General features: G+C 42.8%; 3 protein-coding genes and 6 non-coding genes across 9 annotated transcripts in view; 1 reads left to right on the top strand and 8 right to left on the bottom strand.

The window, feature by feature from the left end:
• Positions 1–21161: 21161 nt before the first annotated feature.
• P5CR (pyrroline-5- carboxylate (P5C) reductase) lies at positions 21162–51521 on the top strand. Its single transcript, XM_078590188.1, has 7 exons — positions 21162–21410; positions 21551–21599; positions 47177–47268; positions 47668–47740; positions 49799–49919; positions 50822–50927; positions 51217–51521. Exons 1-7 carry the CDS (start codon positions 21219–21221, stop codon positions 51400–51402), a joined length of 819 nt encoding a protein of 272 aa, XP_078446314.1. The 5' UTR covers positions 21162–21218; the 3' UTR covers positions 51403–51521.
• A 6486-nt stretch (positions 51522–58007) lies between these two features.
• On the bottom strand, positions 58008–66611 carry STRS1 (DEA(D/H)-box RNA helicase family protein). The gene is made up of 13 exons (XM_078589787.1): positions 66140–66611; positions 65933–66057; positions 61513–61620; positions 61027–61107; positions 60329–60407; positions 60126–60211; positions 60010–60066; positions 59862–59929; positions 59538–59606; positions 59364–59457; positions 59111–59275; positions 58916–59008; positions 58008–58400 (listed from the first exon to the last, which is right to left on the bottom strand). Exons 1-13 carry the CDS (start codon positions 66567–66569, stop codon positions 58314–58316), a joined length of 1542 nt encoding a protein of 513 aa, XP_078445913.1. The 5' UTR covers positions 66570–66611; the 3' UTR covers positions 58008–58313.
• LOC144715394 (small nucleolar RNA Z122) lies at positions 64295–64378 on the bottom strand. The gene has a single exon (XR_013584622.1). It is a non-coding gene; the product is annotated as a small nucleolar RNA Z122 (small nucleolar RNA).
• Positions 64453–64536, bottom strand: LOC144715390 (small nucleolar RNA Z122). Its single transcript, XR_013584619.1, has one exon. It is a non-coding gene; the product is annotated as a small nucleolar RNA Z122 (small nucleolar RNA).
• On the bottom strand, positions 64613–64696 carry LOC144715389 (small nucleolar RNA Z122). The gene has a single exon (XR_013584617.1). It is a non-coding gene; the product is annotated as a small nucleolar RNA Z122 (small nucleolar RNA).
• On the bottom strand, positions 64772–64855 carry LOC144715392 (small nucleolar RNA Z122). Its single transcript, XR_013584620.1, has one exon. It is a non-coding gene; the product is annotated as a small nucleolar RNA Z122 (small nucleolar RNA).
• LOC144715393 (small nucleolar RNA Z122) lies at positions 64931–65014 on the bottom strand. The gene has a single exon (XR_013584621.1). It is a non-coding gene; the product is annotated as a small nucleolar RNA Z122 (small nucleolar RNA).
• LOC144715388 (small nucleolar RNA Z122) lies at positions 65090–65173 on the bottom strand. The gene has a single exon (XR_013584616.1). It is a non-coding gene; the product is annotated as a small nucleolar RNA Z122 (small nucleolar RNA).
• Positions 66612–68494: 1883 nt separating the features above from the next.
• The window catches only part of XLG3 (extra-large GTP-binding protein 3), a 7740-nt gene continuing 4145 nt past the window's right edge, over positions 68495–72089 (bottom strand). The window contains exons 7-10 of the mRNA XM_078589552.1: positions 71751–71983; positions 71069–71244; positions 70491–70688; positions 68495–69684 (exon numbers count right to left, since the gene is read on the bottom strand). Of these exons, the coding sequence (XP_078445678.1) occupies positions 69303–69684; positions 70491–70688; positions 71069–71244; positions 71751–71983 (989 nt within the window). The 3' untranslated portion in view covers positions 68495–69302. The remainder of the gene's footprint in view (positions 69685–70490; positions 70689–71068; positions 71245–71750; positions 71984–72089) is intronic.

A 72089-nucleotide genomic window follows, 5' to 3' on the forward strand; every position in this document is an offset into this window, starting at 1 on the left:
AAAAATTCCTGGCCAGGGTAGTGAGGATATTGGAGAAGGCGTTCTCAAATGATCCCCGTTACGCATCAGTACTAATCGAATGACTGATTAGGGTTTGACGATAAATCACACCCTACATCATTCGACAGTCTCATGTGGATGATGGATTATACATATATGTCAACCGATGATAGTAAATGTTGCATTAGAGATTTCAACACTACTCGGTATCTTCTAGAGCACGAGGTGTAGTTTGTCAACCCACGAGCTTGAAACTTAACCTATCGATGGGTTAAATTAATCCTCATTTATTTAATCTATATGTTGATATAGTTAATTAATAAGGTTGGCCACTAATTGTCAGTGGGCCACTAAATTTATTAATTAGAATGATGCATGGCCCTAGAGGGTCAAACACATAAGGTCATAAGGGCATTGGTAGATATATTTTACTTTTAGGATTTTTGTGAAAAAATTTAAGTGAAATATAAAGAGGGAAAGTGCTCTTATTTTGAGCACCCAGGCCAGCCAGATTTAAGAGCCTCTCCCTTTCTCCATTCTCTTCTCAACTTATCTAAGGAAAGTGTATTCATGGTGAGAAGATCTTCTACATTTTTAAGAAGAGTTGAAGAAGAAGACGTGGAAATCTAAGCGCCGAGTGATCGTGTGGATACTTCTAGAGGCCAAACGCGTGAACGGCTTCAAAAAAATCTCGAAGCGACAAAGTCAAAGGTAGAAAGAGTTCCCCAAAAGGTACATTCAATGTTTGATTTTAAAGATCGATTATGAATCGATTGGCACACTTCTCCATCCATGGAAACGTGTTTTCATGGACGAACCAAGGCACCGAACCCAACAGTCTTCCTTGAGATGTAACCTCTTATACTGTGGTTAGATGATCCCATCTTGACCACTCAATATTTTAAACACATGATTAGCCTCTTGATGCAATTGAATTAAGACTATTTAGAATTTCATGATTAGGGACTCATAGGTCATATTCAAAGTACAACTATCCATCCATAAGACGTCTTTGGTGTCTCAAGTCTAAGGACAACTTACACAACCATAACATGAATCAACTTGATTGATAATTTGGTATAATACCATTAAAGGATTCATACGGATCGATTCATTGAACTCTTTCCACTAAAGAGCACCCACTATCTATCGTTAGTGCTTCCACACTAATGGCTCCGAGACCAACCATACTCATCATACAAGTGAGACTGGATAGTATTATTCTATATAGATACTTCAATGTCCTTTTTAAGCATCCTTCAAATTGGAATGTTTAGAACACATGATTAAAGACCATGATCTCTCTATTAGGATATCATCATAATTCACAAAGTCTGATCATGTACTCATGAACTTCACTATAAGCATGATACATGCACTATAATGAACATGTTCTATTAATTAGCATGAAACTAGATATGAAATGTGTGATTAGCTTGTTGGCCACATATATTTTCATCACCTTATGTATACCCCCATTGTATTATTACTTTCTTGGAATATGTTCCATGTTAAATAATGCATAGTTACTCTCAATTGAAGAAAATATATAATATTTGATACAACACTTTGTTAGTGAATACCTTCAAGGATTCAAGTAGATAAGTTTTATGGTTGGTGAAAACACAAGGGGATGAATAATTTTTCAACTTACTATGCTATAGGGTAGCTAGTCTCTGTCATGCCAAGCTAATTGTAACTCTAAATGGAAGGGAATACAAAATACTAAAATAAAATATAATTTAACTATATTATCCTATTTCAAATGTTTTAGACTCAAATAAATTAATAGTGTAGAAATGTGATTAGATTTAGAGTTTGGAGGATGGGTCAAAGGAAGTTTGTCACAAGGATCAAGAAAGTATGATATATTAAAATTTATATCAAAAGTTAATAATCTATTTTTGAGACCTATCCTTGGGATTAAACATTTAGATATTTAGGAAATTAGATTGAACGTATAATTTTTTTTTATTACCTTCATTTGTCCCAAGGTGTATGTCTCAAAATCACTGGTATATGACTTCTTTAATAAAATATTATTTATACAACTGTTACACAAGTCTATTCCCAATATTAAAGAATATGGTCAAGGGATAGGCAACAAATCCTTCCCATCTTTTATGCAGACCTTTATGAAGGATAGAATGGTTCCAACATTTCATCTTTGGATAGTGACTATAATTTAATCAAATGTTGTAAATGAGATTATGTTGGTTTTTTGTAGCCATTGGGCCATCTTGAAGTAAGTCAACAAATCATACATATGCATTAATGATCTTATGAAAGATCATACACTTTGATTACTATCTTACTTTTCTTTTTTAGTTTTGTCTCTTAGAAGCTCTCAATTGATTGTAGACGTTGATGTGGAATATGAGGGCCATGCCAATGGCAAATCAAAATGCAATCTTCTGCTGAGGTGACTAACTAGATGGCTCATGAAGAACCTAACATTGTGAGAAAAGTGGTCTATCTCTGAAACTTAATTATAATCGATGGACCCATGTTGTGAAGACCAAATGGTTGTTTGTGGGGGGGGGGGGGGGGGGGGGGGAAACCCATCCTTCACCCTTGACCGTTGTCCATGTCGGTCAACTGATGAAGGCCAATGACAGTAGGCCATAATCTGATTTGAAGGTGCTCAGAGAGTCATTTGTTTGAGTTCAATGGCAATTTAGGATGGCGATAGGTCTCACTCAACCCTTTAAAGTCTTATTATGGCACACTTAATTTGATCACTTTTCGTTTGAGAGAGATACCAGTGATGGGAGACCACTTCCAGGGTTTGTATGGGCTTCTTGGGGTGGTGACAGCTCCCTAGCAGCATGGGGAGCTCATGATGATGCATATGGTGCTCCACAACACCCATATGCATGCCATCATTGAAAAAAATGTCTGGGATGCTCACCAAAGTCAAGGGCCGTCAAACGATGTCCCCATCCTTATCTTGATTGAAGAACGGTGCTTATGGTGACTTTTCTGAACTCCTTTAATAGAAATATAAATATTAATCTTCATTGGATTGTAATATTTAATCTGAATCCATTCTGAAATCAGATTTTGAATCACATTTCTTAGAACGACATCATCGAGGCTTTTCGTCAAACATATGATACTCATTCCATTTTTTCTTGATTTCCTTATTTTTCTTTTCATTTTATAGTATATAAAATAAAAAACCATCTATAAATATATAAATATATATGAACTATATACTATTGATATAATATACTCCCTTATCCTATTCATTTATATACAATAACTCTTACTTACTCTAATTAGTGTCTAGTAGACTGTACTTCTCTCTCTATCTAGTTTCTTAATTACTCCAAATAGAAATATATTATTCCTTGTCTCACTAGCTCTTAAACTCCTCTCCAAGATTTATAACCTACCTCAAAAAATTAATCTATATATTTACACTTGATTCATATCTTCATAACATCATTCTATTCCCTTTTCTCGTCTTCTTTCTCTTTTATATTATTAAAAACAAGTAAACTTATCCACTACCTCCCTATATCTTAACACTCCAATCACTATCCCTGTTTATCCTATCCTACATATGAATTAAATGCTAATGAAAAAATAATCAAGCTAAGTATATATCCTACTTTGCATATTATCTTTAATGTAACACAACTGGACCGTGATCGAATGACTCGTCTTACACCACAGCTAGGGCCTGATAATCTGAGACGTAAATGTGTTGGATGATGCAAGTGTTGTAAAACCAATACGAACATACGAAAAAAAACTCCTGACCTAGTGGGATAGGCCAGATAAACGACATGAGGGGTCTAGGGTAGCGAACATGCTCCTAATGTCCAGATAGACAAGCACAAAGACTGACCGCTGGGGGAGGATCATTGTCCACAAGTGCCCACGATCTTCGTCGAGAGCAACATGAAACCAACACCATGAACAAAATTCCCTATCTCTCGATTCAGTGGCTAAACCTATGACTCAAAAACTCCACAGGGGAGCAAGTGAGGACGACACTAACAAAGGTAATAATACTGGAAAGAAAGGGGAGCGCGGTGTTGATGTAACATGAAGGGCATCGGGATCAAACATCTTGTGTTACACCATGGGGAGGATGGGTTTCATGTTATGCAGTGGAGATGAATAATTCCGGTGATAATGCAAACGATAATGTGACGATGAAATTGATGAGAAGTATAAAACAAGGAGACGGATACCAATGACCGCTGAGTCACAAACAACCCACACGACGGATTGAAGGCCAATGGTGCGAGCACGACAACTATCGCTAGTGCATGCACCTTTGACGCGCAAACCAAGGTTGTCCCGGTAGAAATCTATCCTATTGTATGTTACTTCTTCTATCACTACTCTAACCGCTGCGGTGGAAAACATTTGAAGGCACAGAAAGAAATAATGTAAAGCTGAATGGATAAATTATGAGTGAACCAATAGCGGTGGGGCACAACCGACGCATGGCTCAATGGCGGGGTAAGTGTACGGCACGGGTAGGTGCGATTCTAGCATGAGCAGGCACATCGGCTCACATGTCGATGGCCAGGACAATGGGTGCGTCGCAAAGGGCGAAGAGGGGGCGCGGCGGTGGGTGTAGCGGTGACAGGTAGCACTTTAGCAAAATCGCTCGCACAGGTGGCGTGTGGGTGGCCATGGCTGACGGCCGTGCGGCCACATTCGGGGGGGGGGGGGGGTGATGGCTAGCGGCCTATGGCTGGCAGCCGCACTGCTACTGCCGCGGTTGACAGCAGGGTGGATGTGGCAGCGACTGGCTACCGAGCGGCTGTGGTGGACAACATTGGCGACGATGGCAACGGCGATGCCAAGTTATGGTTTCTCTCTTTTTTTTCAAACTCAAAATTGGAGTGGTATTTTTGTAAATATGTGGAAAATTTAAGAAAACTAAATAAACAGCTCAATTTCATATAAATAATCCCACGAGGTCCACATTTCTTCTCAATTTTCTTTCCCTCTTCCGATGGGTACCCCCCCTATAGGAGTAAATATGGGCCTTTTCCCTTAGGAATAAAGGGAAGAAGGCCCAAATAAGGGTCTTAGGGGCCCGTGATAGGAGAGAGGCCCACAAACATGCCCACACATGGGCTCACACAAACACAAACATATAGGACCATACAAAGGCCCAAACTTGAGAGAACAAACACACACGCGAACACATATACGAGGCCTACAAAATAAGAAGGATAAGAAAATCATAACTTCAAACCTTCGAGGCCCGTTTGACTAGGTTGAGTGCATTGAAGGCTGGATTGCGCGCATCATTCCTCACTTGACGAATTGGTCAAGATAGTATCTTCAAAGCTAGATGGTCCCCCATCAAATGTGACCTATGGGCCAGGGCCTGGATGCTCACATGCTACGTGTTGTCCATCGTCGGAGTTACTGAGGCCTGATGGGTAGCAGTAGAAGCAGCAACAACTAGCCGTGCAAAGTCCACCGTCTATATCCCTAGCGAGTGTAGCGCGTGGAGGGCACGTGGAGCGTGCGCAACACGCACGTAGGCGCGGAGCGGACTGAGCACCCACCCATGTGTGGAGCGTGTGGGCCACACGGCATTTGAATGACCGTAGGGCAGCAGATGCGCAGACGATGATCAGGAATGGCAGCTGTCGCGAGTGAACGGCTAAGCCGCACGGGGGCAACGGAGCTGCAACGGGAATGGGGGCTGTTGGGTTGCTGCTTTTGGCACGATGAAGCACCACATCGGAGCGCAAACAATGATAGTTGGCGCTGCACAGGCGCGATGGTCAGGAGCGCAAGAGTGCGGAGTTGGCGGCATGCAAGTGGCACGGGAGAACAAGGCTGCCTAGCATGCGCGTGCGAGGAGGCACGACTTGAGCAGCTACGGGTGGACACCAGAGGAGGGCAAAGGCAGGAAGCTGAACGGGTATCATTCGTGGGCGAGTGTCTGATAGTCGCGTGGCTAAGTGGCGATCAGGCAGCCATGGATACAATTGGCTGGAGGATGCCAGTGTGAGAGCGAGCAACCGATTGTGCTTGACATGCGCATGTAGGCAAGCGTTCTTCTACAATATAATTGCACGAGCTGAACATCAGCGATGGATAGGCGGGGGAAGTGTTCTTCTTGTGGTGGCAATGTCGCGACAGTGGTGAACTTGGCATTGGCAAATTATCTGACGATGGTCTTCTCGATGTTACTTTAGAAAAGAATATGGTAAATCTCCATTGGTGGAGGAGGGTGGGAACCCCAGAGAGAGGAGAACATAAACTTTCAATTTCTCAAAATGGAATTCCAAGGGACACAAGGGCCATACCTTGATACTATAATACCTTTATATAGGGTAGGGGTGGTTGCCCTAATGGGCCAAATAAGGGGAAATGTCCAAAGTGACAAGGATGTTCCTTTAATGGCCTGAATAAGACCAAAAACACGAAAAAGGAACGTAGGGAGCCCAAAACACGGCGACCCTCCATAAAATCCATAATGACAACGCGCATAAATAAGACAAACCCTATGGACATGTTGTCAAGCTTTATACTTGAAGCTCAGTTTCTTCACGTTGGTTCATGCTCCACGATGGGGCTGCTAACGAGCTCGGGCTTGGTCTTCTAGATGGTCCTCCATCAATCTTTATTAATCACTTTAGCTTAATGCTGTTATGTCTTAGCTAAACTTCGAAAAAATCATGTTCCACTATCTACATTACTCTCCTCCCTTACTATAACACCATAAATTTATTTCTATGTCTTTCTTGTTCGCTACCTCTAATATCTATAAAAATATTAATCCTAATAATAACATGCAAATTACTTTATTTTATAAATACCTTACATCTACCTTTCTTTAGTTCTTCTGAGATAGTGAACAAGTAGCACAGAGAAATATAATTTATGGTATTACTGCTTTTTATTTTATATGATCCCGATTTCTACCTTACTCTACTTACCTATCTTACTAATTATCTTATTAACTATGACTATATTCTTTCTTCATAACTTCATCCCTTCTTTTATATGCACCATAGACCACATCTCTCTCATTATATTTTTTATCATCTGATTATTTTTTGTAATAATTCATGCATTAGATATATCTCTAAAGGCCAATCCATTTGGAGAAAACCTAACTCACCACTATATATATGAAGAAGCCAAATTTTTTTTTCATAAACCGAAGTGATAAATATGATTATCTAAAGAAGAGACCCAGTGGGTGATGAGATTCTGAAAACAAATGACCAAGTTGGTGCCAATAAGTAACCAAGAAGTTAAATATATGATTTTATGAATAAATTTATTGTAAATACAAGTGATATTGATGGCAGAATGGTTGTCTAAACCAATGTGGTCAGGTGGGTATCTTGAATGAATAAGTCAACAGAGTGTCTTCATTTAATCCTATAATGCCAACAAAAATGAATTATCTATTAAAGGATGGTGTCTTGAACTAATCAAAAGGTCAAAATGTGCTTTTATTCATTCAAGAATGTCACTCCAAGTAATTTGGGGGGGGGGGGCAATATGAATACCTAAACCACTGATAATGTGGGTGTTTTTTACCAATCAATAACTCAAATATGAAATTTAATTTACTTATTTGAGTCCCAATAGCATCTACAACATGGGCCATGTGATGAATACCTTTATTTATTCGAAGTAATGTCACTAGTTGTGATTATAAGAGCCATATGATTACTTAAATCATTGATCACATGGGAGTCTTTTATTAATAAATAACTTAAACATGGGTTTTAATTTATTGATTTTAGTTTTAATAGCACTGAAGAGAATTTACATGAATGAGAAGATACAATGCTTGAAGAGTTGGAGAACTTTTTAGAGTTTAGTGATTCTCAAAAGGGGCTTGAAAGGAGGACAGGGTGTTGTGGGCCTTCCAAAGAGAAATCTGAGGGCGATGGGCCACGACCTGGCATGCCCATTGGGCTTTCAAAAGGCATACAAATAAAGAAGTTGAAGATTACAAGGGGAAGCTCTCAACCTATGGAAGAAAGAGGCAAAATGACAAGAAACTAGAATATAAAATGCCCAAAGGGGTATTTTAGCAATTCTTCCTATGTATAACTACTTATATCCCTCATTTCCCTTCATTCTAGACTTGCTCTAGCAAGTTTTTGGCCGACATGACAAGACATTTTCAGAACCCGGGTTGTTCAACCTGCTTAATATAAGTTTGTTGAAGTTTTCATTCAATCTCATCTCTTGTTTTCATTGATAAAATTCCTGATCCCACAGATATACAAGGATCCAAGCTTGAGAGGAAGCATTGAGGGCTCAGCAAGCTGTCGACGATGATGGCATCGGCTCGGATGATGCCTTTGACAGGTTGAGATGGCGTGCGCCATCAATTTTCCCGGGGTCAGAAGAACTCGACTCCGACTAGTTGGGGTAGCTAGCGGCGGTGGCTGGAGAAGGCCTAGTCTTCGATGGCGTAACTCGCTCTTTGTGACACGCAAGTCATCCATCATCTAGCCCTATTGACTCAATTTCCTCTCTCACCTATCTATACCGAGCGCGGTGGAGGCAACCGAAAGTACACCACAGGGAGTAACATAATGGGCGAGCGGGAGGATGACGTACCTCAACAATGGGGTGCCTGTTGTGCAGAATCTTTGTCGATGCCGAAGGCGGGGACGATTGGCTGAGGCAGAGGAGTGCGGAGAGATAGCTTGACAGAAGCAACAGCTCAAAGCTGGAGCAGTAGGTGGAGCTTGGAGATGAAGAGTCGAGGGAGAACGATAGGGAGCCCCAGAGCATAGCAGCTCGAGTGACAGCTCAGCTCGTCAAACTCAATGTTATGATGGATGGCGAGAGCGTAGCCAACAACGATCACGATCCCAGGTCACCGCGTGCGAAGCCGACGCTAGGGGTAGTGCGCAACTCGATCGGCGTAGCCAACCGCCAGGATGATGGATGCCACATGCCTGACAAGGCACTGAAGAGCACATGGGGAAATGTGCTGGCGGATCCCGTGGGAGTCTCTCTCTCGATGTTGATCGTGTGCTGGCTCGCGCGACAACAAGGAGGGCCAGAGAGGTGGAAGTAGTGATCGTTCAGAGGGCGACTTGACCAAGGTTGAGAATGTGATGAACACCGTCGGTGGGGTGATGAAGTGGCTCGGCGTCATGCTCAACACCATCTAAGTCAACCCTGGTTTGGAGGTCAATCAGGACAATCGTGCGGCCTGATTTTCTTCCCATCGTAGAAAGATGGTCGCGACACCAGGCACCCATCTGGCACAATTTGCTTGCGAGGAGATTCTTCGAGCCCTGGGAGCGCCTGGTGAGAGCTGACGATGGCAAGGGCCTTGATCAGTCTGCCAGCAATGACAAATTTCCTCCGGGCATAACGAGGTGCTGGGAAGGGTTGGAGATTCATGCAGCACGACCGTGTCGTGACCTTCTCACACGATAGTCATGGGCCTCGGTCAAAGCGAGTGCAAGCAGGGCGAGGGCGAATCGGCCGTCTAGGATATCCACCGCCCCGCGGAGTGGTCATTCCCTCCCAGTTTCACGCACACGACAGAGCATGATCCCATGCACTCGACGGAGAGTAAGGGGGGTATAGCGGATCACAAGCGGCACGCTGGAGTGAGCTGGCGAGGGAAGGGGTGAGAATACCTTCTGCTTCACTACGTTGTTCCTCCTCTTCTCCCTCTGATTCTTCTTCTCTTCTCCTTTTTTTGTTTTCATAGTGAGACCAAGAACACAATGAACAAACTACTCAATAAAATTCCTAGTTTGAGGGCATTAGGGCGCCACCCTTCCCTTAAGTAGGGAAATTAATGGGCCCTAATGGGTCCTTAGGGGGGAGGGGAGGGGTAGTCCAATAAGAGGGCCCCTCATATAATGGGCCCCCCATTACAAAAAATGAGAGAAAATAAAACATAAAAAAGAAGGGGAAAGGGAGGGGGGTCCAAACGACTATAGACCCTTCCCAACATAACGACAAAGACACAACGGACAAAATGACAGATGGTTCTCGACTCGACAAAATGGCTAGACGAGACTGAGAAAACAGAAGCACGACTAAAGAAGAAGATGAAATAAATCAAAACACGATAAAAGCAAGCATAATTCACCTGGGATGTCCAAACTTCAAAACACGCTGAGTGTCTTCGTTGGCACCTTGGCGTGCTAGTCAGCTGGATGCGAATCAGCGGGCAGTCGACAACGCAGGTGACGGCTCGGATGCCAAACTTCAACGGGTCGAGATGGTGTGCGCCATCACTTTCCTTGTAATCATCAGGGGTTGGAGGCAAAATAATGATAAGGTACCTACCTTATTTTTTGGACATATCATGTAGGCAGTAGTATAATCATGTATTGTGCTATTCATTGTGGTCTAATAGAGATTGTTGGAGATCCTCTGTACATCCCCAAGAAACCAGAATGATCGTCAGGCGGGCTGTTGTGTGAAACTTAGGGAGCACTGATGATTTGACAATGGGTTAATGGAAAGAATAATGACATCGCCCTAGTTCAAGAATAAAGTAGGAACAGGACTTGAATCCACAAGCCTTGCTCTACTTGAAGCAGCCAAGTCCTGAATCCACATAACTATCCTCTCCAACCCTCGAGTCCACTAGGGGTTGTGCTTGAATCGGTAAGCATTAAAGCACTCTATAGCAAACAAAACACTCAGAAAGGAGAAACAAGAGTTTCAACAAAACAACAAACTTCAATATTTATCCTTCAAGGGTACATGGGGGCCTTGTATAGGCCACAACAAGTGCAAGGTCATCCATGATGATTGTACCCATGAAAGGACAACTCAAAACATTGAGAAAAACAACTCTAACAAGGTAAAATAGAGCATAAGCAGCCTGTTATGCCCAAGCAAAGATATTCTATAGATTTTGAGGCCTATAGAAGCTGTCAGGAGATATTAGTGTGGCTCAAGAAGATCCTGATGGGACAAAACAGAAGATATGCAGCTCTGACAAGTAAGAGCAAAGATCTTGGCCGAAGAGGAATCTGTTAGAGGAATTTGAGGGGCTATAGGTAATGTTCTGTAAATCATGTCAGTTCTAAAAGAATCTCCTTCTTGGGCCGCCAGTTACTTATGGGCCTCATAAAATGAACTTCTAGGTTACATCACCTTGCTCTTACTTGAAGCCTTCCTGAGTTCCTGGTACCAAGACGGAGCTATAATGACTCCTTCGAGCTCTCAAATCTCCTAAAGGGACTTCCACCATCTTTGTTTCTTCCTACAATGAAAGATGGTGTTAAAGCCTTGAAAATCCCCCTTTAGGGGTCGAGAGAGGTTCTCTTGACTTCCCAAGAGATCAGGCTTGATCCAACGGCTCTCTAAGGATGGATCAACATGTGGTTCCCTCGTTGGCCGCCTCTACCGATCGGCCGACAAGGACACCAATTAGGAAGAAAGAAGGACATGGTTGCCCCCTCATCATTCTGTCCCCTATTTGAACGGATTCAATGATTGCAATTAAATCACAGCCGTGGACCCATTCCTACGGTGTGCCCTTTGTCTTTGCCACGTGAGTGCACGTCAACGAACTCATCAGCCTACCACGTCAGCATTCTTCTTCGTGATTCACCATTAGATGAGACCCGCCTTCGTCATCATTCATCGCTGCCAATCACAGAGCCTGAAAAATAAATCAGAAGATTAGTTCTTACGAACAGATCTAACAATCTGATATTTATAAGAAGATCAAACGGTTGAGATCATTTTTGTCTACTTAAAATGGCCCAAAGTGACACAGGCTTTTGTTGGGTCAGCTCAAAGCCCAGTTATAATTTCTTCTTTTATTTCTTAAGATCGTGGCCCGTCGGGCTGCAATCACTTTTGTTACTTCTTAGCCCAGCCCCAAGCGGATCTGAAAGTTACAAAACATCATTGTTCCATATCAGATAAATAAAAAAGATAAAATACTATATAAATTCCATGTTCCTCTTAGTTCTGAAATTACTTGACTTTTCTCGCATGCATGCACGAATTTCTTGACGTGCCTTTGTGGGAATCTATGCAACCCCTCTATGTGGGCCTCAATTTGTGTTTAGTGTGCCAACGGTTGGGCTCCTTGTGTGGCGGTGCTTTCCTGGTGCTGGCTAGCTTGAGCGATGTGCACTCACTGGCTGGCAGCTGGCTCAAGTGTCGGTGGCTCCTCCTTCAGCTGGCCACTTAGAAAAACCCCTTTTGTCGATCTTCTTTCAATCTTATATCTCCTTTTTTCCTTTATTTAATCCCCTTAAATTTTAATGTCATACTAATTTGAAAATATTTTCTGAATGGGATAAAAAATGCCTTTCAATCACTTAAGAGAATTTTAGTGGGAAGAAATTGTCATGTCGAAGGTTTTCAAGAATTAATATATGGAGGGAGAATTTATAGTAAAATAAAGATAAATTAAAAAATTATGCACAAAATGATTCTACTATGTTGATATTTTTTAATACTAAGAATCCCTTTACCAGTCTTCGATATCCACGGAGTAGGGTTTAAGTCCTTTCTCCATTATACTTATATGGACTTCATCTCTGCTAAAATATTATAAAATGGGTGAAAATAATTTTAGGGTGTATTCCGACCACTTCAATGCGGTTCTTTGTAATGTCTCAGACACTTTAATTTTTATTCCAACACTCTTCTTGATACGCCAAAATATAGGCGGTGAATTTTGTAATTTTATAATCTCTTGTCGTTGTTGATTTTGGCTTATACAATAAAATTTATAAAACCCTAACTTAAGATGTCTAGTGATAAGTATTAGTATCATCTAAGGAAAGCTAGTAAGGAATTCAATTAGTGATCTGGTTGGATAATTTGACCCTATTTAGAGTTAATTTAATCTTCAAAGAAGATCAAATAACCATAATTAGATGAAGAGTTTAGAAAGGGGGGTAGAAGAGATTGGAAGAATAGAACAAGGAGCTCTAGATTGACTTTTTTGATCCAATAAAAAGGATCAAGGGGGTCAATTAGAGGGGATAATAAGAAAATATGATTTGGTTTCAGTTTGATTTTGGGGAATTTGGTATCAAAATTCACTAATTATTAGATCATAAAGGCAATTTAATATCTCCTAGAAATTAAACTTTTCAATTTTTTTTAATGTGCAAATGGAATAGCTAGGTAGATTTCACAATCTCTCCTCTCAATCCCAGTAAGGGCTTGTACATTCTGCTCAGGCCTAGCGATTTAGGAATTCAGATCAAGATCAAGAAGAACGATGAAGAAATTCACCAAGAAATCATCCAAATTACACTAAAAATTCGAATACAAGGAAATAGAAAGCACCTAATAGGGTTGGTCCAGGATGAAGATCCTTTATGTCTTGCAGCTGTGATAGAGCCACCTCCATAATGACCTCTTCATCTCAAATTTCAGCTTTTATACTGAGGTTAAATGGCAATAATTACCATTTTACCCCTAACAAGTAATTAATTTTTATCCATTGATGTGGGCTTGATCTGAATGATCCAGTCATATAGATAGAAAGATGAGGTTAGGAAGAGAAAATCCATAAAAAAACATCTCAATCGGACTTCAGGATCAAAAGTTATTGATAAATGATTTTTAACCAATCATAGCCATTGGATTAATATTCATTTATTTAATTATTTTTTCCTTACGTGCAATGACATGTCGACTGCTGATTGGCCACAAAATTTCAAGTCCATTTTTTTCCCCCTCTCGCGCGCCATGTACCCCCTACTAGAAATAAGAAAAAGTAGAAAAATAAAATTTGTAGATAGCGCTTTGTATGTACCTGTGCACTTGTCGCGAGCCAATCAAAAAGCACCACATCACCTCATGTGCTTGCGCTTTGTATGCGCTATGTTATTTTGAGATTCTTATGAGTTTTGTAAAAGAAAATTAAAATGTCAATCCATGATCAATCTATGAAATAATGATGCTATGTCATAACAACCAATTATAGAAATTGAGATCTTTGATATATGGGGTATAGATTTTATGGGACCCTCTCCACCAACATCCTTTGGATATGAGTATATATTGATGGTTGTGGATTATGTGTCCAAGTGGGTTGAGGCGATAAGACCCGCTAGGGCAAATGATCATAAAGTAGCATTGAAAATTTTAACGAAACATATATTCTCCAGATTCGGATGTCCAAGAACAATAATTAATGATGGTGGACCCATTTTAACAATTGTCATATCAGATCTTTACTTAAGAAATATGGATTACATCACAAGATGACCACTCCATATCATCCTCAACTAATGGCCAAATTGAATTAAGTAATAGAGAAATAAAGAAGATTATAAAGAAAATGAGGTTAAAGATTGAAGTGAGAGGTTACCCGATGCTTTATGGGCATATAGAACAGCCTATAAGGGGCCCATTGAGATGTCCCCTAATAGACTCATATTTGGAAAAGCATGTCATCTTCCTGTTGTGATTCAACATCAAGCTTATTGGGAATCAGGAAATTGAATCTCACAATGGAAGATGCAGGGAAAAAATCATATGTTATAGCTCCAAAAATTGCAAGAGTTAAGAAACGAAGCATATAAAAATTCTGTAATTTACAAAGCCAAAATGAAAGCCTTTCATGATAGCAAATTAAATAGAAGAAATTTCCATGAGAATCAAAGAGTATGACTTTACAATTCTTGTTTGGAATTATTTCCAAGAAAGCTTAGGAGTAGATGGGATGGACCATTTATTATCATTAAACTGTTTGTTTCTGGAGCTGTTTTGATTTCAGATCCAAAGACAGGTTGATAGTTTAAAGTAAATGGACAAATGTTGAAGCCATACTTGGAGCTAGAACCTCAACCTATGGAAGCAAAGATAAATCTTCATGATGACTCAGGGGTTTAGTCTTGCATTAGTATAGTTTCCTTAATCTGTTGATTTGCTTTGTTCACCTCTTTAAATTTTCCTTTAATAATCTTGCCATTTGATCTCATTACCTATCTTTCTAGATAATTTTGGTTTTTAGGAGAATACATTGCACAGAGGATCCACGGTAACACATCAACATCAGTGGCACAAGAATTATGGTTTGACAATCCCTTATCCTACAATTTTATTTCTTGCATTAGGGGCAATGCAGATTTCAGTTGGGGGGAAAAGATTGTTAATTTATAAATTCATGAATTAAATCAAGTTGGGGGGTAAATTCAGTTTCTAAAAAAAATTGCGTGATTTTTCTTCAAAATATCTCCCTTCACTTAAACTAAGCCCACCTTGGGAAGTTGTTCCATTTTAAATCCTAGAAATATGGACATAGAAGTTAGGCTCTTGTACCAGATCTAGTATACTTCTTAATGGTAGAAAGTGTGATTCTAGACCCATTATCTCTTCCTAAGTGGCTACGATATCTGGTAGGGTGAGGAACATACATGAAATCAAAAGGTTGAAGTACTATTTTCTAAGGCGAGTGCTGAGTGAACCACCCATCATACCATTTTCCACTAGCTGAATCTCTGAAATGAAAGGAATTTTTCTTCACAGTAATCTTTCTTGGGTTAGGGGTGATCACTTCTTCAAGTCTTAGAGCACAAAATCACTTTTCTTGTACCACCTTAAACCGTATTTAAAATATATACCAGCTTCACCCATTTGCAAAGCCTACCTTGACCCAGCTCATCCATTATTTTTTATCCCCATAGGAACCCATCTTTACCATCACCCGTATTACTCATGATATGCTTTACTCCCATATATTTCTCTTCTCCCCTTTACGGTATCATTCTCTCACTACTATCCTTTCCTTTGTTTTCATCTACATCATCTCATCATTTTCATTAGTAGCATGAGAGTAGTTTTCTTTGAGATAACTTGGTCAAGTACCTCTTCGTTTATAAAGCTTCCAAATTTTGCATCCCTTTACAGAGAGAGAGAGAGAGAAAATAAAAAAATCAAAAAAAGAAAATGGGGTTTCTTGTGTCGGAAGCTATTTGCACTCATTAGTTAGAGGAATTTATCTATCACTACATTCATCAACTCATGCTTATGGGACAAGCACTTATGTATTCCACACTTATGAAGATTATCCTTCACCATCATCATCATTCTCTACGCCCTTCTAGTGTATTCTACTCATTCATCTGTTATTGGGAGTAAGCTATCTAAGTATTACCTATCCACCTGACATCCCTTACCTACCCTTACCCCCCTTTCCCATTCTTTTGAGACATCAACCATTTGCTTATTTATGTTCCCTTAGTTAGATAGGAATTCCACTACCCATAATTTGTTGACACACAATTGATATTTTGTGCTCAAACAAGAGGAGAATAGTGTGCAACTTTTAACTTCAAGTAGGAGGAAGGTTAGAAGGGAATCCCAGGGGTCAACATAGCTATCACAAGAGAGAGGATGCCCTAGATTAGAAAGAAAGAGTATCACCTTGATTATAGTATCATACCCTGCGAGAAGTAAGCTTCCCTCTTCATGACCACCAGCTCTTTCCATAACCATGAGGGAATTTATCATTTGTGGTCCATCAATGCATGGAAATATTCTTACTTAGAAGTGTACTTGATATCATCAACACTTCGTACCTATGTTTCTTGCGTCACAATGTAACAACCCAAGGAATCTTCAAAGTCATTACTAAGGGACTAGCACTGAATTAAGTTGGGGGGTCTGATAACATGCTTTTTTAGTACCTTATATGGTCATATTTACATGTTTATTTTCATTCAATTACTTATATTTCCATGTTATCAAACGTAAAATGGTTAAAGTTATTTTTAGAAAGATGTTCTGGATTTTTTGCATTTTTATGCATTTTTTGGGGAATTTTCTGACAATAGATTCTAAAACAATATAACTTTTTAAGATGGAAAATGATTTTTCTGGAATTTTTTGACATTTTCTGACAATACACATGGCACGCAGTTGTCAAGATTTAAGAGGATAACTGAAAGGGAAGCATTGATGTGGCTTGCGCTGACGCGACGCCACGTCAGCCGTGAAAAGTAAGAAAATCTGAAATATATATATATATATATATATATATACATATATATCATTCTCATTTGTCTTTTTGCCCTTTTACAGGTACACGTGGCAACTCTGAAAAGCACATGCATGGAAGACGATACGACACAGAATTTCAAGAAAATTGACAGTTCAACCGAAACAGAAAATGAGGAAGCATCAGAGACGACGATGAGGATAGAGAAAAATAAGGGCTAGGATTGCTCCAACTAGGGTTCGCCCAACCGATATCCGTTCGTCATCCGATATCGGCAACCGATATACGATATATGGGAAAAATGGGACGGTGATGGATATCGGATATCGGAGATCGGACGATATCCGTCTCTGAGGGGTAGACGAATATCAGTACCGGATACCATAGGTAGAGGGACGTGACGGATACCGGATGCCAGATATCGATTTTCGATATCGGATATCGGAATCGGTATCCGGATATTGGAACCGGTATCGACAGTAAAAATACGATTTTCATATCAATGTATGACTTACATACATTAGCATCAAATGGTTTTAATCTATTTTCAATCTCAGTTAATATATAGAAAGAAATTTTTTTATTTTCTTCCATATGGGATAAGAGGACATGAAGTGTAATGTAAACTCAGAATTCTGTTATCCCACGCGGAAGAAATTAGAAACCTTTCTCTGTATATATTAAATGAGTTCGACTATACATTAAATGTTAAAGTGCCATTTTAATCTATACTCGCCATATTTAATGGACATCATATTTGTTTATTATTTAATACATCGTCCCCAATAAATAGAAGTAAAAAGTTATATTTTCTTCCATATGGGATAAAGGGATTCGGAGTTTAACACCAAACCCGAATCCTGTTATCCCATATGGAAGAAATTAAAAATATTTTGTTGTATATATTAAACGAGATGTGTAAACAATAAAAAACCTCACTTATTACTCTCTTGCCAACTTTAATCGCTGAACACATATAAGTTAATAATATTTTTATGTATACTTTCGATGTGGATATCGAAAACTGATATCCACAACCGATATCTAATGTCGTCATCCTCCCCCCTGAGACGGAGACAGATGCCGGCATCGAGATGGATATCGGTATCAGATATCGGCACTGTAGCAACCGATATCCAATACCGAGATCTGATATCTGGATATCGAAAATAACAGATACCGGAAATTGCCTTTCCGGTATCCGATACAGCATCCGGTACCGGTATCGGGACGGGTGAACACTAGCTCCAACTTCAAACAGCCATAGCTTTGATCAACAACTCCGATTGAGCTAAAATTTTCACCACAGCTTCGTCTCCCCCTCCTCTTTCCATCCATACCCTCTGATCTATAAATAGAGGTCTGGACCACTATGAACTTCATCTTGAACTTGCTTCCTACTTATGTGAGTTGATTGAAAGATATTGAGTTTTGAGATCCATCAAGTGTGTTCTTGGTGTCCTGGGTGCGTGGGGAGAAGCATTGGAGAAGAGGGGGAGCTTACCAGCACTTGAAAATTGTCGTGATCCTGGCGAAACATATGGATCTAAGGTAAGAGTCTTTGCCTTACGTTGCTCTTTTCCCGACACCATCGTTAGCTTAATTAGGGTTTATCATTCTCATTTCACTATTATTTTACTCCCTTACGTAACCACTATCTCGTCTATATATTCTCCATCACACCGTTCCTACATTCAGTCACTATCATATCTTTCGCACTCTCTATCTCATCCGATATCGTTATGCATAATTATACGTTCACTTACTCTTTTCTTTACTAAGTTAAATTAAAATATAACTATTATGTCCTTTTACTCGATAGCTCACACATTATAATCTCATATTCATCTCTTCTCGTTTTCATCATCACTATAATAAGAAATTAATTCCTTCATAACCTTTCCCTGTGGAGATGATTCATACTCATCACTAGCTAAATATTCCTAAGTACGGTTAAGTATATTTTTTATTGAATAATCTCAATTACCATCGACGAATTAAAACCCCTAAATTTGATATTATCAATAATTAGCATAGATAAAATAAAATATTGAATAAATACAATTTAGTTCTAAATTTTATTCAATTTCAATGCATATGATTCTATGTTAGCTTCTATATCTCATGGTATGAGCGAAAGGTCAAGAGGCGATAAACACCATCCTCATTATCATAGATCAGATTAATGGATTGTGGCCACCTTAATTCAGTTCAGACATCTGATTTTGATGAGATGTCTTAACTGAAAAAATACAAATGAAAGAGAGACGGTGTGTGTCCTTGAAAGATGAATATATAGAGATATATTAAGTGTGCTTCTGGTGTGAGAGAAAAAGAGGTGGGATGTGTGTGTTTGAGAGAGAGTGCATGTGAGAGAGATGGAGAGGGAGAGAGGGGAAGACATAACAGATCCATCACCTGTTCAACATTATCAGTGATAAGAATACCATATGTCAGATCAGATTAATGGAATGCGGCCACCTTATTACAATTTAAACATCTGATTTTAATTAAATGTCTCGACTGTAATAAGTATTTGATTTCCTTATCATATTTTCATAACAGATCTGGAGTTAGCTGATTATGTGTTGATTCATCTTTAAAGTCAATTATAATAAGACTAGTACAACAAAAAATTAAAGCATTGTTTTGTAAAAATCAGTTTAGACAAAGAAATTGTAGGCGGGTGAAAGGTCTTATTGAGGTAAATGAAACAAAAAATGAGCCATGAAAAATGCATATGAAAAATGTCGTATGAAGTGCACCTTATTAGACCTAGGGAGCTTAACTACTAATCACCAAAACTTCTTGCAAGTCTTCATTTGAACTACGAAGAAGTATTACTGCCGCGATTATTGATTAATTGAGATCATTTTGGTCGCATTGTATGATTCTATTTTAGAATTTTGAAGCAAGCATGATAAATTAATATGTGCTGTGAGTTAACTCATATACAAACAACATGAGATTTTTGGTACCAATTAAGTCACAAGAGAATAATCAAATGAATAATTGACCGTAGCTTCTCATTCTAACCCAATTCAATCAACTCCAGAGATCTCTCTACAGCCAAGTATGTGAGGCCTTCAATCCTCTAGGGAAATCCAATCTTGGAGTGGAAGTGTGCAAGAGAAATACCAATAAAAAATGTACAAATCAAAGAGTTACTGATAAGCTTGATTTTACATTAATAATAAATGGTCCAAATATATATATATACATATATATATATATTGCCAAATATAAGCCTTACTGAGCCTGTATTTTGGCCCAAGGGTAGGGAATGGTACGTCTTGGACGTGATGCCCCGGACGTGACGGAACAGATGAGGGAATGAGATGGACGGTGACATGAAACTTTCATCATGTAACTATCCTGTCACACGTCCCAGCATATGCGATAAAAACTGTCACGGTGCCATCACGCGTCCCTCCACAGCGCGTCCCATCACGTCCATGTCACCAAAACGGCGTCACCGTCATCGGTGACGTGAATGAAACCCTTAATGCGATGTATTCTTCTCCATTTTATTCTCTCTCTTGCTCTTTTCTCTTTCTTTCTCTTGAGTTCTCCTCTCCACTAGCTGGGCTGGCCGCCTCTGAAGAAGTTCTTCGATCGGCTTGCTTTGTTGGGTTGCACCTGCGATGACGGGTTTCTCTGAAACCTAATGGAGTGGGTAATTTTTGATCTTTGATGAACCCCTCATGTCGTTTGCGTTCATCGCAGTTTCCTGGGTTTGTTTATTATCCTTTAGGAACACACAAACCCGGCTGATGCATCCCCATTAGAGCTCTTCCATTTTTCTTTGGTTCATTTTCAAAGCAAAAACTTGACTTATCGAGATTATCCTCAAGTCGATGATCTAACCTTTTTTTAATTTTCTCCTGGTTTACCGAAGAATATGTGGATACCAATATAGCTGCAAATTAAGTGCTTATTGTTTTTTTTTAAAATATGTTACTAAATAACCATCAGCTGTATGTTTGTTGTAGGTTCTAAGTTAATCCTTCGAATCAGAGGGGTATATCTCCAATATTTATAGGTGGCACCCAAAAAAACAGGAACTTCTGTCCAAAATGCCAGAAAATCAAAATGGTCAAAAATAACGATTTTTCTGTCCGTTCAATCACGCCCTGGGCATCCGTCACCGTCATGTCCCTGTCATGACTGATTAGCTATCAAGGGAATATCCATCCTAATTACCGATAGACCTATATAATTAGAGAGAGAGAGAGAGGGTGATTGGTGAAACAAGGAGACAGAGAAGAAGAGGGAGAGAGAGAGAGAGAGAGCGATGGCGGCGACTCTTCCGGAGGGCTTCAGGCTTGGGTTCATCGGAGCGGGGAAGCTGGCGGAGAGCATTGCTCGGGGAGTGGCCAAGTCCGGCGTTCTCTCTTCGTCGAGCATCCGCACTTCGCATTGGATTCCAGAGCGCAAAGACGCCTTCCGGTCGTTTGGCGTCAAGTTAATGGAGAGTAATGCGCAGGTTTGAAGCAATACATCACTTCCGATCTCGGTGACGAGCAGAGAACCTAAATTTTGCTATTTTTATTGATTTGCATTCAATTTTTGCCTGTTTGCGGAGCATTATTTCGTCTTATGGCGTTTTCATTCTTTTGCGTATAGGTTGCCGCAGATTCTGACTTGATCATTATTTCCGTGAAGCCTAATGTAGGTGAGTTCATTGTCTGGTTGACGATTATGAATTTCGCTTGCATTATTTTCTCTAGTATGAGATCTTTGCCAGAGTGTGTCCGTTGACATGTCAATGTGGAAACACCTCTTGGGCGAGGGCTCTTTTCTGGAGCTCCAAGTTTGAGGAAAATTCTCATAGTTTCTTATTTTTATGGAATTTCTTTATGCTTCAATCGAAATTCTTGGCTAAATCGATTTTCTATGGGATGCTCGGCCATGTCGGTAGTCCTGGCCTTATCTTGTAATTCTATTTCCTAATTGTTGACTAACATCAATCGTGCCACCGGGATTACTCTGGGGGGTGGACGTCAAGAACTCTCTACACGATTATTTGTCTGACGCTGAGACCCCTTAACCTCAATCACTCAAATTGAAGCTTCTGGGAGTACCAAATCATTGATTGTGTGTGATTGATCTGGAACAAGGGGTCGGGTATTGAATGGGATGGGTTCTGATAAGTTTCTTTGATCAGAACATCTTGATCTCAATCAGCCCATCAATCAGATCAGATGGTAGATCATCTGAATAGCCAGTCTGAATGAATCTATTGGTCCAATTATCTGCTGCCATTTGGCAGGCCTGACTATTGCTCTCTCATGACCGCACACTGAGGCTTTTTTTGATGGAGGGATCAGCGGCAGCGCAGCTCTGTTTTGGCAAAGGGAACCAGGGGATAGGTGGGCGGTTTCTTCGCGGTTGTTGTGCGGTGCAGTTTACATTTTTTAACTGTCTTCGTGCAGCCCTCAGAGCATTTGCCCCACGCACTGCTCAGGGTCTGGGGCGAAGTGGTTTCACTGTTCTGGATTTTTTTTGAAGGACCTCTCACCTCTGTTTCTGAATCTCACCAGTCTCAAATCAGAAAGAGTTACAAACTGAGAAAAATGTTTTATACATGTCCCTAGCTAGCCCGTCGAAATCATCTTTTTTGAGAAACAGCCGTGAGATACTTCTCTGCTCTGTTCTTCCCCAAAAGGCCTTGTTTGTTCGTCGTTCTTCCTGTGGATCTTTATGTGGACTGTTGGAGCTTTTTAAATTTTTCGGATTTGAGCAGAGCTGCTGGATGATGCGATGTGAATGTGGGGGCCACACACAGGCTAAAGGCAAAGAGGAAAGAAGAGAATGTTTAGTACTCAGGTTGCAGATACCCCACACCTGACCCCTCGTGTTGTTGCAGGCGAGGTCTTCCACATGATGGAAAGATCAATGGTTGAGACACGATGCAGTGTTAAGAGATAAATTGGATAAATCTGAAAATTAACTTTTGTGGAGTCCATCATGTTTTGTCGAATTGAGGCAAAGGTATGTGAAGGGAGCAGGCGCAGGCATGAACTTGCTGAGGTAGATGTTGCTGTAAGAGAGAGTTCTGCTGGCAATTGGGAGTTGCCATGTCATGAAATTTTGTTTGAGTTTGAGCAGCTAGGAATCAATGTACTGGGAGAAAGTGATCACATCGAATACGTATATTAAATATTATTTTGTGGTTGTGGGAGAGAATACAAGGCTATTTTAAATTGACATATTTGGGCGGTTTTGAGCAGTGGCAGGTACGGATTTCCACCCCAAACCGCCCTGTTCACCGCCCATGGGGTTTGGGGCAGTCAGAAGTTTGCCCACATGGAGTGAGTTTACACACCAAACAACACGACCATACCTGAATCGGACGCAGACCCTAGAGTAGCAGTGCTGCGTCGCCGATGGTTCCCTTCATAAAAAAAACAGCTGGGCATAAAGTGGCAGTCTGCAAATGTGAGAGGGATAGGGAGATAGAGGGAAAGAGAGAGAAAACAAGAGAAGTTGAGAGTTCATTTGGTCTATTATTATTTTTATTCTTCCAATCATATCCCTTCATGATCTATCTAACCTTTCAATATTGATCTATCCAAATTTTTGATCAAGCAAGGACACAAAATCATGATCTGGTCAAAATTTCGATCTATCTATAATACTATCAGATTGCAATCATATCCAATTTTTTTAATCTGATCTGGAAACCTATTTGGAACACATTTGGGCTCCAAAATAGGGGGTTTTAGGCATCCATATATATATTTCAACTTTCCTGTGTGTATTTTTGATTTTTTTTTTGAACAATAAGGAATTAAAAAAATTGTACAAACAATATACGCGCCCAAAATAGGCGATCCTCTCCCTCCACCCCAAAAAGACATCAATGCCTCCACATCATGAGCGGCATTCTCCACCAAAGCTGCCATCCCTTTAAACACTATCTCATTTCGATGCAACCATATCGTCCAGAGCACCACGGGCAAGCGCCCTCATTCCAGTCGACTTCTGTGTCTCCCGTCTAAAACTGAAGCCCAAAAGGCCTCGTCCGAGAAGATATCTGATAAACGCTATTCTAAGAAATACGGGAGGAGGAGGTTCAGATCTGGTCAACGGACAGTTGACCAGCGTAAGTGACCCCCCCCCCCCTAGCGGGACCTATAAATAAAGGGGCACACTCAGGTATGAGGGCATTGTCTTTTCTTGGCAAGAAGTGGTTACAGTTAGCTGGGGAGGAGCTGCGAGCGTACTGCCCCGACGTACGACGTGGAGGGAGGAGTCCGACCTTCGAGGAGGGGACCGCCGAGATTCCCGTAGGAGCTCGCCGGGGAGGGGAGCCGTCTGGATCAACTCCAGTCTATTTCACTATTTCTCTATATTGTGTCATCAAGAACTGCATTGCCATATTTGGATATCAATACTCACTGCATTGGATTCGTTCTTGATACGACGTTGTATCAACTGGTATCAGAGCCGTCGGTTCTCGGAATTCAAATCAAGACGGCAAGCTACGGATTCTGCGATCCAAGATCAACAAGACTCCCAAGATCTTGAGTGACAAGCGAGATCACCGAATTTCGCATATTTGGTGCGAGATCTAGAAGCAATTATTCGGTTATCTGGTTCAAAATGGAGGATATAACCGAGAAAGGGAAAACAAGATGCAATGATGTACCGGTTCCAGCGGAGCTATTATTGGGCATTATGCAGCAATTACAAGCCATGAATTCAAAACTGGAATCTATTCCAGCATCTTCATCAAGAAACGCACCAAAGGAAACTCCAAGGTACGGGAGAGTGCAGACTAACCAAGATTCGGTTAATGACAACAAGATCTTGTTTAGAAAGGGCGACTTGCCCTACTTCAATGGCACTAATGCACAGATATGGTTGAATTGCGTGGAGCGCTTCTTCAAAATTCACCGTCTTACGGACGATGAAAAGCTACAACTGGTCTCCTTACACATGGAAGGACCAGCGCAGGGATGGTACATCTATACTGAAGAGAATTTTGGCTTCGATCACTGGTTAATATTCTGTCAACATTTTGAAAAAGCTATCATTTCTCCGCCAGATCTTTATGTAATCAATTGATGAGCCTCAAACAGACCGGAACAGTATCACAGTACCGGTCAAAATTTGAAGATCTAGCTGCTTTTATGTCGCATATACCTCCTGATGTGCAAGAAACAGCTTATTTTAGAGGGTTGAAACCCGAAGTCAGAGTGGAGCTAAACAAATACAGGCCGGAGGGAATTCAAGAGATGATGGATTACTCAATTGAAGCAGAAAGCAATCTAGCCATCTTAGAAGAGCAGGATCAATTAGCCTTAACGGTGGCTACACCCAAGGTTCTACCACACAACACCCCAAGATCCAATAATTCCCATCGACGAGAGGGACCACACACAGCTCAAGCTCTCAGAGGTAACCAACACCCAAGCAGAAACGAACTTGCAACAAGGAATAATTACAAGAGGATTACAAGGCTGACAACTGAAGAATTCCTACAATGAAAAGAGAATGGACTATGTTATAGTTGTAATGAGAAGTATGGCCCTGGTCATCGTTGCCATAAAAAATTGAGCATTTACATGCTGGAAGAAGATATAGGCGAGGAAGATCAGCCTCTCACAGAGGAGGACTTAATGCAATTAGACGAAGGGCCCCTTATCGGAGGAGAGATTATGTCCTTGCACAAGTTTAGTGCTGATACTGGTCCGAAGCATGGTTCTTTCAGGTTATGGGGAGAACTATATAATCAAAAGGTTACGATTCTCATTGATGGTGGGGCCACTAACAACTTCATTCGACCCACTGTGATTCGGAGGCTAAAAATCCAAGTTCATCCGTATCATAAGATCAGTATTGCAATGGGTGATGGACATTGCAGGCAGACGAATGGAATATGTCTCAACGTGCCAATTGCATTTCAAGGCCTGGTTTTCAGACAGAACTTAATTCCATTTCCACTAGGAAGTTGTGACTTAATACTCGGGGTACCTTGGCTGAAAACACTAGGGTGGTTTCATTGTAACTATCACCACCTGATGCTCAAGTTTACTTGGAAGGACCAGATTCATACTATCTTATCTGACCCTGAGCTGAATTCGCTCAGATATTCTCAATTTGAGGTGGATCAAGCTAACCAAGACTGGGAGAATTCTATTCATCAAATCACGGAGATTCAGGAGCAAACTACCAATCATAATCTAGAGGTATCTTCTATCGCCCTCGATTATTTTTTTGCATGGGTTAAAGAGCACTTATCCACATGTTTTTGAACAACCAAAAGACCTTCCACCCGTCAGAGAATGTGATCATCAGATATATTTGAAACCTGGGGCACAACTGATTAATAAGAGGCCCTATAGGTATTATACCCACAAAAACATTCTAGAGGAGTTGATACAAGAGTTACTGGACATGAGAGTTATTCGACACTCCCAGAGTTGTTTTGCAAGTCCAGCTTTATTAGTAAAAAAGAAAGATGGGGGATTTAGACTCTGTGTTGACTACAGGGCCTTAAATCAAATGACTATCCCTAATCGGTTCCCAATACCAGTGGTGGACGAATTGTTAGAAGAACTCCATGGTATGTCTATTTTTTCCAAAATTGACCTAAAGTCTGGATATTATCAGATATGTATGCACCCAAATGACATTGAAAAAACGGCTTTTAAAACACGTCACGGTCATTTTGAATTTATAGTGATGCCATTTGGTTTATCAAACGCACCAGCAACCTTCCAATCACTCATGAATGCAGTGTTTGCTAAACATCTGCGCAAGTTTATACTGGTCTTTTTTGATGATATACTGATATACAGTAAGGATTATCAACAGCATGAAAAACACCTCACTGTGGTATTTAGATTACTGGCCGAAAATCATCTTGTTATCAATCCAAAAAAATGCAAATTCGGATGTAAACATGTTGACTTTTTGGGACACGGTGTTTCGGCTGAAGGGGTTTCCACAGATCCTACCAAAATTGAAGCCATTCAACGATGGAAAGTACCAACGACTATCAAGGAACTAAAGGGGTTCTTAGGCCTTACAGGTTACTGCAGAAGATTTGTCGCCAACTACGCTACTATTTCACATCCATTAACAACTCTGTTGAAGAAAAACTCTTTTAAGTGGAATGAGGAGGCACAGACAGCATTCATCAAGCTAAAGGGAGCCATGTCCAAAACACCAGTGCTACGGCTACCCAATTTCTCTATACCATTCAGTATTGAGACAGATGCGTCAGACTTTGTGGTGGGGGCTGTATTATTACAAGAAAATCACCCTGTGGCTTACTTCAGCAAGGCTTTTTCTAATCAAGCTAAACTCAAGTCAGCTTATGAAAGGGAGCTAATGGCAGTGGTGTGGGCCGTTCAAAAATGGAAACATTACTTAATGTTCAATCAGTTCAACATATATACCGATCAGATCAGTTTACGCTTTTTAACAGATCAGAAGGAGGTACCAATACAATATCATCGTTGGGTATCTAAGTTACTAGGGTACAACTTCACTATACAGTACAAGTTGGGGAAGAAGAATATAGTAGTGGATGCGTTATCAAGAACACCCCAAATCATTTCGGAAGAATGCAATTCCATATCTATGACACATTGGTTGGATAAAATCAAGCTTTTCCAGGAGGTCAAGGATGATCCCAAATTGAGTAAAATCATTCAAGACATGGAAGCGGGAAAAGACACACCCCCTGGCTATTCAATTATTCAAGGCATTCTTATGTATAAGGGAAAAATAGTCCTGCCAACAGGATCGACATTAATTCAGAAGGTCTTGCAGGAGTTTCATGATTCTAACATAGGGGGCCATGTGGGATTTCAGAGAACATTGAGAAGAATATCCCAACAAGTTACATGGATTGGCATGAGAAAATAAATCAAGGCTTATGTGAATGGTTGTCAGATCTGTCAACAGCAAAAAGCATCCACACTATCACCAGCAGGACTGTTACAACCTTTACCAATCCTGAACCAGATTTGGGAAGATATTACTATGGATTTTGTGGAAGGTTTATCAAAATCAGAAGGATCAGATTCAATACTGGAGGTAGTGGATCGCCTGAGTTAATACAGCCACTATATAGCTGTGCCACATCCATTTCATGCATCAACCATTGCAGAAATATTTGCTAAAGAAATCGTGCGGTTGCATGGCATCCATGGAGTCTCTTTACCAGCCTCTTCTGAAAGGAAATACATCGCCTTCAGGGTACCCACCTTAAATTTAGCTCGTCATATCATCCTGAGACTGATGGTCAGTCTGAAGTAACGAGCAGAGGCCTGGAATGCTATTTGAGATGTTTTGCATCGGAAAATCCTAGGAAATGGAAGAACTGGTTACACTGGGCAGAGTATAACTATAATACATCATTTCAGACATCCATACAAATGTCTCCCTTCAAAGCAGTATATGGACGAGAGCCACCTTCTTTAACACGTTATGGGTCAACCCCGTCGCCTTTTGATTCCATTGACCAGCTACTTACGGAAAGAGATCAGGTTCTCATTAGCCTAAAGCAACATTTAGCCAAAGCACATTCTCGTATGAAATCTCAAGCTGATAAGCATCGAAGAGATGAAGAATTCGCAGTAGGAGACATGGTCTATTTAAAACTAAGACCTTACATGATGAAGTCATTGGCAAAAAGGGTCTGCGAAAAACTTAGCCCAAAGTTCTTCGGGCCTTATAACATATCTCAAAAAATTGGACCAGTAGCATATAAACTAGAATTACCTGAAACTGCTACGTTACATCCTGTATTTCATGCCTCTCTACTCAAAAGAGCAATGGGTTCTCATCAACCTAATATTCAACCTTTACCAGAAGGATTAACAGATGAATATGTATGGCAGGTTTACCAGGAGGAGATTCTTAAAACTCGCCAGACCCCATATGGAGCAGAAGTTCTCGTCAAGTGGTCAAATTTATCTCGAGAAGAAGCTTCTTGGGAGCAAGTGCACAGAATGCGAAAGATATTTCCCGATTTTCAGCTTGAGTACAAGCTGAATCTCTATGGGGAAGGTATTGATAAACGCTGTTCTAAGAAATATGGAAGGAGGTTTAGATCTGGTCAACGGACAATTGACCAGCGTAAGTGACCCCCTCCCCCTAGCGGGACCTATAAATAAAGGGGCACACTCAGGTATGAGGGCATTGTCTTTTCTTGGCAAGAAGTGGTTACAGTTAGCTGGGGAGGAGCTGCGAGCGTACTGCCCCGACGTACGACGTGGAGGGAGGAGTCCGACCTTCGAGGAGGGGACCGCCGAGATTCCCGTAGGAGCTCGCCGGGGAGGGGAGCCGTCTGGATCAACTCCAGTCTATTTCACTATTTCTCTATATTGTGTCATCAAGAACTGCATTGCCATATTTGGATATCAATACTCACTGCATTGGATTCATTCTTGATACGACGCTGTATTAATATCCACCCCCGGTAAATGCTGCGATGCCCGGACACCCTGCGTGAACTGACACGTGAAGAACAGGTGGGAGCAATTTTCCTCCCCCCTATCACACATAGGACAGTCAATGGGAGCCGCAGGGGCCCATCTCCACCGATAGACCCATGTGACCAGCCTTCGTCGCCTCAGCAACTAGCTGAAGAGCCTCACTTTAAGGGGGACTTTGCGTGTCGTCAACATGTGGCAGGCCTTACTGGTTGTCTCATCCTCCCGAGCTGCCCCTCGGATTTTCAAATATGCATCTTTCACCGAAAAAGATAGCCCCCGCCACATCCAACCATCGCGGGAATCAACTATCGGTCTGAATGGTAGAAGTGCCTCTTGCAGCTCCAACAACTCCTCAAACCGTGGCTCTGATAAAGCGTCTGCCAGCATAGTGACCCAAGCCTCATCCCAACATTCCCTGACCGTGGCCTCTGAATTCCTCGCTAGAGCAAATAGCCTTGGGAACCTCAAATTCATGGAGCCGTGATTGGACCAGTTGTCTGTCCAAAAACAAAATGTTGCTCCATCTTCCAATGTGGGCTCAAATAAGTCACGAATGCGAGGTATGGCTTGACGCAGACCGCTCCAAAAGGGGGACTCTCCTGTGACTCTAGCCCAACGTATCTCCCAATCTATCTCGGAGCCATACCTGTCTCTCAGGACGTTGAAAACCAGCCCCTGCGCTGAAGTTGCAATCCTTTCCACTCACTTGGTCAACAATGCCAAGTTCGTTGATTCTAGATGAAGGATCCCCAGTCCTCCCTATTTTGCTGGACTGCATAGAATCTCCCACGCTACTAGCGGCACCCCCTTTCGTTCTTCCTCTCCATTGCCACCATGGAAGAATCGTCTCATCGCCCCCTGCAATCGATTTACCACTCCCGCTGGTATTTTAAATACCAATAAGTAGAATATCGGGATCGCAGAAAGCACCAACCATAGAAGCACCAGCCTTCTCCCTTTCGAAAGTACCTTGTTCTGCCATCCCTCCAGCCGCCTTTCTACTTTCTCAACCACCAATTGCCATTCAGCTGCTAGAATACGGCGCCCTGTCAGCGGGAGACCCAAGTAACACATCGGGAGCAATCCTCTAGGTGTGCCTAAAGCTCTAGCACACTGTGTCTCTTCCTCAGGTAAGTCCGAAGCTCACGAAAGCGGACTTAGTTCGATTGTGTTGCAGCCCTGAGGAGTCCGCAAATAGATCAAGTAATGCTGATAGAATTCGAGCTTCTATGATCGAGCCTTCAATGAAAAACATGGTGTCATCCGCATTCTGCAGAAGTGGGATGCCCTCAGGGTAGCTCGCCATCTGAAAGCCCCTAAAAAGGCCTTGTTCACAGACTTTGAGTGTGCAGGTGTCCAAGGTGTCCACCGCGAGTAGAAAACAGGAGCGGTGCTAACGAGCAGCCTTGTCGGACTCCCCTTTGTGGGCGGATCCATCCCCCCTTAGCTCGACCATTGACCAGTATTGAGAATGAATGAGACGTAACACACTATTTCACGCAGGCTACCCACTCATCGAGGAACCGAGGTTTGCGCATAACAGACCATAGGAATCTCCAATTGAGCGAGTCATATGCTTTCGCAAAATCAACCTTCCATATGAAACCCTAACTCTTGTTCGCCTTCCATGCGGATGAGATCTCCCCCGCCACCACCGCACTGTCCACCAATTGCCTACCTGGGATGAAAGCTGACTGAAATGGTCTGATTAGGTCCCCAATTGCCACCCTTAGCCAGTTTACCAGCACCTTGGCGATGATAAGATATATTGAATTCAAAAGTGCAATGGGCCTAAAGTCCCCTACGCTGATGGCACCAGAGTGCTTGGGCAGCAGAAATAAGTATGATCAGTTTAGTCGCTCCAAGCCATAGATACCACGCCGGAACTCTTCTAGTGTACTCATCACCTTTGATCCGACCACCTCCGAGAATTCGCAGAAGAAGAATACTTGGAATCCATCAGGGCCGAGTGCACCCTCTTCATTCAAGCCTTTGATTGCCTTCCGCACTTCTTCCACCAGGAATGGCTTCACCAGCTCATCTTGTTGGACTTGAGTTAACTTAGATGCACTTCTACCGCTCCATCTCCACTGGTTCCGAGCCCCTCTTTTAGTCACTTCTCTTAAATGATTTGCCAGCACTTCTCTAATCACCTGTGTCTGACGAATTCCCGCGCCCCCACTTTCAACCGGAGTATTTGATTCAAGCGTCGTCTTCCATTTGCAGCTAAATGAAAAAATCGAGTATTGGCGTCCCCATCCTTAAGCCATAGTTGGCGTGATCGCTGTCTCCAATCAAACTCTAGCTTCTTGTCTTCCTCTTCCACTATCCCTCTGCAGTTTTTCCTCTCCTTGCACTCAATATTAGTTAGGCCCGGTATATCTTCTAGGGCATCCATCTGCTGAACTCGTGTCAGGGCCTCATCTCTACGGCGGCGTCATTCTTCTCGGATCTTTTTCTTGAATTTTATTAGATGAAGGCGCAAGGCGGCCAGTTTGATTGCCAATTGCACTATGGCTGTGCCCTGTCTGGGTTGAGATTACCACCATGACATCACTTCTTCTTTGAACTCTTTCTCCCGCTACCACGATCTATTCATATTGAAGTATGTCAGTCTGTTTTGGCCGATATTATTCTGCCATATAATTGGGGCGTGATCCGACAGCGGTCTAGGGAGTGCACGCACATCGGCCAACTGGTACTGCTCTAGTAACTCTACCGAGCATAGAAACCTGTCCAGATGGGAGAGAGTATTATGGCCCCTCGTACTTCACTATGTGTAGATACCATTCATCGGCCCCATTTCTTACATGCCCGCTCTTGATGTAAAAGACCAATGTCATGTTGAAATCCCCTCCAGTAAGCATGGGGGTCCCTTCGAAGAGCAAGACCACGCCCTCCAGCCCCTCTCATAGTATGTGCCGGCGTGCCGCAATAACTGGGCCGTAGACCGATGCTACCACATAGTGACACTTGTCGCTCCTTGTTAGTGAGATACTAATACTCATGGGCTAATGGGCCCTATTCTATAAGCCCATTAGCCCTCTTATCATTCTCTCTCCTAGAGCATATATATACCCACACATGTACTCACTTGAGACTATGTCATTATCTTCCTTCTTCCTCACTTGACATGGTATCAGAGCTCCAGAGCTCTTCCATCTAGGGTTTGACATCACCCTCTCTCTGGTTAGCGAACCCGGAGCGTGACCGACGGATCAGCAACAGCGCGAGCTATAGCCAGCTCGCAGCCGCTTCCGGAGAAACAGCAGCAGCCGCACGCGCAGCCACAGCCTCGCGCACAGCCGCAGCCGCAGCCGCCACTGCGCACACAGCCGCAGCCGCAGCCGCCGCCGCGCACATAGCCGCACGCCCAGCCACAGCCGCAGCCGCCGCCGCGCCACAGCCGCAGCCGCAGCCGCGCGCCCAACCACAGCCGTAGCCACAGCCGCGCACACAGCCACAGCCGCAGCTGCAGCTACAGCCGGAGCCGCAGCCATAGCCGCAGCCGCAGCCGCAGCCGCAACTACAGCCAGAGCCGCAGCCACAGCCGCAGCTACAGCCGGAGCCGCAGCCACCGCCGCTGCCGCAGCACGAGCCGCAGCCGCAGCCGCAGAAGCAGCCACAGTTGCCGCCGTCGTTCCAATGTCGGAGGAACTCTACTCCACGGGCCAGACTCGTCAACCGGCCGTCACAGCTGAAGGATTCACCGATGCAGATTTCCAGAGAGAACCGTTGTCACACAAGGTTACTCATTCCCTGCCGGTGGTTCCCGACTCGACGTGTCTTCAGGGCCCGAATTTGCTACAATGGCGTCATTTTGTCGAGACCACTCTCAAGGCTCGCCAATTGTTCAAGCACTGTACGCAAGCTCCTCTCCCACCGAACCATCCGCACTATGCTGCGTGGGAAGCCGAGGAACACTTTGTCCTCGGCTGGCTCTACACGACCTCCCTGGCACCCTCGTTCCATGAACGGTTCCCTCGCTGCTCCACCGTGAAAGGATTTTGGGACCAGGCTAACACCTTTTGCGGCCGCGAAGGGGACAACTGGCGCCTCTTTATGCTAGTTGCCAAAGCCAGCAATCTTCGCCAGGGCGCAATGTCCATCTCGGACTATGCACTGGAACACAAGAAGCTGTGGGACGAGGTGGACTATTACTTGCCGACGGATGATCCAACGTGCAAGTCATTCCAGAACACTCTTCGCCTACGCCTCTTGGGGTTCCTCCATGGTCTCAACAAGGAGTATGACGACACTCGCCGACGTGCTCTACACCGCAAGGAAGGCCTTCTTACCATTGGCGACTTGGTGAAGGAACTCCAGGAAGAGGAGAGCCATTTTCAGGTTCTTGGCACTCTCTCCCCAGAGTCAGCTCGTGACTCGACTGCCCTCCTCACCCGGCCTCCCTCGCCAGCTCCTGCTCCCACCGCGGAGGCGGCCCCCTCCGGGCTGGTTTGCTCCTACTGCAATAAGCCTGGACATCTTCGCAAGTGGTGCAAGAAGCGTCAGTATGACAACCGGAAGAAGAAGGAGGCTACCGAAGGGAAAGCTCTGGTCGCCTCCTCCTCTACCCTCTCTACCAGCCTGGCGACTATCGCGCAGCTCCAAGCTGATTTGGCCCATCTCCGTGACAGCTACCATGCAGACTCCGACTCAGTCCACGGCACACTTTGGTGGATTTGGTGCGTTTTCTTTCTCTCCGTCTGATCAATGGTATTGTGGTCACACGTCTCTCCACTCGCCTCTCGCATCGGATACGAGCTGGGTTCTTGATTCGGGGGCAACCGAACACATGACCCCGTTCAATGACCGGTTTGTATCCTACGAAAGGCATAGTGGAGACCGTACAGTCCTTACAGCTGGTGGTGGACGGTTGCGTGTTGCTGGTATTGGGGCAGTGTTTGTAGATGGCCTTGGAGTGGTCAGCAATGTTCTTCATGTCCCAGCCCTGCGAGCCATCCTTATGTCTCCTCAACGTTTGGTTGACAATCTGTCCTGTTCATTTCACCTCCAGCCTGACGGGATGTTTCTGTCTGACAAGGTGGGCCGGACTACACCGATTAGGCGGGAGAACGGGTTGCTGTTGTTGGACGATGGGGAACGCTCTCGGTGCTTTCTACTTCACCGCCACCTCAGACCGGCCGATGCACAGCGCATGGGACGTCTCCAGTTGGCTCGCCAACCTCTGGGTCACCCGCCATTTTCTGTTTTACAGCGTCTATTTCCTTCGATGTTCACTGGATTGGACCTTCAGACTATTGTGTGTGAAGCCTGTCAACTGGCAAAGCACCGTCGTTCATCTTTCTCTCCGTCCACCTTGCACTCATCGACTCCCTTCTTTCGCATCCACAGTGATGTTTGGCGACCTGTCCCGCAGGCCAGCCTTAAGGGCCACCGCTACTTTCAGATCTTTGTTGACGAGGCCACTCGCTACACATGGGTCTACTTGTTGACCGCAAAGTCTGAGGTCGCCATGACGGTCCGTCACTTCTTCACCATGGTTCGTACTCAGTTTGGCCGGGGTATCCAGCGCTTCCGCTCCGATAACGCCCGGGACTTCGTCAACACTGAGTTGGCCACGTACTTTGCTGACCATGGGATTCTACACGAGTCCTCCTGTGTGGCTACCCCTGAACAGAACGGTATGGCAGAACGTCGGATGGGGTATGTCACGTCGACCGCCCGTACCCTTCTGCTGAACTATTCTGTTCCGTGGGCGTATTGGGGTGAGGCGGTCTTAAACCGTCTCCCCTCCCAGCCCCTCGGGTTTGTCAGCCCACTGGATCGCCTAAACACGGCTTTCCCCCACCTCTCGCTGCGGACTGGACTTCTCCCTCGCATCTTCGGGTGCACGGCGTACGTCCACGACACGGCCCCCTCTCGCACGAAGCTCGATGCTAGAGCTCTTCAGTGCGCCTTCGTCGGGTACGCTTCTCTCCAGAAAGGTTATCGTTGCTATCACCCTCCGTCTCGGCGGTTCTTCATCTCGGAAAATGTCACCTTTGCCGAGCATGAGTCTTATTTCGGTGACTCTACCTCGTCACGCCTTCCGCTGGATGAGGCTTCCTCGACTCCTTCCTTGGAACCCTACCCATTTGTGGGACCCATTCCCCCACCGTCGCCGTCTCCTGCCACGTCCATCTCTACCTTGCCCCCTACCACCTCTCCTCCCGGTGCACCGTATCCTTCTCCTAGTGCACCTCCTTCCCCCGGGGAGCCCCTCTCAAACCCCGGGAAGCTACCCCCTACTCCCGGTGCACCGTATCCTTCTCCTAGTGCACCTCCTTCCCCCGGGGAGCCCCTCTCTAACCCCGGGGAGCTATCCTCTTCTCCCACCTTTGCTTTCGCTCCTCCGTCGGACGATGCATCCCCCTCGTCTACTGATGATGATGCTCAGTTGGGATGGCCAATCGCCCTTTGGAAAGGGGTTCGTCAGTGCACTCGCACACCCCTCTACCCCTTATCTCACTATCTCTCTTTTGACCGGCTAAGTCATTCCTACCGGTCCTTTCTTTCTCACATCGCGTCGCATCCACTTCCTCGTCGCCTATCCGATGCTCTTGCTTCTCCTCATTGGAAAGCGGCGATGGATGAGGAGATGTAGTCCTTGCTCAAGAACCACACTTGGGACGTCGTCCCCCTTCCTCCTGGCAAGAGGGCGGTGGATTGCAAGTGGATCCATGCCAAGAAGCATCATGCCAATGGTACTCTCGCGCGCCTCAAGTCTCGACTTGTGGCTCGGGGGTTCACTCAGTCGTATGGCGTGGACTACTTTGAGACATTCTCTCCTGTGGCGAAGATGGAAACAGTTCGTCTTCTCTTGGCACTTGCGGCTCACTCCGACTGGCAGATATGACAGTTTGATGTGAAGAATGCCTTTCTCCACGGTGACTTGACGGAGGAGGTGTACATGCAGCCACCTCCCGGGTATACCCTTGGCCCTCCGGGCATCGTCTGCTGACTGCGGAAGTCTCTCTATGGACTGAAACAGTCGCCGCGGATGTGGTTCGGTCGGTTCTCTTTGGTCATGAAGACCGAGGGCTACACTCAGAGCAATGGGGATGCCTCCCTATTCTTCCGTCACAGTCCTGCTGGTGTATCCATCTTGGCCGTGTATGTCGACAACATTCTCATTACGGGGTCCGATTCTGCAGAGGCCAGCCACCTTAGCTCTGCGTTGGCCAAGGAATTCGAAATCAAGGCCCTTGGGCCTCTTCGTTATTTCCTCGGCCTTGAGGTGGCTTATTCCCCTCGGGGGATCTTTGTGTCACAGCAGAAGTATGCCGTCGACCTACTGGCCTTGACAGGCATGACCGAGTGTGCGCCGGTGAGTACTCCCATCGATCCAAACGTCAAGTTGGGTAAGGGGGAGGACTCAGCACCAGTGAACGCATATCAGTACCAGCAGGTGGTGGGGAAACTCCTCTACTTGACTCACACCCGCCCCGACATCAGTTTCGCCGTCAACCTCCTCAGTCAGTTCATGCACTCTCCGCGGGAGATCCATCGTCAGGCTGCCAACCGGGTACTCGCGTACCTAAAAGGCTGGCCCGGGAAGGGCTTGCTCTTCCCTCGGAGTATGGAGCGGACCGTGAAGGTGTACACTGATGCGGATTTTGCCGGCTCCGTTGTGGACTGTCGTTCCACCACGGGGTACTGCACCTTTGTCTTCGGCAGTCTTGTCAGTTGGAAGAGCAGCAAGCAGGACAAAGTGTTCCGTTCCAGTGCTGAAGCCAAATACCGAGCACTTGCCGATGGGGCCTCTGAAGGCCAGTGGATATACGGGATCCTCCATGATATTCGTGTGTAGTATTCAGGCCCGATCCACTTCTACTGCGACAACAAGTCGGCCATCGTCTTGGCAAAGAACCCTGGTCAACAGGGCCAGATCAAGCACATGGAGCTCCACCGCTACTTCTTCAAGGAGCGCGTGGACGAGGGCCTCTTTGACCTGGAATTTGTTCCATCCGCTGATCAAGCCGCTGACGTCCTCACCAAGGGACTCTCTCGCCCTCTCCTACAACGTGCAGTGTCCAAGCTCGGCATGGATGACATCCACACTTTGCTTGCGGGGGGGTGTTAGTGAGATACTAATACTCATGGGCTAATGGGCCCTATTCTATAAGCCCATTAGCCCTCTTATCATTCTCTCTCCTAGGGCATATATATACCCACACATGTACTCACTTGAGACTATGTCATTATCTTCCTTCTTCCTCACTAGACACTTCTCTTGATTTTAACTGCAGCCACATACTGACCTGTCCAAGACCCCTCCTTAGCATATGTCACCGTGTTCCGTGCCACCAACAAGCCCCCCTATCTGCTGACTGCATTGACTGCCACATAACCCTCCAGGAACCCCCGCCCCACCAAGTTCCACTACCGAGCATTACACCTCTCCAGCATTGTCTCCTATAAGCATACCATATCAGCCCCCCATTGTTGCAAATACCCTCCCACCACACCACGTCTTCCTTCATCACGGAGACTAGTGTTCGCCCAACCGATATCCGTCCGTCATCCGATATCGGACAACCGATATCCGATATCCAGGAAAAAATGGGACGGTGTCGGATATCGGATATCGGTCAATATCCGTCTAGAAGGGGTTAGACTGATATCAGTATCGGATATGGGGGGTGAGGACGAATACGGTATCGGATACCGGATATCGGTTTTCCGATATCCGGATTTCTGAAACGGATACTGGATACCGGATATCGGCTTTCGATATCCGGATATCGGAACCGATTTCGACCGATAAAAATAAACTATGTTTCACATTCCACCTGTTAGTTTTAATCACATTGTATGGTTTTTGACTTATGATCAATGCCCATTAATATATAGTGTGCAATTTTTTTTTTCCCTTCCATATGGGATAACAGGATTCAAAGTTAATGTAAAGTCTGAATCCCGTTATCCCACATGGAAGATAATAGAAATTTTTCTCTGTATAAATTAAATGAGGCCGATAAATTATTTAATATTAAAATAATGTTTATATCTATTATCGCTATATTTTAAGAGCGTTATATTTATATAATATTTAATTAATAAGTACACCGTCCAATAAATAGAAACAAAAATTTCTAAATCTTTCCATATGGGATAAACAGATTCCGAGTTTAACAGAAAACCAGAATCCTTCTATCCCATATGGAAAAAATCAAAAATCCGCAACTGTATATAATAGTTGAGATGTATGACCAAATAGGAAGCTCTTCCGGTTCACCCGTGCCCACGTTATTTATGCGAAATGCGGGATATCTGATAAATAAAGTTATTTTTATTATAATTAGATGCGGATATCGGTTTTCGATATCCGCATCCGATATCCGATATCGTCATCTGCCCCGTTGAGACGGAGACGAATGCCGACATCGAGACGGATATCGGTATCGGATGTCGGCACTGTAGCAACCGATATCCGATACCGATATCCGGTATCCGGATATCGAAAAAAATGGATACCGGAAAATGCCTTTCCAATATCCGATACAGCATCCAGCCCGATACCGGCATCCGGTACTGGTATTGGGACGGGCGAACCCTAACGGAGACCGTGTACATTCCAGGAGATACACCTCATAATTGAATTGATGATTGCCCCCCCAATAGCTGCTCCAGTAGGAGCTCCTCTCTCTCGGCCAGATCACATACCGTCAACTGCATATCTGAGTTCCTCTCTATCACAACTTCCACACCTTGGCTCGGGAGAGCTGCAGTCTTTGTCCCCTCACCCTCCGACGGACACAGAACTGCCATTCTTGATGGTCCTTCCATTCTCAGCCGCATTTGACCATTTTTCCCTGACACTAGCTTTGTCGTCTTGCCCTGCTCATCCGTCAAAGCTAATTTCCCCCGGCGATATACTATGCCTTTAAACCGGCGGAGATCTTCCTTGCCGATGTGTCGTGTTCTTTGGGCTGCCCTTAACCTCCTCCCCCGCTGTCCTTGCCCCTCTGTGGCAGTGTCACCCTGATGAGATACCAGGATGGTCAACCCGTCCGTTTCCTTCAACCTTTGCGGAGGGTCTGGCCCGCCACACTTTGCTGCCCGTATATCTGCAATCAGGGGTTTCAGAGAAACCAATGTCACAGACTCTCCCTGGGCTTGGCCCCCTCTATATCCGACTGGTGCCGATATGTCATCTTTGGTCTGCAATGATGTGTGTAATCACTTAGGAGCACTCCCCCCCACCTCGCCTGTCGCACCTCGGGAACCCCAGTTCTAAAAGGTGCCGGGAGAGTGGCCTGGCTCAGGTACCCGCCCTGAAAGTTCCATCACAGCCATGGAATTGGATTGACCCGGGTATTGGATCTCCCTCCACCATTTCAACTTCCATCAGCACTACTCTAAGGTCCCCGACTCCAACCCTGACGAGATGATATGTGTAAGTCACCCGAAAGACTCGACCATCCTCTCCAGTGTCGATCTTCTGCGATGGACCAACGGGACACCATGCGCCTCCACCACTACCCCTTGTTTCCTCCTCCTTTCTGCCCCGTCCATGGGGAGGACACGGTGCCATCTCACCTCCGTGGTGTCTGCGATCCTATGCCTCCAGCCGCAGACCGCAACATAGGTGTTCAACGATACCCCCCAGAGGAATAGGGTATTGCTATCCAACTACTGTACCTCAGCTAGATCCGCCACCGGGAAGTTTCTCCGTAGGTCCCTGTTGACCTCCTCCAGATCGAGAGGGCCCCAGTAAATGTCTCCCACCAAGCACCTATGCAGAATGATCCCGTAGTCCTCCCTCTCTTTATCAAGTGGTTGGTCCCCTTGATAGCCTCGAGGCCGGAATGGCTGCTCTCTCCGAACATTTGCTCCAGCCTATTTTCTCTCCCCTTGATGGCAGTCTATTTGGCGGTGGCCTGCCCCATTACATCTGGGGCAAACCACAGGCTCTCACACTCACGTGTGTGATGTCCCTGTGCTAAGCATCTGAAACATCTGTTGGCCTTGCCGAACGATTGTGGTAGGGCCATCATGTTCTTAGTTTGTGTCTTCTTAGCACGCCGCGTTCTCACTGTCACCCAACCTTCCTCATCATCCACCTTGCTGTCTCCGTTGTCAGCTCATGCTCGCTCCAACACTCCCTCATGTGCTGTCAACACAGGCGTGCTTGAACTGGTAGTGTCCCGCTTGATTTCATCTCGGCGCAGCCCTTCCTTTATGGAACTTGCATGGACAACGCGACGACCCGTATAATTGAGTTGCACGTTGCTACGAAGCACTCTCTCGTCTTCTTTGTAATGGCAGTCATGATGGGCCATCCTCCAATTCCCGTCATCATCATCATCATCACGTCGTCCTGTCACAACGTCGCGCCAGTGGGAGGTGTGCAAGGCACTTTGGAGGGACCTTTCCCTTGACCTCGGTGGGACCTTCCGCATAGATGACCACTTGTCGGAGCGATTGGACATTTTTCATTGGGTCGTGGTGGCCATCGAACGTTGTTGCCTCATCGGATGTCCTGTCGGTGCCCCCTTCCACCTAGGTCTCGAAAGGACCTTCCACCTTGGTTTCCTCCTGGATGCCTGTGCGTCGGACGATCGTCACAACGCTCTTCGTTGCCTCGCGATGACCATGTTGTCATTTTCTCCAGTCTTAGCTCCGAGACTGCAGAACCTCCCTTGCCCCGCCGTCTTCACTGCCTCCAACCCCTTTCTCCCTGGGCCGATTCCTGACTGGCTTGGCTCTCTTCTCCCGCCGTCTCCAGCCACTCTCGATCTCTGTCACTGCGCCATCTTCCTCCTCCCGATCATCTTCCCGGGCCTCCTCGATGAGCTCCCCCTCTTCGCTGAGAAATAAGACGACCTCCAAGCCCTTATCACCCGGTGGTAGGGTGGTGCGGTCGGGCTCGCAGCGGGACCGCTGGGACCGCAGGGGTTGGGGCAGTCAGGCTTGTGCGGCGGCAGTTTTCCCCTGTGTGTATTTTTGATAGAAACCTTCCCCTTTCCTATCAGAGTAAACGTGCAAAAAAGCTGCATGGCCGCAGTAATGACCTGGAGAGACATGTGCAGGGTCAAACAACTTTGACCAACAGGCATTAGACCCTATATAAAGGAGGAAGGGCTGAGTCAAGAAGACACAAGAAAGTTGTTATTGCTGAGGCAGGCTGGACTTAGGCAGAGCTCTCTTGATCTGGTGTCCTCTTCATTCTCATTGATTCTTTCCTTTTCATATCTTTTTCTCTATGAACAGTGATTGTGACATTGATCCATTTCAATTGCCACAATCCTTATCCAAGGCTGAGTTTCCAGTGATGATGTCCACATTCATCTCTACAATATTGGGATTTCTGTTGCAACATTCTTATGGCCGATTTTTCTGGATCTTTTCAGTTGGTTCATCATGTCAGATCTGGAAACTAATGTTGAAGTATTGGGCAGCCATTTTGCTGTGGATCAAAAGAGGGTTACTTAGGTTCTTGACAATTTGATGCAAGACATAGCAGAAATATTTGCTAATCTGAAGAATAAGGTACCATATCGACTGATCATTTCAAGGAGATGCTGATCAGGAGCTCCAATGACCTTTGGTTCTCGACAAGCTCTGGAAAGAAGATTAGGAATGGTTTCTCATTTTAAACTCAGTGATCTTCCAATTTTTGGAGATTATCAGTCAGAATCTTGGCTCAAGAGCGTGGTGCACTTCCTTCACCTTCATCCCCTCTACCAGACAAAGACAAAATGCACCTTAATTCGCTTAATTTGGATGGACCAGCCTTGACATGATTCCTTTGCGCAGAGGTGAAATTCAGCATGGTTACTAGGGCTGTGTTCAAGAATCAGTTCATAGAAAGACAGGGAATGTCAACCCATTCATTACACCAAAACCTCTTTGAGATCTAGCAAAATGAATCACTTCTTGATTTCTGTACAGAGTTTGAAACAGTTGTTTCGCTGCTTGTCCGATTTGGACATCCTCAACCCTATCGTCCAATAGAATGAACAAAAAAATGGATACTTTTCTCTCTTAGGTCAAACAACAACCACACACTCATATGTATAGGATGCTAATATGGGCTGTACATAGTGGACCTATTATGACAAGCCATCACTAACTTAGAGGAGAAACACAAATAAAGAAAGTACAAAAACACAAGCAAGTAAATTCTAAGTATAGGAGTCTCCAGCAAACACTACTTCCTTTAGTTGCACCGAAATCATGTAGTTTGCTTATCCCAGGGGATTACTGACAGAAATAGGGCATGAGATTTTCAGAGGCAGACCTTACAATTTGAAGCAAATGTGGACTTATCTAGTGGAGCTGAAGCAAATTTAGGCATGCTATGTCGAGCCTGAAAAACTATGCTCCATATGCTGACTTACAGTTCCATAGTTGGCAGCTAGCCCATTCTCAACGACCATATACTCGACTAGATGGAGCTTCTAGGTCTTCCTCTTCTGCAATTGCTCCTCCGATGCCAGTTCACCACAATATCGGCCGGAATACCAAAGACAGAATATGAAATTTATAGGTGCTGAATATCAACAACAGAGGGACAAGGGACTACGTTATGTCTGCATCTATTGCTTCACAACAGGTCATTGATATAAAAATAGTTTAAACTTAATTTTAGTTCCAGATGCCGAATACCTCCCTCATCCCATAGAAGAGGAAAATGACTACATGCAAATTGAGGGACCTTTTATGCAAGGCTCAATCTTTACAGCACGAGTGAATATTTACTCAGGACAAAAGAGAACAACACCAGGATCCCTCAAAATGTTCGGTAGCTTGTTTGGGTGAAGGTTTTTTTTTTGAAATAAGGATAGGGGAGATCACACAAAGTCATTGAGCTTCCCAGTGAGATAAAAATATAAGCGATAAGTACATGAAGGGCCTAAAAGGCCAGCCTGGGCCTTGGCCTTGGGATTTTACACCATGCAACGGTAAAACCCGCAGCTGCTTGTATCACCGCATCCGTTGATGCTTCCCATTCCTTGAAGATGACTTCGTTCTTGTGCAGCCACAGTGCCCATAGCACTGCGAAGGGCCGAACCTGTCCCGCTCGCCCCCTAGGTGCTCCATTTTGTATTGACTCCCAAAACACCACCTCTAATGAGATATCTATCCCCTTGAGTGGCTCACAGGTCCATACTGTTCGGGCAAAGGAACAATCAAAAAAGAGGTGAGCGCAATCCTCATCACCGTTTGTACACATAGCACACAATACCGAAGCTGCTGGGAGCCATTTCCTCCGAAAAACTTTCATCACTATTCTTCGTTGGAGGAGCAGCCAACAGAATATTTTCACCTTAAGGGGAAACTTTTGTCTCCATATGGTGCGACACGCGTAAAGGATCCTCGGTTCCTCCCCTGCCTGTCTGCGGCTAAGCTTCACATAAGCATCTGGAACAGAAAAGGATGCACCTATCCACTTCCACCCATCTTGTGTCCCTCCTCGCGGCTGTAGGTGGATTAGTGTTTGCTGCAACCTTGTATAGTCTTCCAGTCTTTGGTCAGATAAGGTGTTGCCTAGGCATGGGGTCCATGTGCCATCTCAACACTCGCTCACTGTGGCATGGGGGGGTCCTTGCAAGAGCATACAAGCGTGGGAATTTTGTCTTCAATGTGCCCAGGGGGAGCCATGCGTCTAGCCAAAATCGGAATGGCGTGCCATCTCCTAGCTTGGCTTCGAAGAAATCACGGACTTGAGGAAATACATACCGCAACCCTGCCAGAGGGTACGTTGAGCTCGCAGTTATGGGCCACACTGCCGCAGCGCCAGCATGGGATTGACAAGGAGAGGGGGCTGAGATTCGCGGTGCTTTGGGCGATATGGTCTCACCGCAACGAGGTCATCTTCAAGGGGGTGGCAATGTCGGTGGAAAGGGCTATAAATGATGTAGAGAGACTGGTTTTTTGTTGGTTTGGTCCTGGATGAGGTGGAGGATATGGGGGGAAGGATGGGCTTATGCTTTTTGGCCTAGACCCTTCCACGTCCGTGTGTACGGAGGGTCACCAAGTTGGGTGATCTTCTATATTATTCAAAAAAAAAAAAAACATACCGCAACCCTTGCCAGAATGCAGAGGCTGCTCGGACTGGATATCCACGAACTTCCCAGTTCAAACTCGATCCGTATATGTCTTTCAAAACTAGTGAAGCCATCGATATATCCTGTCCCATAAGTGGGTGTACAACCCACTTGGCCAGTAATGCTAGGTTGAGATCTTGCAATTTAAGAACTCCTAGTCCCCCACGCGAACTGGTCTGCACACTATATCCCACGATACGAGGGATATCCCCCTCCCTTCCTCCGATCCTGAACTTTTCCATAGAAATCTTCTCATCATACTTTCTAGACGCTTCTTGGTCCCCACTGGTAGTTTCAACACTGAGAGGTAGAAAATAGGTATCGCAGACAGCACGTGGCATAGAAGCACCAATCGTCCCCTCTTGATAACACTCTGCTTTGCCATCCCTCCAACTTCCGCTCTATCTTCTCCACTACTGGATGCCAGTCTATAGATTTGATACGACCTCCTGTCAATGGGAGAACCAGATATTTCATGGGAAGTGTACCACTAGGTATCCCTAATGCTCTAGAACAGAGAGCTTCCTCCTCTTGCGATAATCCAAACCTGACAAAGGCTGATTTGGCACGGTTAATGTGTAGTCCCGAACAGTCTGCGAAAAGGTCAAGTAGGATGGATAGGTTTTTGGCCTCCTCCTCAGCACCCTCTATGAAAAAGGTGGTATCGTCCGCATATTGTAGAAGAGGAATACCTGCCGGGAAACTTGGGGTCCGAAAACCGTTTAGCAGGCCATTGGAGCAAGCCTCCACTGTGTTTGGGTGAAGGTTATCATGCTTATTGACTGGGGAGCCTCATATAATTTTATTTACCCCCGTCTTTTGATCAACGGGCCCATTAGAGTTCAAGATGCTCAACATTTTGATGTCATGTTAGGAGACATTTTTATCAAGAACGTAAGGGCCTAAGTGTAGACTCAAGAAGATGGAGTTGTAATATTTTGGAGGATCTCCGGCCCTTGTAAATTCTTTCAAGAAGATGCCTCCTCCTTCCTGACCCTCTATTGATAGACTCAACTTCCCGCCTCTAGGTGCTTGAACTTTGAACTAGTGCGGGTGTGTCTTGCACGTGACCCAGCGTTCTGCTTACGCAGTTGGTAAGTCCGCGTAAGAGCTGTATCAATATGCCCATGTCATCCTGGTGCAGTCGTTGACTAGTATTATAAACCGCTGCATCCCATTATAAGACGAGGTACCACATGGTACCCATACATCCTTGTGTATAAGATCAAACAGAGTCTTACTTCTCTCACCTTTCCCTTTACTGAAGAACATTTATGTTTGGTGTATTGGCAAGGATCACAAGCCAATTTAGACAAGTCCACAATGCGAGCAAAGACAGGAATGTTTTTCCTAATAGTTCAAATGAAGGATGACCCACACAAGAATGAATTAGTTTTGACTTGTTCCCCATAGATCATCAGTGCAGTGGTTGCGCCATCATCCACATTCAGCAGTCCATGTCCTTCTTCAATTGCTCGAATCCTTTGGGTCAACTTTGTATCATATACTGTTAGCTAGCTCCCTTTATCTTTACCTTTACTTTCGGTTATCTTTTAGTTGTAAGTGCACCACGTTTTATAAATGGCTCACCTCCTTTCCGTCCTGGGAGAACCCCGTCCCATTATTTGCTATTTTGTCATTTTGTAAGTCATTTATTCTCACATGTGAGAATAAATGACTTTAAGTAACTCACGTGAGTGGTCACTTATTCGCCCACATTGAGAATAAGTGACTCACTTTTGATTGGCTGTTGGCCTACCAATGTAAGGAGACCCTGTTCTTGAATTAGGCAACCATAACCCGAGGATTAAGTTGTTGTTTTGAAACCCTAGTTCGTTCTTGGGGGCTGATGGCTGCAGGAGAGGTTCTTCTCATTAACTGTGTTGGTGATTTTGACATATACAAAACAATCGGTGGAGCTTAATGTCAGTGAGCAGCATGCACCTGTTACCAATTTCTGAAGAGAAATTTATTGAGCTTCCAATTAAGGGATATGAAGAACATGTTTAGGAAGACTGAGGCCTTTGATCTTTACTGTACCAATGCCTCTAAGTGGGAGTATTTCTCACCCTACAGTCTGCACATGTCAACCCCCATAACAAATGGAGTAATCAGCAATTTGGATAAGCAGGCCGAGGATAATCATGAAGTGTATTTCATGGAATGTTCGCGTGCTTCGAGATGAATGGAGAAGAGGGGTGATAAGAAATCACTTTAAAGAATGGGGAGCCACAGTAGTATCCTTGCAAGAAACTATGCTGGAATCTTGTGAAGCTAGAGTGTGGAACACAATGGGCAGATCTTCATTTCCATTGCATTCTTCTTCTACGAACTATAACTGTGATTGCACAGATCACGTTGCTACCATTCCGAGTTACAATCTTGAATTCTTGATCCAAGTTTTTCATATTCATATTCTTATTCGTATTCTTCATATTCATCGGGAGCATAACACATCTTCGTGAATTCTAAGATAGTGCTTGCTCATGGACTATTCAAATACCATGGTCATTACGTGGCACTAGGTTTCAGCTTTTACCTTGATGAACTATTTGTTCTGTACTACCTTTTCTTTCAATCAAGATGCCTTCTACTGAAGGGAATTCTGACAAAGAAACTTCTGTTTCCGATTTTCTTGCTGATTTTCTATATGCATTACTCATTTAAAAAAAAAAAAGATAAGATCAGTAGTATATGCAAGTTGGCCGGCATTCATATTCTCTGATCTTCTCTAGTGAAGGATGTCCTGTTGGAGCTGAAGCCAACTTTCTCTGAAGAAAAGATATTAGTCTCAGTTGCCGCAGGAATTAAATTGAAGGACCTCCAGGTACCACATTTTTTCTCAGTTTCTCTTTTGCTTTTTTTTTTGTATTTACATATTTCGCCTTCTGAATGTATTTTGAATTTCACTTCTATTATCCTTTTTTTCCTCCAAATTGGTTATTCACGAGATTTCATCATCCTTCATTTCAACATTATGACTTCATTCTCTTAGTTAGCTCTGAGGAACAAATAATAAGCCCTATAATATATCCCTTCAGAGCAATTGTTATCTTGAGATTAGGTTAAACATGGGATGATAAAACTTACATCTTAATAAATTGTACGTCATAAAATACAGGGTATCAACAATCACCAACATTTTTGTCCATAAATTATTCCTTCTATGCCAGTTTCTCCATTTCTTAAGATGCCTGACAACATTCAAGCATTAATGCTGTCACAGGAATGGTCGGGTCATAGTCGCCTGATCAGAGTAATGCCCAACACGCCATCAGCTGTGGGTGAAGCTGCATCAGGTGGGACCTTCTCTTTAATAAATCTATTTAGGATTGTTTCTCGTGGTCTGTCATCTAGTGTCAGGAAATGTGCTGTCTTCTTTTTTTTATTTTTCGGAAAAGCTATTTTTTATCATAATTGTATACATGCCTCTATCTACCACATAATTGCCGTCCAGCCTTACAAATGACCACATAATGTGTCTTTCTGTTAAACTTGTATAAATGCCCAACTTTTGTACCTGATAAGTACAGGTCTCTTGAACGGTTCAACGCAATTCCTTCAGACTTCCAGTTATTGTCACCTTCGCTCTCCTCTCTCTCTGGTTCATGGATTCTTCACATCTGGGTAAATAAATTTAACTAAAAAAAATTCCATTGAATTTCGGTTACAGGATAATTGAGCCATAGGAATGACCGAGTTAGATATGATAAAAAGTAGTGGTCTAAAATATAAGCTCTCCTTAGTGCATAAATTAAGCGAGTCCCTCTTGCATTTGTGTCCTATTTCTATGTGTGAGGATGCAGTGCCTATTATCAGTGTCAAGATTCCCCGTTCGAAGGGTTTGCTGCTTAAGGAAACATCATTACCGTATATTAGATATGGGTTTGAAATTGACCCTACAGGCTTAAAGTTAAATAAAGCCTTATGAGAATTAATTGTAGACTTATCGGTCCCTATTAGGCATACAATATTAAAGAAGCGGGACATAAAAACACAGGTATTTTCAGCATGTACTTTTGAGGATTAGATTCTGATACGTTCTTTTCAAGAACATATCGTCATCGTGCTACTAAGAGGCAACACTAAGTCAAGTCGCACATGCCACTTGACTATAAATAAGGACGCTCAAGCTGGAAGAAGGAGAATCTGTTATTTGGCATTCAGGCAGCTGACGGCTGAGGCTGGAGCACGGGAGCTTGCCGCAACCAGAAGGGGAGAGAAGGAACCAGATCTGCCTCTCCACTCCCCATCTTCCCTCATTCTACCCCGCTTTCCCTAACTCTGAGTGTTTTCTCCTCTTGATCACACTCTTTTCAACTAGGAATTCAAACAATATTATCGACAGTGTTTGAATTCTGCTTGGAATTATATCGGAGAAATTGATCACGATACCTGAATTATATTGGAATTATATCAGATTGACTAAAACAAAATAAAAGTTTCAGATTTATAACATGACGCAGTGTTTGATGGTTTGACGAGCAAACTGATGTATCACATAGATGGAAGTTGGTTGCATAGATGATCAGAGGAACGACAAATTAATTAATTGATTCTGGCAATGTGAATGATCTATGTGATAGTTTGGGGAATCTTATGAAATGCCTTGGACTCAATCAAGTCGGGATTCCAATTATCCTTAACTAGGACAAAAACAAATGTTAACTATTTTGTGAGATCATTGTTGGCTTATTCCATCATGCCGCTAATATTTTCCTTCTGGCTAGTGGCATGACAAATCCGTATGCCTTCGAATTAATTCAATTTGCTATTATTTTAAGCATAGTTTCCCTTTCGTAAATCTCCTATCCTTACATAAGGGTTTGGAGCCCCCTAGTTTAATTGAGTTTTGTTTAAGCTTCATTTCAAACTGCGTGACTCCCAGGGGGAGGATATTCCTTCTGCTTCCCTTCTCTCTTCCCTGCTCTTTCTCTTCTCTCTCGTCGGTTATTTATTTTATTGATACAGTGTTTAACAATCTTTGAACCCTGAAATGTTTCGTGCTCTGGCTATGGTTTTGCCACAAGGTTTTCGTTACATCCCTGACATATTTGATTTATGTTCAACGATGTACAAGGGAAGTTGGAGTGCAGAAACGAGAGAGAAAAAGAGAGAAAGGAACCCTGCCACCTTAGGAGTCAGGCAGCTGGAGAGAAGAGGACAAAAACAAACTTTATTAAGCTAGGTGGTTCCCTACCAATCATAGGGATGGGAGTGCAAATAAAGGAAGATTATAACAATACCCCTGCTTTTACTTCGAAAAAAAATACCCCTGTTTCTAGCGCTTTTGTTTTGGTCTGTATGTCTTGTAAGATAAATGTATTGCTTTTGACACCCATTCTTTCATGTTACAGTGATAAGCCGAGGAGAAAGAGCAAGCGAGACTGACGTGGAGTGGGTGGCGACCTTGTTCAATGCCATTGGAAAAACATGGATCGCTGAAGAGAAATATTTCGATGCAATAACCGGTCTAAGGTAATTATTTAACTTCCATACATGTTCTGCAACACGTTATGCATGCATGACCATTAAGCTCTTACTTGGTTGTGATTAGACAAAGAAGAATGATACGATGTCAGAAGTTTGTATCGAGGGAAGGAGGTTGAGGAGGTGAAACACGGGAGATAGGGATCCATCATACACTGAGCGACCAAGAAATGCTGTGAAGTAGAGACAATCGGGGTGTGCTGGGGGTCTTAGAGGACTGAAGAAACTGTGACAGGGAGGTGAGGAAAGACCGAGGAACTGCAACGTCTCTTCATTGATCCTTCTTGGATGCCCTCCCAAAGGGAGAGTCATATTTATTCAAAAACTATCCTAAAAGGGAAATTACCAAAATGCATGGAGTGTGTTAAAATGATCAAACTTCCACAAAGATATGATGGGGATTGCATGCTAAAGTGGAAGCAATTTAGGATGGGTGACCTCTCTGGAACATCATCAGCAGGACTACCCTGGGAGAGTTACAATCCCCATGGAGATCTAACAAAATCAAGAAATGGGACAAGGGATATAGAGTAGAATTGGAGAGATGGAAGAGGTAAGAGAGAAGAGGAGAGAGCGATAGGAGAACAAACTCTCAAGAACTTCCGAATCGGGAGTTCTTACCCTCACGAAAGCCGGATACAGCTACTCGTGCCAAGAAACCACAGGGTAATCATTCATCAAAAGTTTCTCTAATGACCTTACAAGGGGGTATTTATAACCCTACGATTTCAAGAATCGGTTATTTCATCAGGACTCTAACAGCTACACGATGTATCACTACCAATAAACCAATGAAAAATTCTCGATCAATTGAATTTTAACCAGGAACCCTGAAAAAGGTTTTTTCAAAAGTCCCTCTGAGTAGTCGTTGCTCGCCTTTGTGTTTTCAGTGGTAGTGGCCCTGCGTACATCTTTCTTGCCATAGAAGCTATGGCGGATGGAGGAGTTGCTGCTGGTCTTCCGCGAGACCTCGCCCTAAGCTTGGCCTCACAAACAGTAAGTAAATCCCTATCTTGCTCTATAATACTCTTTAAATGTCCAACTCGACTAATGTTCAGAATGTCCTACATTATATTTTAAAATATAGCCCTGTAAAGCGCTAACTTGGGACGGAATAATCAGCCTTTCGTTTAAAGCTTTAACTACTTTTTGGTACAGGATAGTCGACTTTCTGTGTTATGATGAATAGTCGACAGACTCCATCAAATCCCCCTATTATGTACAACAAACCAAAAAAGATCTAATTCGACAAATGTTCTCAATATTATATGTTTTTGTTCTAAAGGTTTTAGGCGCGGCCGCAATGGTGAATAGAACAGGAAAACACCCGGGTCAGCTCAAGGATGATGTTGCCTCCCCAGCTGGAACCACAATAGCAGGAATTCATGAGCTGGAGAAAGGCGGCTTCCGTGCAACCCTGATGAATGCTGTTATTGCAGCTACAAATCGGTGCAAAGAACTATCAAAGTGATCATTCGCCCTATTCTTATCAGGTATTCTTCATGATTAGCAGAGTTTCACATACTGTTGCTTTAATTTATTCGGTGCCTCATCACACCTTGAAAAGCTAAGTAATTTTTTTGTGATGTTCCTCTTCTAATTCACAAATTAGATTTCAATCGCTCTATTTGTGATGTTGCAAAATAATCCATGATAGGCTAGTGATTTATCGAATTTGTTGCTAATTAAGAGCTATCAAGAATTTGTATTAATCTTTTGGTTTTCTCGAAGAAAGATAATTTATAGAAAGATGATTTAATGATCCATGAGGATGAATTTCAATCAAGATGATACAGGAGAGATGATTCAGACGAATGCATTTGGATAAGCAAAGAGAAATGAAAATTTTCCACCCTAATAACTTTCCCTCATCAGTGTGAAAGAGATCTAACATTTCATGAAATCTCCACAATGATAAAGAGATCTAAATTCTACATCCCCCCAAAAAAGTAGCTGATTCCAATCTTAAATCCTATATGAAACTCTATTATATTTCTCATATTCTTTATCCTTTTACTGTGATCTACCTAGAGACATCTACAAGACACTTTAGATATCTTTCTTCTCCTTGTGCTCATATGTATATGTTCAATGATTCATTTATCTTGATACGGATCTTATATTTGATGATCAGTCATTCATCTACTTGTTGAAATATTTTGGAAATTACCCATATCCTAAAACCTATAAAAAATGAGTCCAATCCTTTTACTCAAATCCAAAATGTAAATATGTTGTCTCTTATCTTGTTTCTTGTTCTATTTTAATCAAGAAATGAGTGAATTGCGTGATTTAATGATCTTGAATCTTCACATGCATTCATGGGTAAAATAAGTAGACTTTGATCCAGAAATCTCAGTGTGAGGACCAATGTTTGAGTGAAAGAAGTAAAATGAGGGAATTCTTAAAAGAATAATGAGATTATATTTAACAAAAGAGGGCATTTGAACATCAGTATGAACAGAAAAACACTTGAAGTTGCCTACAATAAAGACATTAACCAAAAAAGCTTTTTTTGCATCAACACAAGCGAAAAAAAAATCAGAATCCCAAAATTTATACACCGCATAAAGCTCCAAGTCAAGATGGAATGGGTTGTAAAATGTAGTCATATGGGATGTGATGATTGCATGATTAGAATTCAGATTAAACCTATAAAGTTTCAAGGAAAATACTTCAAGGTGTCAGAAAATACACAGTTGTTAGAAAATCAAGTATTGACCTCAGAAGTGTTGTGTGACTGGTAGACATGGTCGTTCTGTTCATTTGAAACGAACATAAAATTCGCACAAAAGAACCGCACAGGCCCTTGTTCTTTGTTCTGTTCTTTTTCTTTTTCAAAAATGAACAAAATTCGCACATTCACATAAATTCGCACATTCGCACAAAATTAGACTAAAATTCGCACTAAGCGAACAAAAGAACATAACATGGGTCTGTTCGATGTTCTGTTCGAATTCGTTTTTGTTTTGTTCGGAAAACCGAACAGAATGAACAATTCACACAAATTCGCACCAAAAGAACAGAACGACCATGTCTTGTCACTGGGTATATTTCTGGAACTGTTTTTTTGGGAGGAAACCAACCTTAAATTATCTCACATGTATTTATCTCTTGAATTTAATTTTTTCCTCTATCTTTGATTTTAAGGGCAGAAAATCATGACAAAAATTGACTTCACTGGGTAATATTTTTAAGTCATCTGTGTGATTACTGAAGTTTTAGCTTTAGTTTAACCGTTTGACTGTATATTAGTTCAGAGCAAAAACAAAATGTTCACATTTGTTCATAGTGTTTTTAAAATAATAAAATGATTTGGCGCTTTTACAAAGAACTATTCGAATTAATAACAAATAAATAAAATAAATATAAAATAAATAAGTTATTCAAATATATATATAATAAATGAAAAGAGAGAGGAAGAAAGCGAGAGAGAGAGAGAGAGAGTGAGAGAGAGAGAGATAGATAGAGGTAGAGAGAAGAAGAAGAAGAGAGAGACAGAGAGAGGAGAGAGAGAGATAGATAGATAGAGATAGAGAGAAGAAGAAGAAGAAGAAGAGATAGAGACCGAGAGAGGAGAGAGAGATAGATAGATAGATAGAGATAGAGAGAAGAAGAAGAAGAAGAGATAGAGACCGAGAGTGGAGAGGAGAGAGAGAGAGAGAGAGAGAGAGAGAGAGAGAGAAGAAGAAGAAGAAGAAGAAGAAGAAGAAGAAGAGATAGAGACCGAGAGAGGAGAGAGAGAGAGAGGGATATAGATAGAGAGAGAAGAAGAAGAAGAAGAGATAGAGACCGAGAGAGGAGAGAGAGAGAGAGAGAGAGAGGGATATAGATAGAGAGAGAAGAAGAAGAAGAAGAAGAGATAGAGACCGAGAGAAGAGAGAGAGAGAGGGATATAGATAGAGAGAGAAGAAGAAGAAGAGATAGAGACCGAGAGAAGAGAGAGAGAGAGGGATATAGATAGAGAGAGAAGAAGAAGAAGAGATAGAGACCGAAAGAAGAGAGAGAGAGAGGGATATAGATAGAGAGAGAAGAAGAAGAGATAGAGACCGAGAGAAGAGAGAGAGAGAGGGATATAGATAGAGAGAGAAGAAGAAGAAGAGATAGAGACCGAGAGAAGAGAGAGAGAGAGGGATATAGATAGAGAGAGAAGAAGAAGAGATAGAGACCGAGAGAGGAGAGAGAGATAGAGAGAGAGAGAGAAGAAGAAGAAGAGATAGAGACCGAGAGACAAGAGAGAGAGAGGGATATAGATAGAGAGAGAAGAAGAAGAAGAGATAGAGACCGCGAGAGGAGAGAGAGAGAGGGATATAGATAGAGAGAGAAGAAGAAGAAGAGATAGAGACCGAGAGAGGAGAGAGAGAGGGATATAGATAGAGAGAGAAGAAGAAGAAGAAGAGATAGAGACCGAGAGAAGAGAGAGAGAGAGAGAGAGAGAGAGAGAGGGATATAGATAGAGAGAGAATAAGAAGAAGAGATAGAGACCGAGAGAGGAGAGAGAGATAGATAGAGAGAGAAGAAGAAGAAGAAGAAGAAGAAGAAGAAGAGATAGAGACCGAGAGAGGAGAGAGAGATAGATAGAGAGAGAAGAAGAAGAAGAAGAAGAGATAGAGACCGAGAGAGGAGAGAGAGATAGATAGAGAGAGAAGAAGAAGAAGAAGAAGAAGAGATAGAGACCGAGAGAGGAGAGAGAGATAGATAGAGAGAGAAGAAGAAGAAGAAATAGAGATCGAGAGAGGAGAGAGAGAGAGAGAGAGCTAGATAGAGAAGAAGAAGAGATAGAGACCGAGAGAGGGGAGAGAGAGAGAGAGAGAGAGAGAGAGAGAACTAGATGGAGAAGAAGAAGAAGAAGATATAGAGACCGAGAGAGGAGGGAGAGAGAGAGAGAGAGAGAGAGATCTAGATAGAGAAGAAGAGATAGAGACCGAGAGAGGAGAGAGAGAGGGAGAGCTAGATAGAGAAGAAGTAGAAGAGATAGAGACTGAGAGAGGAGAGACAGAGAGAGCTAGATAGAGAAGAAGTAGAAAAGATAGAGACCGAGAGAGGGGAGAGAGAGAGAGAGAGAGAGAGAGAGAGAGAACTAGATGGAGAAGAAGAAGAAGATATAGAGACCGAGAGAGGAGAGAGAGAGAGAGAGAGATCTAGATAGAGAAGAAGAAGAGATAGAGACCGAGAGAGGAGAGAGAGAGGGAGAGCTAGATAGAGAAGAAGTAGAAGAGATAGAGACTGAGAGAGGAGAGAGAGAGAAAGAGAGAGAGAGAGAGAGCGAGAGAGAGAAGAAGAAGAAAAGATGGAGACTGAGAGAGGAGAGAGAGAGAGAGAGAGAGAGAGAGAGAGAGCTAGATAGAGAAGAAGAAGAAAAGATAGAGACCGAGAGAGGAGAGAGAGAGAGAGAGCTAGATAGAGAAGAAGTAGAAAAGATAGAGACTGAGAGAGGAGAGAGAGAGAGAGAGAGCTAGATAGAGAAGAAGTAGAAAAGATAGAGACCGAGAGAGGAGAGAGAGAGAGAGAGAGAGAGAGAGAGCTAGATAGAGAAGAAGAAGAGATAGAGACCGAGAGAGGAGAGAGAGAGATAGAGATAGAGATAGAGATAGAGATAGAGAGAGAAGAAGAAGAGATAGAGACCGAGAGAGGAGAGAGAGAGAGAGATAGAGATAGAGATAGAGATAGAGATAGAGATAGAGATAGAGAGAGAAGAAGAAGAGATAGAGACTGAGAGAGAGAGAAGAAGAAGAAGAGAGAGAGCTAGAGAGAGAAGGGATAGAGAACGAGAGAGAAGAGATGGAGAGAGAGAGAGAATGAGAGATAAGAAAAGATGGAGGATGAGAGAGAACGAGAGATAAGAAGAGATAAATAGCGAGAGAGAACAAGAGAGAGATGATAGAAAATAACTGCAACAGAAGTGTACCGGAGTCCATCTTCTTGGATGGTTTGGAGTGGATCTTCTAGATCAATGCAGGATTTTCTAAATCATCTTCTGCAAATGGGGGCTGGAGGGTCTCACATCCATACATGATCCAGGGATCACAACTATTCTTTTATAGGCCTTCATGGGCATATCAGTTTACAAAACCACCATTACGATTATGTAACTGACCTGGTTTCTACACATATATGCAACCAAAGCAATAAATAATGATGTCTTAATCCCATCCTTATAAAACCACATTGAGTGGGATAAATATCTTGAATAATAACCATGGATATGCGGTACATAAATTATGTGTAAGCCCACATTGTGATCCAACCAGAGAACCAGAAGAGAGAGAGAGAGAGAGTGTGAGTGAGTGAGTGAGAGAGAGGGGGGGCGAGAGAAGAGAGCCAGAGGAAGAGAGGCGGCGCGAGAAGAGGTCTCCTGAGCGAGAGAGAGAGAGAGAGAGAGAGAGAGAGAGAGCGAGAGAGCGAGAGAGAAAACAAGCACAAGAGAGAGAGAACGTGAAAGAGAGAGAGAGAGAGAGAGAGAGAGAGAGAGAGAAAGCAAAAGAGAGAACCAGAGGGAGAGAGAAAACAAGCAAGAGAGAGAAAACAAACAAGAAAGAAAGAACAAGGGAAAGAGAAAGAACGAGGGAGAGAAAACAACCAAGAGAAAGAGAGAACAAGAGAGAGAAAGAACAACCAAGAGAGAGAGAGAACGAGAGAGAGAGAGAAAGAACGAGGGAGAGATGAAACAACTAAGGAGATAGAGAACGAGAGAGAGAAAACAACCAAGAGAGAGAACAAGTGAGAGAGAAAGAGAGAAAACAACCAAGAGAGAGAGAAAGAGAGAAAATAACCAAGAGAGAGAACAAGTGAGAGAGAGAGAGAAAACAACCAAGAGAGAGAGAAAGAGAGAAAACAACCAAGAGAGAGAACGAGAGAGTGAAAACAACCAATAGAGAACGAGAGAGAGAAAACAACCAAGAGAGAACAAGAGAGAGAGAGAACGAGAGAGCCAGAGGGAGAGAGAGAGAGCTCAGCAGAGAGAGAAAGAGAGAGCGCGACAGAGAAAGAGAAAGAGAACGAGAGAGAGAGAGAGGCAGAGGGAGAGAAAGAGAACACTAAAGAGGAGAGAGCCAGAGGAGAGCGAGAGAGAGAGAGAGAGAGAGAGAGAGAGAGAGAAAGGGAGAGAACAAGAGAGAGAGCCCTAGAGAGAGAAAGGGAGAGAATAAGAGCACTAGAGCGATAGAGGGCAAGCAAGTGCGAGAAAGATAAAGGGAGAAACGAGAGCACTTGAGAGAGAGTGAGAACGAGAAAGAGAGAACAAGCAAGAGAGAGAAAGGGAGAAACGAGAGCACTTGAGAGAGAGTGAGAACGAGAAAGAGAGAGAACAAGCGAGAGAGAGAGAGAGGGCACGAGAGAGAGAGAGAGAGAGAGAGTTATAGAGAGAAAGGGAGAGAGCAAGAGAGAGAGAGAGAAAGGGAGAAAGAGAAAGGGAGGAAGCAAGCATGAGAGAGAACGCGAGAGAGAACGAGAGAGAGAGAGGAAGCAAGAGAGAGAGAGATTACAGAGAGAGAGGGAGAATGGCAGAGAGCGAGGTAGCATTGTTTTTCCCTCAATTGTTTGATTTTGTATGAACTCTTCGAACAAATGTTCAATTGAACACAAACGAACAAACTAAATCGATCAAATAACTTGTTCAAACTCAATCAAACTTTTTGTTCTATCAAAAGATTCAAACTATTCGGAACGAACCTCCAATTGATTCTTCAAGTCATCCGAATCCCGATCGCTATACTCTAATACCAGGAGCATTTTAATTATATTATTATAAATTTGCATTCAATTAGATTAAAAGTTGACACAAGTCGCTTTAAACTAAACTGTGAAGCCCTACAAATCCCTTGGTTAGTTATTCATATTTGAATGAATAGTAAATGTATAAATGTATTTATCTATTATCCAATTTATGGAGTGGGATATCACTCAGATCCCAGTGTAAATTATTAATTTCCAAAATATTTATCCCCTTCCTCTTAGTATCCAAATCACCTGAGGATTTCCCTACACAGGCATTTATTCATGCATTAATTTATTTAGACCCCCAAAATATGCACAAGGTTGATGTAAATCAGTTGACCTTTTTCTTTACAAACAAAATTATCTAAGAAAACCCATCAAATAGCAGCCTAACTTCATTGATAAGGTCGATTTTCTGTTTACAAAAAAAATCAACCGAATAAACTATAGACTAGCAGATAATATAAATTCTCAATTTCTAATATCAACCCTCTGAATGTCCATCATACCCGATGTGATGCCTGTTTAGATAAATCTTCAGCTCGTCGGGGAAATGCTGTTGACGTTGAGGCAACTTATCGACAAACATATAATTAAATGTGTTGACTATTGTTCCTCACCCAGCTAAAGAATGATTTCAGCAGGACGATGCTGATCCATAAAACCTTAATCTGAATCATCAAATGTGATCTTCGTCGACTTTGGAGCGTCCATCCCGATTTCTCTGAAGTGGGCTCCGTACAACTTGGACTCCTGAATCGAAAATTTATATTTTATCACAGGAAGAATTAATAAAATTTCACAGCCCATAAACGAAATAAAATTACTCTAAATTCATTGTTGAGAAACAAATGAAAATTTAAAATTCACTTCGCATCAAAAGAAAAAAATCCTAAAAATACACGTCATATAAAAGATATTGAGCCGCTATAATTTCAGTTAAATAAGATAGAGAATCACTAGTAACTGAAAATTCACAGCCGATAATAAAAATGTGAATTACCAAAATTCAGTCTACAAAAGAGAGACTTACTGAAAAGTCACAGCCCATAAAAGAAGAGTTACTGGAAATTCACAGCCCACAAAAGAAAAAGGATTTACTGAAAATTCACAGCCTATAGAGAGAATGCTTTCACAGCCCACAAAAGATGTATAATTACTGAAATCCACAGCCATAAACAATATGAAATTACTAAAAATTCAAAAGCAGTCATCAAAAGTACATACACTACGAGGAATATGCAAAACCATGAAGCGTAAATATGCACCTTCTTCTTGACATGGGTACCGAATTTGGTAAGAGATTCAGGTACGATCTGCCCAGCTTCTCTAAGAACATTAACGAGCTCTCCAGCGAGACCCTAAAAACACCAAAAAAGAGTAGATACACTTCAATAATAATAATGATGAATTGAAGAAGTCCAAGTCAAACACCGAACTTCAAGAAAAATATTAACAGTTACCCTGTTTTCCCTAGTAAAGAAAGTGTGCGCAACGCCCTTCTTTCCTGCTCGGCCGGTTCTACCAATTCTGTGTACATAATCCTCGGTAGTGAGAGGATAACTGTAGTTGATCACCACTTCCACGTCAGGGATATCCAGCCCCCGAGAAGCCACATCCGTCGCAATCTGCATGCATTCAGATGCATCACAATATTCAAATGTTTAGAAAATAGTTATAAAACATCGAAGAACGGAGCTTATTTTTATAACTAACCATTAAAGGGCATTTTCCGTTCTTGAACAAGGAAAGAGCCTCTGTACGAGCGTTCTGGGCCTTGTCCCCGTGAACGGAAACCGCCTTCCAGCCTCTGTCACAGTGCAGAGTAAGAACAAAAACGATATTAAATAACATTCCATACGATGATTCTAACAAGCGAATCCAGGTCACCTCCTTTGAAGCATAGTTTCAACCCGGGCTGCTTCCTTCTTGTATAACACAAAGACCAGCACTCTGTTACTGTTCCAAGAATTTTCAAGCTAGAGTTATGAAGTATTTGACTCGTAAAATTAACAAAATACAAGGCCCCCAAAAGTCTGTTATCAGTTCTAATGCGGTGAGAAAAATAAACGGAAAAGACCACTTAGATGCGTGGCATTATGTTGCCGTTCCAAGAATTTTTCAGCAAATCAAGTATTCGACTTAGAAAATATGGAACGGGGGTTGCAACATCAGAAATAACTACAAATGTGAGAAAAATAAAAGGAAAAATACCTCTTAGAAGAGTGGTATTTCTCGAGCAAAGAGAACAGACGCTGATCACGCGCTTGTTCGTCCAAAACCTAAGTAGAGATCATAAATCAAACCAACTATTCATTGTAGCTATCAGATAAGCGAATGGCTATGGCAACATGAACAGAACCTCAACTATCTGCATTACATCATGATTTGCAGCTAAGTCCTCTGAGCCCACGACAACCTGTGTCAGATAAAAAATTAGCAAATTTTTTTTCCTCCTTTCAAGAAAAAGATCCATACTTTAACTGGGTCAGGATCCATGAACTCCTGAGCAAGTTGGTGAACAGCTGAGGGCCACGTGGCACTAAACATGACCATCTGCCGACCTGACAAAGAAGAAAAGCTTTTATCCACACAGTCGGTTCCAAAATCCTTGTGATTTTCAATAACTGATAAGGTAATAAACACAGATAAGAAAGACAAATCGAAACGGAGTTACTGACAGGAGTTAGTTTGGCTTAAAATAGCGCGGACTTCGGGTTCAAATCCCATGTCAAGCATTCTGTCAGCTTCATCAAGAACCTGAAAATAATTTCACACCTGAGTTTCTTCGAGTGGCTGAATTCAAAGAACCAAATATCACAATATCTAATTTTGAATATTAAGTTAAAGAATGAAAATTGGAACAAAGGGTATAAATAATTGAATGAAAGAACATTATAATTGTCAAGCATTATCGAAATCCTAAACACCTTTGACAAAATTCAATTAACTATGGTCATCACATAAAATACAAGAGGTGAATGTGCATGAAAGAAAAGTTCACCTTAAAAAAATTCCTTCTAGAATATCAGGCCACGTCATGTATTTTTTATCTTATAACTACATTTTAATTACACCAGATCTTTAAAAAATGTTTTTTTTCATTTATCCTCTTTACGTTGGAAATGGGCAACATTATAAAAGTAGCCCACATCACACCCTTTATGTTACTCATTCTCCACGGGGAGAATAGGTGACGAAGGCATGGTCCAGTTATATGTAATTTTGGTATTTAAACCAGTCGGACCGAGGATTCAAAAATCCTTTATGTTTGTCTACAATCCTAGATGACAAAAGGGAGGAGCATTTCACAATGATTCCAAAAATTGATAATAACAACGGAGCATTTGAAAATTTTCTTATTCGGAGTTGCACTCACCGCAAATGAGACGTTCTTAAGATCACAAACACCCATTTCAATCAAGTCTTTCAAACGTCCAGGAGTGGCGATGACAATATCCTGAAATAATAGAGAAGCATCATCATGGAAAAGTAGGACAAATTTACAGGGCCGAACTTCATGAATAATGCAAGTCCGGACACTAATTCACACGAGGGAAGTAGATGAATAACAGAGAGACTCAATTTGTACAACAAAGTATCACCAGAAAGATAAAAATCTGGAGTTAATTTAACAGCTACCAGGTTGATGCACTGTTTTCAGTCCACATTGAATTTGTTGAGCACAAAATACCAACAAAACGTTTATTTATTCTGTATTATCGCCATTTACCTCAGAAATAGTGCTAAGATATAATAAAGAATTAAATAGGATAATTCATTAAGATACTTAGCTATTTTAATTAAGCTACAAAAGATAATTGGAATGAAAGCAGGGAAGTGATTTCGAAAATCAAGTTCTTACTACTCCAGACTTCAGTGAGCTGATCTGTGGTCCTTTCGAAGTCCCTCCATATACACAAACAGATTTCACTCCGCAAGAATTACCAGCGTCCAACAAAACATCCGCAATCTGTAATCAAACACAAGCGAGACAGTGATGATGCGTCATGACAACTGAAGAACCATGTAGTAAAAATATACTGATTTCGCACATGAACTTTCAGAACCACCAAGAAATGCAGATTTAAAAAATATGGAAGGATGTTTTCATCACATCTTACCGAGAAATTTTAATACATGAACTTATGAATCAACCATCGCTACATTAGATCGTTTAACCCCCAAAGAGTAAGTAAGAAAATTGTCAAGAAGGATCCAAACCATAATTGATAGTACGGTCTTTAAGTTGAGTTGAAGATGAGAAAGATAAAAGCGTACAAGATTTTGATTTCTTTGAGGATAATCAAAGTTCAGAATTCCAAACCCATATAACAGCCAAAGTCATTTATTTCGTCTCAGCATGGACAGACACATTACATGGAATTATGGTAAAAATACAGAATAATGCTAGGCGCAAGTCATAAAAATAAATGGAGCTAATAATCGCTATTAAAATAAATGGAGCTAATATTTTTTTTTATTTTTTGATCATCTGGCCAACTCGCTCCGCCCGGAGCCCCATTCTCCCCATCACCATAGCTTATCTTCTATGGGAGATTTGGAAGGGGCGAAATTCTTCTCGTTTCGCAGGTACACCCATGCGCGCAGTGGACATCATGCGTCGAGTTCAGCTGTGGCTTCAGCACATCCATCCTCTACTCCCCTCTCGAGTCGGCCGATCAGCACTCGCGTGCACCCTCCTCCGTTCTATTGGCATCCCGGTGACCCCCGCTGCCACCCGCATCCAGTATCGAGTTGTTTATTGGCTCCCGCCACCAATAGGCTATCTTAAACTGAATGTGGATGGGGCGGCGAAAGGGAATCCGGGGCCAGCAGGGGGAGGAGGTATCCTCAGAGACCACACAGGGAGTTTACTTTTTGCCTTTTCTTCTTTTTATGGCATACAAACTAACACAGTAGCCGAGGCCATGGCGATACGTGACCGTCTACTCCTCTGTGAGGAACAAAACCTTAACAATATCGTCGTGGAATCGGACTCACAAATATTGGTTGATATGCTTCGTTCAGGCACATGTTCCCAGTGGCGGCTACATCGCGTGTGGAAAGACATCGTGCGGTGCCGCTCGCGCATAGCGTGCTATCGTCACCAGCTGCGAGAGGGCAACCAGACAGCCGATGCCCTTGCCAACCACGCGGTACATGTCCGCACCCCCTCCTCTCTTTTCCATTCTTGGCAGGTGCTCCCGACCACAGCCCGAGAATGCCATCGGCTCGATCGTCTTGGCATGCCCTCCCTCCGCACACGCCGCCTCCTCGCGAAGCCAAGCCCGCGAGATTGGAGGATTGCGTGGAGTGCTGGCATTCGAGGCGTGGACAGCGGCCGCCTCGACTAGAGCGTCACCGGGCACTACTTCGAGCACACTTGACGACGGAGAAGACACCCCGAATAGAGCGTCACCAGCTACTACATCGACATCGCAGAGCAGCTCCGGAGGGACGGAGGCGCACACACTTCCTCGCGCGGTATCACTCATGTATCTTTTCTTTTCCCTAAATATGGGCGTGGACGAGTGGGATCCGAGTGTAATTGGGATATATATACTCGTTCCACGCCTATAAACATTGAAAAACACTACATCTTATAAATAAAAACCTCCCGGGTGGCGTCCAGGGCACGGCTGGATCGGACTACGGGCACAGCCCTCGGGTTGGCCGTACCCGGCACCATGTTTTTTGCCAATAATAAAAAAATATACATATTGTTTTTTGAAGAAATATAAACGCTATAAAAATATTGGAGGAAGACACTGAAACATAATTAAAATGTGAATAAACTTGAAGCAAGTGAAAAATTTTATCACTGCCGTCTCCACTAAAAAAAACGCACCTCACACAGGCATGAGCACGTCGGAAGAGAAACTCGTCATCAGAAAATTATATCTTTCCCCATACATTTTAAAAATCAATCAATAGGATACAAATGCCATATATCTCTTTCCCCATCACAAGGAGAGATGGAGATAAAAATAAATTATTATCTTAAATATCAACTGATGTATGGCAACTGAAGTATGGCATTTGTATCAACTGATGCATGACAAAGAATGAAGGCGATTTAATCTAAGCCTGCGACATGACTTTTACATAAGATAAATAAACAAATGACATAAAAGTGTATCAGTTATTAAACTAGAACACAAAACCCAAGAGACGTCATAAGTATCCTCAAATGGATTAATTCATATGTTAATACAAAGAGCAGACCGCACTCACAGCTATCCGCCACAAAGCAAGGAGGTACCCACATTCAAATCGTCTCATATTTCATACATTAATGACGAAAACCTTCAAAAAATGCTTCATCAAAGATAAGCCAAATCGATGATTCTTTTAGGACGAAGAAAATATCACTGTGTTGACAAGACAATCTAAAGACTAGAATAACCAAACTTTGAAATTTAATGGAATGAATCGCACTACATTAAGTAGAAGGCTTGAGTAGCGTTTCCCTGTTGAACTTTCTCCATGTAGGAATGATCAAAATAAAATCGTGTCAATACACAGAAAGATGATGCTTTGGCAGATAAGAGGAAAGAATATGGAGAAACACACTCATTGGCAGTCGATTGAGGGATAATTTTCTCATGATAATGCTCAAGAATCGAAAATCAATTTGACACGAATTTGGGACCAGACTGACGTGCAAAAGTTATTCACCATTGACCATATCAGTCTCTTGACAGACATCAGATATCATCCTACCCAAAGAAACATTGATTCATTGGTTTGAGAAATACTTTCTTTTAATAATGCTCGAGAATCGGAAAAAAATTGACAAAAATTCGGGATCAGACTGACGTGCAAAAGTTATTCACCATGGACCATATCAGTTTCTTGACGGACATCAAATATCATCATTCCCACAAAAACATTGATTCATTGGTTTGAGAAATACTTTCTTTTAATAATGCTCGAGAATCGGAAAAAAAAATTGACAAAACTTCGGGATCAGACTGACGTGCAAAAGTTATTCACCATAGACCATATCAGTCTCTTGACGGACATCAAATATCATCATTCCCACAAAAACATTGATTCATTGGTTTGAGAAATACTTTCTAATAATAATGCTCGAGAATTGGAAAAAAAATTGACACAAATTCGGGATCAGACTGACGTGCAAAAGTTATTCACCATTGACCATATCAGTCTCTTGACAGACATCAGATATCATCATTCCCACAAAAAAATTGATTCATTGGTTTGAGAAATACTTTCTCATAACAATGCTCGAGAATCGGAAAACAATTTGACACAAATTCGGGATCAGACTGACGTGCAAAAGTTATTCACCGTTGACCATATCAGTCTCTTGATAGACATCAGATATCTTCATTCCCACAAAAACATTGATTCATTGGTTTGAGAAATACTTTCTTATAACAATGCTCGAGAATCGGAAAACAATTTGACACGAATTTGGGATCAGACTGACGTGCAAAAATTATTCACCATTGACCATATCAATCTCTTGATAGCCATTAGATATCATCCTTCCCAAAAAACATAGTTCCAATGGTTAGAGAAAAACGTTCTCAAAATAGTGCTGAGAATCTGAAATCAATTTGATAGAATATGGGACAAGACTGATCAGCAAAAACCATTCAGCATAGATCACATCAATCTCTTCGCAGACCAAATATCATAGACCAAATACTTAGATTGACCAGTGATTTACGATCATTTCTCTCGTGATAAGGCTCTACAATTGAAATTTAAGGCTGTGAAATTGAATCGGATCGACGGGCAAGGACAAGTTAGAATAGATAATAATGATCTCGTCCTTCCCCCCAAATATCTGAACTATTTAATAAACGCAGCCGAACCAATAGAGCAATGATTTTATGAAAACAGATGAATAATAAATAAGATGTACAGCACGGCGAGCCTCACTGGTATTTTAGACTCATAAGACCAAACTATCTAGAAGGGATAACAATACTTGCGATTCGGCCACTAAAACACAGTGCTCAAAAGAAAGAAAATAACAAGCATACGTACGAGAAACTTGAAATTTTCCTGCGAACGGAGTCAATAATAATGACTAAGTTCTACAACTCTATGAATGCCGAATGTTCAATAAAATATTCAAAGAACACCCTTCAGTTGAGGAGAGATCCAGAAAACAAACCAATGAAATATTCTATAGGGATTAAGACATCATCGCATGCGAACAAGGATATGCTCGCCACACAAAAACTTCAAAAAAAGTAGTGAGAAGAAAAATAAATGGCATCCGGCGGAATGGATAATCAATTGACCTGTTGCGCTAACTCCCGCGTAGGTGACAACACCAGACACCTAGGAACTGCTTTCTTCAGCTTTTCCGCTTTCTTCTTGTTTAATATGTGCATGAGCGCAGGAACACCAAACCCCAGAGTTTTACCTAGAACAAATTCAGGTAAAAATTGGGTCAAATTTTCCGCAGCCAAAGAGATAATTCCGACAAGTCCGAGCAAAAAATTCACCAGACCCAGTTGCCGCAATCCCCACAAAATCCCTGCCGTCCAACAAAAAAGGCCACGCATTTGCCTGAATAGGCGAAGGCTTACTGAATTTCTTACAACACACGAGCACGTTCTCAGGAAGCCCAGAATCAGAAAACGCCTGCAACGCAGAGTATCGAGAATCCTCGGAATTCTTCCCAGACACGGAAACGCCCTTCCAGAGAGCGTCATCCTCGATCAAACCCTTCGTCTTCGTCTTAATTTCCGCGCCATCGTTTTCCGCACCGTTTTCTTCCCCGATTTTCCTCTTCTTCTTCTTCTTCTTCTCGGATTCCGCCACGGCGTGGCCGTTGGACAGGGTCTCCTCGCTCTTCTTGCTCTTCTTCTTCCTCTTCTTCCTCTTCTTCTCGCCTTGATTCTCCATTGCCGCTGGATCCAAGCTTTGGCCCATCGCTGGAGATCGAAGGCGACGACGAAGACGAAGAGAAGGGTTTTAGGGTTTAACGGCGGGTTTCTCTTTCTACTGATTCTCTAATTTAACCGCCCTTCATGTTGCTTGAAATTACAAGTATAGCGCGCGGACGGGACGGATTTTCGTCCCGTGACGGAAAATTCGTCCCGTTCGCGAGATTGGACGGCAAGCAGGACGGAATTTCGTCCCGGGACTAAAAAACCGTCCCGTCTGAAAGTCTTGCCAAGTGGCATTGTTTAATCAATTCCTTTACATTTTGCATCAAAGTCACTGCTTTTTATTTACATATGTCACTCTGCTTTCTCTCTCCTCCATATTTACCTAAAAAACTAAGAAAAATCCATATTAAAAGTATATTCAAATTTTAAAACATGTTTTTTTTCTTCTGGGACGTGGGACAGGACGGTTTCTCTCTGGACGGGGCGAAACTGGCAAAGTCAGTCGGGACGCGGATGATTTTTTTCTTCAATGGACGAATCCCTGGACAGGACGGTTTGGACAAAGTTGAAATATCCGGAGGTCAGACGGGACGAACTTCGTCCCGTCCCGTCCATCGTCCACGTCCGGGACAATCCAGAAAAATAATTATAAAATTACCATATATGGTTTTAAGTATCATATACTAGTTTGGCTTAAACTGTTAGAGACATATTTTTGCATAAGAAAATAATTAAGAATATTGGCAAGAATCACGGGGTCGGGTACGACTGGCCCCAGGGTCGTGCTCGAGGCCGATCCAGTCTTGCAGTGGACATCACGGAAGTTGATTTTATATGTGTAAAATTTCAGTGTTCGATAGGTTGCAGGCGTGGAGCGTAAATATCCTAGTTTACATACTGACCTAGTCAAGACCTATTTAGCTCTTTTATTTTTTATTTATTTTCACAAAACCCATTATCCAGGTAATTAAATAAAAATTAACTTGTCATTGGTTTTGGGTCAAAGGTCTGAGAGTGTCTAATCCAACCACTTTGTTTTTTACATAATAATGGGGAAACTTTTTCAAATATCCAATAACTCTCCAACTTTCTATATTCTCGGTTAAATTTAACAGTGTGATCCATATGTTAGGTGAACTCTGTGCAACTAACAGTTAAACAAGATGAAGCACTTGACACGCCATAAACTATAGTTATAGTCGAATACATGTAGCCACTTATGGTTGATATGAAACCCACTCCTCTAATTAATGTTCTCATAGGTATGACAGACAAGCATTAGGGGATATGTGAATCAGGGCACTGTTGTCATTAAGACTTGGGTCAATCTAAGTAATAAATATTTTTAGCGAATCTATTAATTTATACAAATGAGTGAAAATCTCTTTAATTATTGACCTGCACCATATTTTCAATATGATGATGGTAAAAAATCGACATTTTGGAAGCCCTTTATGCTTTTTGGTGCAAATAAAGAATGCCCAGGTAGGACCATACTATATGACAGCGTAGCGTAGTACGTGACAATATAGGATATTTTATGAATTCTTTTTTGAAGAAAAAGTGGAAAGATCACACAAATCGGCGATCAACCCAAAATTAATACTAATTATGATTGTGGAAGTACATGACCAACCGGTCTGGTCCCCTTTTCCATCTTTCACTTCCAACTAAACTCAGTGAAAAGTGGAAAGATCACACAAAATCGGAGATCAACACAAAATTAATAATAATTATGTTTGTGAAAGTAAACAACCTACCGGCCTGGTCCCTCTTTCCATCCTTCACTTCACTGACTAAACGAGTAGGATAATTAATGATAGTATCATATATCATAGGATACAATATACATTTATATTACCAAGTAAGAGGATGAACTGAAGGGTTTATTCTGAACTTTTAACCCCAACTTGATTTCATTAAAATAAATGCATACAAATCGACGAATTGCACAAGAAATGAGAGTGGGAGATGGACTTAGATCTTTCAAACTATGTGATAAACACGTTACAAAGAAAGAGGCTACCTAAGGAGGATAAGGGTCTCTTCTGAAAATGAAACCCAGGACAAAGAAGAATGAATAGATACAAAAATATAAAGAGAGAGAGAGAGAGAAACAAGGGGAAAGAGAAGGAAACGGAGAGGATAAGAGTGAGAAAGAAAGATGAAGAGAGGATAAGAGAATGACGGTGAGAGAACGGAGTATGAGAATGAAATAAAGAAAGAGACAGAACAAGAGAGAGAAAGAGAGAGAAAAGAGAGAGAAAGACAATGAATGAGAGTGGGAGTGAGGGAGAGGAGAGGATGAAAGAAATAGAGAGAGAAAGACAATGAATGAGAGTGGGAGGGAGAGAGAGGAGAGGATGAAAGAAATAGAGAGGGGGACAGAATTATAATGAGAGAGAGGATGAGAGAAATAGAGGGAGGGACAGAAGTATAACGAAGAGAGAGAGAATGAGGGTGAGAATAAGAGTAAGAGAGAGGAAGAGAGAGAGTAAGAGTAAGAGAGAGGAAGAGAGAGAGAGAGAGAGAGAGAGAGAGAGAGAATGAGGGTGAGAGTAAGAGTAAGAAAGAGAGAGAGAGAGAGAGAGAATGAGGGTGAGAGTAAGAGTAAGAAAGAGGGAGAGAGAGAGAGAGAGAGAGAGAATGAGGGTGAGAGTAAGAGTAAGAGTAAGAGTAAGAGAGAGGAAGAGAGAGAGAGAGAATGAGGGTGAGAGTAAGAGTAAGAGAGAGAGAGAGAATGAGGGTGAGAGTAAGAGTACGAGAGATCGAGTTAGAGAGGTTGCACAAAGGGAGAGGAGCTGAGATCGGTGCTATAGAAGGAGTCATCTGGGGGGAAGGCCTGGTCCTTCTCATCCTCCCACTTGATTACCTCGCGTATGTACTTGAACGCCTCGTCAACAGTGGTCGGGTCCCTCGCCCGGGCTTGCCAGACGAACAGCTTCCGCCCCGTCAACGCTGTGTAGAGCTCCTTAAACCGCATCGCCACGTAGAAGTAGGCCTGGTGCGCCGGTGACCCGCCGTCTCCCCCACGTACCGGCCTGAACCCGGCGAGCCAGTCGCACGCCGACAACGGCGTTTCTGCAATCTTCTTCTCGAACGTGTCGAACTTGTTCAGCACCAGCACAAACGGGGTCTCACGGAAAGCTGGGTGCCTGCTCAGCGATGTCACAGATGAGATATCAAACAAAACATTTCACGAGAACGAGAGAGTAGCAGAGTAGAGAGAGAGAGGATATGCAACTAAAGAGAGTTGATGAGAGAGAGAGAGAGCAGAGAGATACTATGGGCTGATGAGAGGGGTAATTGTGCATGAGAGAGTATTGTATAGTGCACAACCGTCCAGGACAGGACGAAGGACGGGAAAGACGAAGATCATCCCGTCCTATGTCCCAATTTTTAGAGGTTCGTCTGAATCGTCCCGTCCAGAGTTCGTTCCGTCCCAAATATTTTCGTCCATGTCCCATCCCGTCTGGAGACCGTTCCGTCCAAGACATTCCCGTCTTATTCAATGTCTGGGATGAAGTAGTCGCTGAATTGACAAGTGGTACAGCACATGTCGGCCAGCTGGAGCTCTCAGGCTCCTACTTGACTCCCACGAGAGGCAGAGACCGTTCCGTCCACTGTCCAAGGCCCCGGACAGGATAGTTATTTCTCCATGGACAAAAAAAATAATCCCATCCGAAGACCAGCAAACAATTCTACGTCTGGTCATTTGTCCGAACTCGCAGACGGGACAATTTTTTCGTCCATAGACGAAATAACCGTCCTGTCCAGGTCCATGCACTATACGAGAGAGAGGACGTGACAGAATGAGAAAGAGGGAGGATAGGAGACAAAATGGATAAGAAAGAGGGTATGAGCAAATAAGGAAGAGAGAGAGAGAGAGAGAACAGGCGTATGAGAGGGAAAATATATGAGAGAATGAGAAAATGAGAAAGAGATAGAGAGAGAGAGGTACCTGACAGTGCTCTCGAAGAGCTCCTTGCTGTGGATCATCTTGTTCTTCAAAGGGGAGTTGTGGGCACTGCCGGTGAGCCCCCATTGATCGTAGTCGCTGAGGGAGACACAGAAGATGACCACACGAACGTCCTCGAACATCTCCACCCACTTGCACCCCTCACTTATCCCCTTTGCACTCACCCGTATCAGCTGGTATCTAGAGAGAGAGATGAACTGTGATAAATAAGCATCCAAAGGACGAGGGGATAACGTTTCACCTATGTGCCATATGATGAACATGAATGAACATGCAAGCATGACAGTTTGCAAAAAATCACATGTGATAATGACGATAATGATGAAGTTGGGCACATGTAGCATGCAATGGTTAATGCAAGAAGAGGGGGGGGGGGGATGGGGGGGATGTGAAGCCACAAAGAGAAATGAATGATGATAAACATGCAAACATGAATGCATATGATGCATGCAAGCATGATCATTCACAAATATCAGGTATGATGAGGACGTTGATGCTGATAATGATAATGATGATGAAGCTGTGCACGTGCATCTGACAAAGCTTAATGCAAGAGAGACCTGGTGGGAGGTTGCGACGCCATCTCGGAATTGCTGCCACGGAAAGGTTCAGACATTGGGCTGCGGTCTTCGAGAGAGAAGTCAATGAAAGCCAAGCCATTTCCTTGCGTCAATCCCTCCGCGTACAGAATATCCCTGTTTGAGGGCTCGTACTCATTACTTGAGATCTCAATAACCTGCAAAAAAAATTGACAGGTGATTTGATAAAGATAACTTCAATCAATTTCAAGCTCCATTTTTATAAAGATAAGTTAGAACAATCTTGGAAGGAAAAAACATCAACTCGGGCAATTAAGGGGACCGGCAAACTGGAAATGAGAAAAAAAATCTTTACTAAACTTCCGCTCCAATCCAGACAAGAAAATGGAAAAGGTTCGCTTACTCACTCGACTCAACAATTATTCAGCGACAAAAAAATTAAAAATATAAAACATAAAATAAAAGTTTAAAATGAGATATTCAAAAGAAAGCTAGAAATAAGAGCGACATATTATAAAAAATGGGTATCAGTACAAGGACAGTTTTTTTTAAGAAATAAATAAAGCGTAAAGATAAAGTTAATGTTAAAATGTGAAAAATAAATGGTTAAAATTAACTTGTAATTTTAAAAAAAATTCTGTCGCCTCTATCCTGACAAGAAAATTACAAAATAAGGCATAATGAAGAAAATGCGCTTACTCACACGACTCAAGAAGTATTCCGCAACATCTGGAAGAAAATAAAGCTCCTTTCTCCGCTTGTATGTTTCTTGTATGGCAGGATCTTTCCAGATTTCATCAACCAAGGGAGCATACTCGCGTGTTGCCGCAGGGAAGAACGCGTCCAAGTTCCCCATGGCAATTATGTCCAGAAGCAGGTCAGAGAATTGTTTCAACCTCGCATTGATAGAATACACACTTCTTTGCTGTCCGCCACCTGGTATAAAACAAAGTGTAAGACTCAAATGAACGTTTGTTGTCTTCCGCTCACCTGGTATTCACTGAATAGCCAACCTGGGTTCATTTAATAATTGACATGCGCT

This window comes from Wolffia australiana, chromosome 18, assembly GCF_029677425.1.
Source record: "Wolffia australiana isolate 7733 chromosome 18, ASM2967742v1".
NCBI classification, from domain to species: Eukaryota; Viridiplantae; Streptophyta; class Magnoliopsida; order Alismatales; family Araceae; genus Wolffia; species Wolffia australiana.

Coding starts and splice junctions, on each gene's coding strand:
- P5CR (XM_078590188.1), top strand. CDS start 21,219: ATGGCGGCGACTCTTCCGGAGGGCTTCAGGCTTGGGTTCATCGGAGCG. Junction 21,411..21,550: donor TAATGGAGAGTAATGCGCAG/GTTTGAAGCAAT, acceptor TTTTGCGTATAG/GTTGCCGCAGATTCTGACTT. Junction 21,600..47,176: donor TTCCGTGAAGCCTAATGTAG/GTGAGTTCATTG, acceptor GATCTTCTCTAG/TGAAGGATGTCCTGTTGGAG.
- STRS1 (XM_078589787.1), bottom strand. CDS start 66,569: ATGGGCCAAAGCTTGGATCCAGCGGCAATGGAGAATCAAGGCGAGAAG. Junction 60,408..61,026: donor TTAAGAACGTCTCATTTGCG/GTGAGTGCAACT, acceptor AATTATTTTCAG/GTTCTTGATGAAGCTGACAG. Junction 59,009..59,110: donor TCTTTACTAGGGAAAACAGG/GTAACTGTTAAT, acceptor TGGTGTTTTTAG/GGTCTCGCTGGAGAGCTCGT.